This window comes from Populus trichocarpa, chromosome 9 (assembly GCF_000002775.5).
Source record: "Populus trichocarpa isolate Nisqually-1 chromosome 9, P.trichocarpa_v4.1, whole genome shotgun sequence".
Lineage (NCBI taxonomy): Eukaryota > Viridiplantae > Streptophyta > Magnoliopsida > Malpighiales > Salicaceae > Populus > Populus trichocarpa.
In genome coordinates, this window is record NC_037293.2 from 962,257 (window position 1) to 1,034,345 (window position 72,089).

General features: G+C 32.7%; 3 protein-coding genes across 7 annotated transcripts in view; 1 reads left to right on the forward strand and 2 right to left on the reverse strand.

The window, feature by feature from the left end:
• Positions 1–40,775: 40,775 nt before the first annotated feature.
• On the reverse strand, positions 40,776–46,771 carry LOC7496464 (uncharacterized). Of its 4 annotated transcripts, none has more exons than XM_024608900.2 (8): positions 46,573–46,769; positions 45,037–46,126; positions 44,510–44,628; positions 42,942–43,814; positions 42,541–42,850; positions 42,148–42,313; positions 41,449–41,554; positions 40,776–41,327 (listed from the first exon to the last, which is right to left on the reverse strand). In XM_024608900.2, the coding sequence occupies exons 2-8, from the start codon at positions 45,841–45,843 to the stop codon at positions 41,210–41,212; spliced, it is 2,499 nt and encodes an 832-aa protein (XP_024464668.2). In that variant the 5' UTR covers positions 45,844–46,126; positions 46,573–46,769; the 3' UTR covers positions 40,776–41,209. The 4 variants fall into 4 exon arrangements, 3 of the variants coding, with proteins under 3 accessions (XP_024464668.2, XP_024464666.2, XP_024464667.2); XM_024608898.2 differs by having other exon boundaries at positions 42,942–43,853; XM_024608899.2 differs by lacking the exon at positions 46,573–46,769 and adding an exon at positions 46,292–46,484 and having other exon boundaries at positions 42,942–43,853.
• An 8,617-nt stretch (positions 46,772–55,388) lies between these two features.
• LOC7496463 (uncharacterized protein At1g08160) lies at positions 55,389–56,352 on the reverse strand. Its single transcript, XM_002313512.4, has one exon. It carries the CDS (start codon positions 56,333–56,335, stop codon positions 55,619–55,621), a length of 717 nt encoding a protein of 238 aa, XP_002313548.4. The 5' UTR covers positions 56,336–56,352; the 3' UTR covers positions 55,389–55,618.
• Positions 56,353–68,667: 12,315 nt separating this feature from the next.
• The window catches only part of LOC7496384 (uncharacterized), an 8,328-nt gene continuing 4,906 nt past the window's right edge, over positions 68,668–72,089 (forward strand). The window contains exons 1-8 of one of the 2 annotated variants that reach the window (XM_052455903.1): positions 68,668–69,833; positions 69,923–70,009; positions 70,126–70,330; positions 70,422–70,530; positions 71,245–71,337; positions 71,458–71,539; positions 71,620–71,679; positions 71,762–71,814. In XM_052455903.1, the coding sequence (XP_052311863.1) occupies positions 68,889–69,833; positions 69,923–70,009; positions 70,126–70,330; positions 70,422–70,530; positions 71,245–71,337; positions 71,458–71,539; positions 71,620–71,679; positions 71,762–71,814 (1,634 nt within the window). In that variant the 5' untranslated portion in view covers positions 68,668–68,888. The remainder of the gene's footprint in view (positions 69,834–69,922; positions 70,010–70,125; positions 70,331–70,421; positions 70,531–71,244; positions 71,338–71,457; positions 71,540–71,619; positions 71,680–71,761; positions 71,815–72,089) is intronic. The other variant, XM_052455904.1, reaches the window with a different exon arrangement.

Consider the following 72,089-nt stretch of genomic DNA (forward strand, 5'->3'; position numbering starts at 1 on the left):
TACTGACTTAGAAGAAAATTTAATTTTTTGTGTTGCTTAGAATATTTTTGTTGATGTTGATGTTGATGTTGACATTGAGGAGTTAAATTATGTATTGAGAACCACTGTACATACATAAGTCGATAAAGATTATGATATTAACAAGCATCAATTCAATGAAGAAGATTATGATGGACATGAGGATGATGAAATTGAAGAAGAAAAGGTAGAGAAAAAGAAGACAATTTTGATTAAATTGTAAAATGTCAATGTGTAATGAAATTGAATTTAATATAATCTTTCTGGTTGTTCCTTTACAATGAACTGTTGTTAACATTGTTGGAATTTATTGTTGTGATTATACTATATTTACAAGTTGGATAGATAGGGAAAACAAGAAAACTTGTAATTAAAAATTGTTCAATTACAGACGAAATTACCGATGGACTAAGTCTCTCGAAGAGTTTCAGAGAGTTGGAAGAAAAATTACATGACTTTTCCATTGACCATTATAGATGGAACTACTAACAGACTAAGTCCCTTTGAGAGTTCTAGAGAGTTAGAAGAAAAATTACATGACTTTGTCACTGACCATTATAGATGAAATTATCGATGAACTGAAAATCCATCTAAGAATTTTAGGGGGTCTTCAAAAAATTCCATGTTTAATTGAAAATTTTAAATTTTGATTACCAATAGAATTACCTATGAAAGTTTAAAAAACATAAATATTTAATGTTCCATCGGTAATTTGGTTGGTAAAAAAACACCAATTAAAAAACTAGAATCCCTAATTTTATAAGAAAACACGTCCTTTTCTTCTCTCTTCCTCTCTTATCTCTTTGGAAAAAATTTCTTTTCTCTTGGTCAATCTCTTCTCTCTCTCCTTCTCTTCCCCTCAACTTCTTCATCCTACACGCCTCTATAACTTAGCCAGGTAAATATCTTGCCACTTTTGGGTTTTCAAAGTTTTTTTTTTTTTTTTTTGCCTTAACATGATGCGCTCCTCACTTGAGTTTGTTTTCTTTTGATCTTTGCAAGCAATTGTTTGCCTCACTAAGTTGGATTAACAGAGTCAAAAACATAAACGAAAACAACTAGGTTTTAACGTAAAGGTAAATTACCCATCCGGGTTTTGCTGTTGTTAAAGTTTATTTGATTCCTTTTTTTTCAAGTTTGGTGGATTGATCAGTTTTTAAAGTGAATATGATTAGTTTTTGATAATTCATGTTTATTAGAAAGTTAAGGTTTTATTTTTTATTTGGTTAGTAACTTGATTCTTTACTTGCTAATTCTTTTTAATATAAATTAGATTGATTTCTTGGAATGTAATAGATTCTTTGAAGAGTTATGAGGTTTAGAGTTATGTTTAGTTGATTTTGTGAGATGGGTTTTTGTGGTTTTGTTTTGTTTGGGATATATAAGGTTCTTTTCTTTGAATTATGTAATTGAGTTATATGCAAGCTTGGTTTTGGTGTTGACTTTTCTAGTTGAAAATTGAAAGCTTTCATATGTTTTCTTTGATTTTATTCTTGTCTCAAATTTTGATCTTGATACCAAAAGTCTTGTAATGTTTCCCATTTGCTAAAATTAGTTAAAGTACATTTAATTTGAATCAATAAAACATAGAATAGCAAATTTATTCTCAAGACAGTACTAGAAATAGCACCAAACACTTGAAACAAATTAAACATGAAGTGAAAAAAAAATATTTTTGAATGTTATATTTTGTTGTTCAATTCACTTCCTTGTTCATCTTTTCCTTGTTCATCTTATAAAAATAATTGATTTATAAAAACATAGTAGTTATAAATAAATCAATTGGTTTGTGGCTTTATTTATTGTGCCTTATTCAAAATGTTATATTTTTTATTTAAATATTAAAATTTTATTAATCATTATCTTAACCAATAATTTATTTCTACCATATAGGTTGCATGACTTCTGGTATGAGGTGCAAAAAAAAGCAAAGAAATATACATGAGAAAGAGGTCTTCTAGGCTGGGAAGATATGGTCATTTAGAGGGATTTCAAACCTCCATACATCATAGAGGCTATTTGGAAAGCTTATATCCAACACGTAATGTCTGAATGTTTCATGTGGTGGTCTCAATCCGCTGTGGAGAACTAGAACAAGGTGATTCATGGTTCAATAATGATGCATATTGGTGGATCCATTCCATTCATTTTGCATGTGAAGTGGATGGTAAGATTTTTTTTTTATTACATATATTTTTTTTATAAAAAATTCTTTTATATAAGAATGTTTAACTAACAGTTTCTTTTTACAGGATATGGTTCTTGGAAGTGAACCAAGACCAATGGAGCTTTTTGCAAGAACTCACTTGCGAAATGATGATCATAGGAAAAGGGTAAAGTAGCTCATGGATAGTTGAGCTCAAAAGCTCGTGGTAAGTTGGATCAACATTTTTTTTCTAATTTATTATTTATTTAAATTAGCTGACTATTTTTTTTTAGGAAACATATACCACCTGATTGCAGTAGAGATACAAGGATGATCCTTTAGCCCATCTGAAACTCAATTCGGATTTGTGGTTGGATGTTGGATTATTTGGTGGACCCAATAGAAATCAGGTTTACGATATTGCAAACACTATGGTCGAGGATATGCAAATGGGTTGTAGTGTATCAACCATTGGTTCCTCGCAATCAGGTTTGAGCTCTTAATATCTTGTCTTTCAGGAAATGGTATGGGAAAAAGCTGAATCTTAGATAGCCTGACTTACATTACCAGAAAATTGGCAATACAAACGGAAATACCGACAGAATATTTCTATCGGTAGATTGCAATGAATTTTACCTATAGAATATTCTCTCACTATATTCATTGGTGAACACTGACATAAATGTTTTGTCATTATATACCGAGAGGATTACAGTGGAAAAATAAGAAATAAAAAAAGCCAAAAAGTACAATGACAAGTCATTTATACAAACAACATTACCGACGATATTAATTCATCGATAAAATATATCTATAATATTTAAGACAGCATTGGAACTGTAAAATACCAACAGATACATTGATAGAATAAGTCTGTCGGTATATTCCAGAGAGCATGGGAACTATTCCCTTCTCCCTAACACTGTTTATTGTGTTAAATACAGAGGATATCACCGACAAATTAAGTCTGTCGGTGTATTTCAGAGAGTTTTGGGACTGGTCACTTCTCAATTACACTGTTCATGTTATCAATTATATACGGGATCACCGACAGATTAAGTTCATCGGTATTTTCCCGAGAGCTCTAGAACTGTTTACTTCTCAATTGCACTGTTAATTACTATTCTTTACAAACACAATCACTGAAGGACTGAAAAGTTGTTGATGATATTTGGGGGGTTTTTTGAAAATTTAAATTAAATATTACAGACAAAATCATCGACAGACTGAAAAGTCACCGATGATATTTGGGTGTTTCTGAAAATTTTTGATTAAATTGAAATTTTAAATTAAATATTATAAGCGGAATCACTGATGGAATGATTAAAAATATTAATATTTGATTATTCATCGGTAGAACTATCGGTAAAAAAAACTTAATTAAAAGACCATAATCATTAATTCATAACAGATGCACCTCTTCTTCTTCTTCTTCTTCAGAAAAAACACCAACGTCCCTCTTCTTCTTCTTTTTTCTCTTCTCTACTCAACTCCATCTTTTCTCTTCTCCTCCATGCGCATATATGTCTTCTCCTCTCTTCTTCTTTTATCTTCTCATTTTTGTTTTGTTAATTAACATACTTTATGAATTTTTTTTCTCTTTTCAGCTTCACTCGCAACAAAATTAAGGCAAGATTTTTCTTTTTTTGTGTTTTTTTTCGTTATATTTGTTTTCTTAATATTTTTAATTTTTCTATTCTTAGTAATTGTATTAATGTTGTTGTAAGATTTTGTTTTCATATAATAATAATTTAGTTGGATTTTGTTTTTCAATTTCAATTAAATTTATAAGATTAATTTTAATTATGATTAGTTAATTTTGTTGTTCAATTTCAATTAAATTAATTGATTTGTTGCTGGATTATGGGTTCTGGAATAGGTTTTCTAGGTTAGGTGGAAATTTTTTAGTTGATTTATTTATTTGTTACTATTTTTTTTTTTTTTGTTATTTATATGTTGCAAATTTGTTTGAGTTGATTTTCTTATTCTTTTTTTCCAAGCAACTCAATTCCTAAGTATTATTGAGTATTATTATTGAATGTTGATTTATATTAATTTTAATTATTTTCTACTTTTTTAATAGATTTTAAAAATATATATATATTTTTCAATAATTACGGACAGTCTTTTCGATAGATTAAGTCCATCAGTGTATTTCAGAGAGTTAGAAAAGAATTACTACAAATGACATTGCTACTATTTAATCACTAGCAAAATTGCGTACGGTCTTTCAAATTTCCCGAGTGAAATACGGACGGAATGAAACGGATAAATTTTGGCGTGTTTGCTTTTGTCATCAATAAATCCATCGGTAATTTTATTATTGACGAACTCATTGACAGACCAGAAATCACCAACGAAAGTTTTACCAATAGAGTATTTTCGTTCGTGTGTCCATCGATAAAAATAGTACAGATAGATTGAGATAATAAATACTGACAAAAAATTATATCGATAAATTCAAATATTTTGGTGGTGTTACTGCTGAGATAAAAATAACGCAGATAGATTGAAAATATAAATACTGAAAAATAATCACTATCGTTCGTAATACCAATTGATAGGAAAAAAACAAACCCTTATTACAAAGCCATTGAAACACTTGGACAGGCTGGGATCGTGTTTTGTAGGCTTCTTGGACTCTATCTTGAAAGTTACGTCATTCTTGAGGGTTCCGGATGGGATGGGCGACCATCTCTCCTCCGCGCATTGATGTGCTCAGTTTGGGTTTAAGAAGCAGCCAGGGGTGGTGATTCCTGAGCCAGTCAATAATGAAGTTATATAAAAAGAAAAGGTTGAAAAAACTTAAAATAATTACAAGAAGTGTAACCTACCTAGCTAGCTAGCTATGTGTACATTTTTTGAAAACTATTGATATATGAAAATAAACAGCAAGAAGGAGGAAACTGCTGAACGCACGCCTCTGCCTCTTGCCATGTCGTCTTTAGCGCACCGCAAACTAGTATGTATCACAGTACGCCTTTTGTCTGCTTCACTAAGAAATTTTATAGTACTTCTTTATGTTTGGTCTGTAGTTCCCCAGTAACTGTCATAAATATTGCAATCCCAGATAACATTAAACTTCTGCTGACCTTATCACATACGTGCCCTTTAATTAATTTCAACCGTGCATGTGTATATTATATAGATTTTAAAAAAAAATAATAGAAGGATATGTAGTTATCATGAAATATTACATTCACATCACATCATTTTTTATTTTATTTTATTTTTTACTGTGCGTATATAAGATCTCTTGAAAAATAATTATAATAACGAACGAGAATATAAATAAGATAGAGTTTTTCAACTCTAGAAAGGAGCGTTTTATCAAAAACTTACATCTCGTTAACACAGTGTTGGCAACCATATATACATAGAGAGAGTTTATAAATGTATGCTTGATGTTATGATAAATTTTTTTGTTCTTGTTTGAAAATACAAGTTTAAGAAAATATATAAATTATACTTTTTTAATATAAAAAAATCAAAGAAATTCATGTAAAACTATAGCATTTTAATTAATTAAACACCTTCAAATATATACCTAAAACAAAACATAGATAAGATCACAGCAAGATAGAAATAAATAGAGCCTAAATGGGAAAAGAAACCTTGGAACGTAGTTGATTGTTATTATATATATGATCAGCACATGATCTGTGCCAGAGAATGCCAAGTCTCCTTCAAGTGTCAAATTAATAATGGTACAAATCCAAAAGGGTATCCTATGCCCGAAGTGTACATGCAGACAAGTAAATGGAGAGAGGGTCTGACATGACAGGTGAAGAACAGAAGATTAGGAGACACTGTGTTTCATGGGATTCTCAAGAGGCAGGTTCATGGAGTTTGGTTAACCATTTATAGCTTTGCATGTTATCACCTAACGAGACACAATCACATGACTTCTCTCTGTTAAAAAAAAAAACTAAAATAACTTGGTCTTTTGCTGTCCACGCACGTACATTTTGTTATAGATTTTTTCAGTAAAATTATTATTCTATTCTTAACTATTGGTATTTTCTAGGAGACACATTTATATTGTATATTGTAATATCTAAAATACTCTTAAAAATTAAAATTCCTTAACTGCTAGGGCATGGGGGTATTCGGTTTTTTCTCCTTCTTGGCATACTATACTTTGAGTCAAATAATTTATAGCTAATATTGAGGGGGGGTTTTGTCTTTTTGTTATGGTTTTTTTTGTTAATATTATATGGGGCATAGGCATTTAGGTATTTGTATAAATTAAACTAAAAAAAAAAAAGTTGATGGTGCCTGTGGGAGGTGCCCACGCCTTTTGAGCGACGTGCATAACACCTCCTGACAGTCGTACATCACATTTCGGGGCAGCATTAAATGCATCTCACGCCCCTTTCACGAAGGTGAGGCGCATGTTGCCGCCCCTTATACGGTAGAGTTTCGAAGATATTTTATTCCCTCTTTTTTCTCTCACTTCAACCTTGAAAAACATGTTGCCTTTGCAAAAAATCAGAAAAGTGTGTTATTTGTTAATTTTATCACATTTAATTTATTTCAATTTTATCCTTTAGAATTTGGTTTTTATATCAAATTTGTCCTTTTATTTTAAAATATTTCAGGTTTGCCCCTTAATATTTTGATTCTTAACCCTTTTATCAAATTTTAATTTTTTTTCAATTTTGTCATGGGATCCACAATCTTATTTTTCAATTTTTTTCATTTTTGATCCTTATTCTCTTGATTTTTATTTTTGTTTTGGATTTTTTTATGAATTTATTTTTTCTTTTTAATTTTCCCCTTTAACTCAAAGGTTGATGATACTTCAGGTTTGACCCTTAATATTTTGATTTCAAACTTTGATTCTTAGCCCTTTTATCAAATTTTAATTTATTTTCAATTTTATCATTAGATCCATAATCTTAATTTTTTATTTTTTTTTAATTTGATCCTCATTCTCTTAATTTTTATTTTTATTTCGGATTCATTTGTTAATTTGATCATTTTTTTCAAGTTTTAGGTTGTCCTCTCATTTTGTTTTTCAAATGAGATCCCCACTCTCTTAATTGCTATTTTTTTATCCTTATTTTTTTTTTCATCATTTGACATTTGATTTATTGGGATTTGGTCTTTTCGGTTTTTCTTATTGTTTTTAAGCTCAACCCAAGAGTCAATCAAATCTTTTTATTTTATAAAAAAAAAATATATCATTTTGAAAAAAAAATCAAGGAAAATAGTCAACGGTTTTTACCCTGGATTAACTGGGACATGGATCAACCCAAGTTTTTGATCGTTTTATACTGGATCGATTCTCCCCCAATTTATTTTGAAAATCGACTCAGTCTATGCCGTGAGTCACCTGGGTCACAGGTCAACCCGTCGGGTTGAACCAAGTTTTAAAATAGTGCCTTTTTCTAGATGCGGTACTTTCGATTTAGTCATTGGCTATGATCATGAATTTGAAAAGTTAACACGGGTTGATATTTTTTACTGATTACTCCCTTCAAAATTGTTCTTTTTGAAAAATAAACTTCATTATTTTCTTCGGTTTTCTTTCAATTGGGTTATTCATATCTCATGATCTAGGTAGGAGGTTTAGCTAGGTAGCTGAGGTTGTTTTTTAGGTCGTTTTTTTTTTATTCTTTTTTATTAGGTTGTTTTTCCTTCAAATTTTCATTTTTTAAAAAATTAAACTTCATGTTTTTTCATGTTTTGCCTTCTGTTAGATTATCTTATTCACATGATCCTACTCACGAGTTTTGAAGGTCTCACCTGATTTTGCTGGTACTTTGTATTTTTAGATTTTTTTTATTAATTTGTTTTTCAATTTCATCCTTCTACGTTTTGATTCTTGGGGATTGACAACCATTATTTTTTTCAATTATCTTTTTATGATGTTGGGTCATGGATTTTATTTTATTTTTTCATTCTTTAAAATACATTGATAGCAATATTTGAGTATTGTATTTTTACGCTACAAAAAAATCAGTTTGCCCGTGGCAAAGTATATGTCACCAATCTAGTAAGAAAAACAATTGTAAACACTAGAATTGTTGTTGATTTTTCAGAGCCAACATAGTGTTATATTTGTTTTTTCTAAAACAAGAATCATATATTATCCTCTACTTATCTCTTTTCTTTTCTTTTCTTTTACAAGAATCATTATTCTCTGTTACTGTTATCTTTCAATTCCGTGAACCAGAAGGAAGATACACACACACACACGTACATGATGAAGAAACATATCTTTGGAAATGACTATGATGACATCGATTTCAAACCGATAATAATGACGGCTAATTCACAGCCATTCACTAACAGGAGGAAACCATGTACCCCAAATTATATTGGATAAAGTCAAATGTAAAAATGACTACTACTCCCTTAGATTGTATTTGATACTGCACTTGCTTTTATGATTTTAAAAAAATATATTTAAAAAAAATATTTTAATATAACTTAAAAAAAAGTAGGTTTTAAATAATATGTTTAGTTAAAATTAGTGTGAGAGAAAAGTTTACATGTAAAATAAATAAAAAATAATTTTTCATAAATAAAAAAAATAAGTCATTTTAATTTAATTAATATTAAAGTTTGAAATGAAATTATATGCGGAATCTAATAAAAAAAATAAAAATTATCTGACTAACCAAATAATTTTTTCTTCATGGTTAAACAAAAAATATATGTTATTACAATACCAAACAATTTCTTAGTATATATTTATTATGGCGGTACATCACATATTTCACCTAACAAAAACATAAAAATCATGTTTTCACCTCAATATATACAAAACCAAACTTTAATGTTCTGTAAAGGGTTTCCTTTTATTTTTTATATTTAGAACTTGTTAACAAAATTACTTTTTAATTAAAAAAAACTTTAAAATACATGTATTATGAAGATTTTATAATGAGGTTATATCAATATTATGGTATGTTAGCATATATAATATATTTAAGAAAGTGTGCATGTGTAATTTTTTAGAAAAAGATATATTAAATTAATATAATTTTTATATAATATATAAAAATTATATTAATTTAATATATTAATGTTAAATGTTTTAATTTATATAACATTGTTAGAAAATATATTATGATATACAACATTTTATATTATACAATAATAATACATATTGGATCAAGTAAATTATACTAAAAAATAGGATATTATACAAAAAAAAAAATTCTACTTATTTTTCATAGTACATCCAAATATTAGAAAATAATCCGTTTTCCTGTAATATGTTATCCATGGGATTTATTTTTACGACAAACAAAACCAGCCTTTACTTGTTAGTCGTGGTAATTGAAGTACTGTCATTCTTGGCTTTCCAAACCAGGTAAAGATAGATATTGAGTGGAAATCCAGTAAAATACAAAAGAAAGTCGTGAGATATATAATTAATTTTCAAGAGATAAGAAGGAAGTATTCCTACAAGAATACAAATTGTCGTCAGGCCGCTTGTCAAAAGTCTCTCCCCAAACTTCTTCCCTTGCAGGTTTCCATACCTACTCACCTCCATGTCTAAAGATCACAAAACCCAGAAGAATCTACAAAAAGTTCAACAATCCGTATCACAAGGTCATGAACAAGAAGAAGGAGAGCTAGAGAATATTCAAGTTGATGATCAAGAAGAGTGCAAAACACCAACCTCTAGTGATCACAAGATACCTGCCATTCAAAGCTGCCCACCAACACCGAGAAAGAAGGTGCAAGTTTTTGAGCATAAGAGAAAACTTCCAGAGTTCTTCGAAACTACAAATAACGATGAGGTAGAGTCGTTTTTTCGATCAAGCTTTGAGATATCTACTCGTGTCAACGAATCTCGTCCCATGAAAAGAAGATGCAGAAGTTATTAATTAATTAAGATTTTAATTATATGTTTAAATCTCTTTAGAAATGTGAAATTTACATGTGTGCATATTATGCTGCCAGATTCTCCAATTTTTCATGAATGAATTAATTATATGTACTATGTATCTAGCCAAGAATACCTTATTCTATACATAATACATTTGATCTCATTGAGATATTATGTATGAATGAATCTCCCAAGATGTGAAATAAATAAATAAAATATCAGTTACTGCTCGATTACTGATCAACACAAAAATAAATTGTTACAATTAACTCGTGATTATCCTTCTTTTGTTGCATCTTGTAATTAAAATAGTAAAAAAAATAAATTATTTTTTAGCTACTCTTGTAGTCCAATACAATCTTTCATGTTTCTTTGCTCCCTTCTATGTGAACAAAATTGCATTATTTATGGTAAATTTGTTTTGTTCAAAGATGCTCATTTTTTTTTTTAATAAGTGCAACCAAAATAGCAAAAAGGAAGACAGGGAGAAAAGGCTAAAAACTGCATTATGGAGGTTATATGTTGTAGGATTACAATCTTAGCCAGGGAAACAAGACTTTGTCCTGATGGCCATGAAGATCGAAGGTCACGCCAACGAAGGGAAAGGGGGCATTACTCAATATCCATGCTTCAATAGCCTTGTGTCTTCTTTTTATTATTATTTTATTATATATAGATATATCTTTCGAAAGTCATGATTCTTTAATTGACGATACCATTAATTCAAAACTGGATCTCCATTATTTGAAATTATCGTACGAGTAATTCAGAAGTTTGGACTGGTCAATTAGAAGGGGGGGAACTTCAAAGGTTGTTAGTTAGAATTTTGATAATAAAAAAAAAGGGAGTTTTTAAAAACTTTTAAAGGATTGTAGAGCATATCGGTGAAAAAATAAGAGAAGGGTATCCAAGAAAGTCGTGTTTTCTAGCGTCTTGCTCTTAGGTGAGGTGGATGCTGATGTGTTGTCTGTAAAACTGGGAAGTCTTCTTTTACATTATGAAACTCATTGATGATTAAGTTAATAAAGGATGGAGGAATTCAACGATTGATGAAAGAGAGAAGAAGAGGAAGAGGAAGATGATTAGACGTGGGTGTGGAGGAGCAGGAAGTTAGATTTAGTGTATAATCACACGGAATGGCTTTAAAAGGATTAATTTATGTTGTCAAACCCCAACTAAACTAATTTTGAAGTGAATTTGTTGTTCTAGTATATAATTAATCATGCTACTTGTTTTTCATTCGTCTACTAAATGAAGTGAGATGCAAATCATAGGATAATGTCGGTATTTCGATCTAGGGACATCATCCAAGTTAAAGTCTTTAATTAGATCAATTCCTTCTACATTAAAAAAAAAAAAAAACAGGGAAATCATTACAGAGCTTTACTATCTTCTTTTTTTAAAAAAAAAAATCACCCCTTCTCCTTCTTCTTTTTTTCATTTCCTCTTTTTATTTCAATTTGGTTATTTCTTTCTCAGCTTTGTCCTTATATTTTTTTAACCATTCATCTAGATTGTTTTTAAATCAATCAAGTTAACTAGATCATATTGAAACAACTCTTATAGAATTTAATTTAAACTTGAGGCTAAACAAGGTGGCTTGTCAAAAGTATTTTTATATCAATTTCAATTTTTTTCTCAATTTCATCCTCATATTTTTTTACCGGTCGACCAAGTTGCCTTTGAACTAGTCAAGTCAATTAGGTCACGCACTACCAGATTTAACAGTTTTATCAACGAAAATTTTTGTCGGTGTTTATACCAGTAGTCCATCGATATGTATTTTACCGATGGAATCACAGACTTAAACAATCCATCAGAAAAACTATCATCGGTAATTTATAGACTGTAGATAATAAATATATCGATGAATTTACAGACAGAAAAAGCGCACCAAAAAAATTACCCATTTTACTCTATTGGTATATCCATTGGTAAATATAACATATGACCGACAGAATACCATCTGTAATTTTATCGGTATGTTAACAATAATATTTTTTCAATTCTTTGGAATATACCGACAAAATAGTTTTATGAGTAACCGTATCAATAATAGTGGTATTTGCAGTAATTATTTTCCAACTCTCTAGAATATACTGACGGTCTAGTTCTGTCGATAACCCTGTCAGTAAAATTTTAAAAATATTTTTATTGATCAGAAGTAAAAAAAAAATTAAAATAAATGTATTTTAAAATTTTAAAATAAATTAGAATAAGAATCAAATATTTATTACAATTTTAAACATTTGTACGTTTAAATACAATAGATCTTAAATAGAGGTGGCGCTGGAGGAGAAGAAGGTTGGTCGTCGCCGAAACCATAAGGGCCAATTAGAGGATGCACATGAACTACCCATATGTGATCTCATTTTCATTACCAATCAGCGGAGTTCTTCATAATCAACAGTGAGTCATTCATTTTTATCATTAAGATGGGTTGTCTGATCCTATACTCGTTGGTCTAACATCACCGTGAACTCCAGAGTTTGAACGCTCAGAATCGATTGCGAGCATCCAATTGTCGAAGCACTACGGATCCTCCATAAGTTTTCGAGCGTAATGTTAGAGAGTCCGTACATTCAATTTATATCGAGCTCACCAGACAATCCTACCTCCAAAAACCAATCTGGATCGATGTCTGGATAGGTCGAAGGATCATTCTCGTATCTCTTCTTCAATCGGCTGTTATATGTATCCTAAAAAGAAAAAATAAATTCATCAAATTTAAGGAAATAATAACTTAAGAAAAAAAAATGATTGAAAACCAACATACCATAAAGTGCTGAGCTCGACTATCAACGAACTGTTGCACCCTTTTTTGGCATTCATCACTTCGCACATGCATTTTAATAAAAAGCTCCATCGGGCTTGACTCGCGTCCAAGAACCGTAGTCTGTAATAAAAAGTGTTGTCAGTTAAATATATTTGTAAAAAACAACAAATAAAAAAAATATTATCATCTGTTTCGCATGTGAAATGAAAAAAACAGAGTCATCAGTAAGCGTGGTAACAAAATCATGAACACGTCGGTTCTGGTTATCCATACCGGATTGTGATCATCGAGTGAAACACGCAGATGTCACGTGTTGAATGTATTATGCCCATACAGCCTCTGAGACGTACAACTATCTTAAAGTCCTTTCAAACTGTCACGTCATTCTAACATAAAAGCTCTCTTTCTTTCGCATATTTTTTGGCTTTTTTTTAGTCTCATACTAAAAATCACGCAACATATGGTGCAAATTAATTATCTATTAGTAAATGAAAAATAAGATTTTAATATTTGGAATTAAAATAAAATTATCTTGAATTCAATCTTACCTAATTGCAGCATGATTCTCCCAGATCCTCCTCGCAACATTATCATCAGCTCTCTCCCATTCAAATTTTCCCATTAAATAAAAATTTATAAAAGAAAAATTTCAGTTATTTCAATAAACAATCCAAATTAACATAAAAAAATATTTAAGTTAATATTAATCTTGCACCTTGAAAACTATGCATTGACCTGCAGTTTTCATTCAGAATGTTTGGAAACATGGCTCCATTGAAACAATAAAATTTCCATCAACGATTTAAAGGTCGATGTTATTGTTCTAGCAGCCTCGATATTTGTAAACCTGAAATTACATTCGTTAAATAATATTATTTTTTTCAAAAATTACTAAACATGACATTGTAAAAGCAAAACAAACTTACATTGAAAGGTCGTCCTTCCATTAGACCTTGTACTTGCAGATAATGGATCACGCTGTGAAGAGACCCCCCCCTCGACGTTGCGGCATGCAATAGACTTTCCCCTAGACATCGACACAAATTAACATATAAAAAAATTAAATAATTCTTATTTTAAAAAAAATTAGTCACATCTCTCCTAAATAGGAGACAATCCAAAAAATTTAACCTGCAAATACACAACATATATGTCACAAACCAGTTGATTTTATTCAATTTATTCTAACAATTTAGCATAATTCAATTTCATAGAAAATTTTCATTTTCTACATGATAATATTTTTAATCATAAATTTACAATAAATTATTATAAATTTACAAAAATTCAAAATAATAATTAAAATTAATCCTACACATTCAATTGAAATTGAACACCAAAATTGAAAAAAAAAACTAAAATTCAACAAAATAATGAAAACATTATTACAATAACAACTAAAATTCAACACAATTATTTCTAAGTGGTAATATTTTTAATCCTGAATTTACAAAAATTTATTCTAAATGGAATAAATACAAAATAATAATTAAAAATATTCTCACACATTTAATTGAAATTGAACAATAAATTTGAAAAAAAATAACTAAAATTCAACAAAACAATTCAAAAATTATTTCAATAAAAACTAAAATTCATGTCATTTATTAATTCATAAAATTATTAAGAACACAAAATTAAACAAACATAATGACAAAAAAAAACATAAATAATTCAAAAAAAACACAAAAAAAGAAGAAAAATAGATGAAAAATTCTTACCTTAATGACGTGCTTGATATTGGCTCTTAATTATAAAAAAAAACTACAAAAATGAAAAACAAAAAAAAATGAAAAGACATGTTAATAAACCCAAAAAAAAAATGAAGAAAGACAACATACCTTAGGATGAGAAGAGAAGAGAATGCTTGATCTCGGGTTTGATGGGTGGAGAGAGAAGAGAAGAGAAAGAGAGAGAAACAGGTGGGTTAGAGAAAAAAAAAAAGAGAAGAAGAAGAAGTCTTGGTCAGTCATGGTTGAGGTCTTTTATTTTGGTTTTTACTAATAGGATTACCGATGAAATATTAAATATTAATATGTTGCTTGTGATTCTATTTGTAAAGTCCAACTGGTATCTAGGCCCTTTTTACCAAAAAAAATCACAGATGAAAAATTAAATATTAATATTTATAAGATTTTCATTGGTGATTCTGTTTGTAAAGTCAAATGCAAATTTTCAATTTGCACGAAAATTTTCAGAAAGCCCCTCTAAATATTAACAGTGGCTTTTCATTCTATCAGTGATTCTATTGGTAAAAAAAGTGAACAGTCAAAAGATCATTAATAATCACTGCATTAAGAAGTGAACAGTTCTTATGGTCTCTGTAATTTACTGACGGAAATATTTTTTCCGTATACTCGGATGTAATTAACACCGTGAACAGTATCAGGGTGAAGGGGAATAGTTCCCATGGTCTCTAGAATATACCAACAAACATATTCCGTCAGTATACCCATATGTAATGAATTCCATGAACAGTGTCAAGGTGAAGGGGAACAATTCTCATAGTCTCTAGAATATACTGACAGATGTATTCCGTAGGTATACCTGTATGTAATGAACACCGTGAACAATACCCTTATTGGAATTTAATTGGCATGATCCTGATTCATTCTTATCGCATCCATAACTATATTCATATAAGGATTATTATTGTCATCTACAACTTCATACACGTTACTAGAACTAGAAGTTGACCCAACCATCTATTCTACCATGGTGTCGTAAGGAACATATGGTTCTTTGTGTGCATATCAACATATGTATTTCTCTATGATCCTTTTTTTTAGAGGATGTATTGTTACAGCATTTGGATCAATAAATCTTTTTTTTATTTTTACACCTCTTGCATGAACATCTAATACCGTCTCCACTAATATTTCTCGGATTAGATAATGCGTAATTAATAAAACCTTGAACCCCATTACAATAATCCATCATCCGCAACCCTTAGGTTGAATCTTTATACATCTATGAATGATCATTCATTACTTATATCAAACATATATAAAATAATGATGACAACATGTATTAATTAACTATGTTAACTGAATAATTTGTAAAAATATTGATTTAGCTCAAACTTATTCAATCTATTTTAATAGTACTCTTAATTCATTATCAATTATCTATATAAATTCAAATTTCTACACATTTACCAAAAATTGCAACTCGGCAATAAAATTGACAAAATATAAAACGGACTCGTTAAATAAGTCATTATTTATTTCTTCATAAAATATCCAACTCAGAAATTCGACATAAGTTTCATCAATTTACAAACAAATATAATTTTACAAAATCTAAAACAAACTCTAACATGTACAAATCCCTAAGAAGTAATGAACAACACCTAAATCTTGAAGCTTGAACTCTAACCTCAGCAAAGTGATCAGTCATTTAAGCAAGATAAAATTACTCCCAATAAGTAAAATATCATCGACATAAACAAGAAAATAAAAGATATCACCACCTAAAAACATGATAAAAAATGATGTATCAATCTTGAAAGTATAAAACCCATTGGAAAGGAGATAATCACTCAACCTAGTTATACCAAGCCTGAGGGGCTTGCTTCAACCATACAGAGACTTATAAAGCCGACATATATGAGAAGAAAGAGTAGGATGAACTAAACTTGGAGGCTATTCCATATATACTTTTTTCTTGAAGTGTTCCATTTAAGAAAGCATTATGAACATCTAGTTGATTGATATACCAACCTCTAGATACTGCAATAATAAGAACCAACCAAATGGTAGTGGGTTTAACCACGAAACTGAAAGTTTTGAATAATCAATACCCTCATATTAAGAGAATCATTTAGCAACTAAGTGAGCTTTGTATCCCTCAACATTATCATTATCAAGGTGCTTAATTTTATACACCCATCAACTGCCAACCATATTTATAGAAAGGTGAAATAGAACTAATAACAATGTATCATTACAATGTAATGCATGGATTTCAACTTGCATCGCTTTATGCCATGAAACATCTATTTTCTTCCTAAAAAGTAAAAGGTTCGTGAGCAGAAATGGATGTTACCCATCATGAAGATCATACCGAGGAAGCCGAAGATCGGCTCAAACACATATGGAGAGGATTGTTCCATCGATTAGGAACCCATCAATACCTTTAAGCCATATCTAGACCACACAATGCAGTTTACCTCAAGTAAGGTGCGCTAGGGGTGTTAATATCTTCTCTAGTCACAACCAGTCACTTACCCTAGAATTTCATATAAGATCAGTTCACTCAAGTCTCCTAGTGGCCCTAAACAAAATAACTGGTGACTCCTTGATCCCGACATCGCAACGCCATACGCTCAGGTGCGACAGAATGACGACTCCACTAAGGACTTCTTTTTTTAACAGTTTTGGAAGAGGTTTTGTGTGTTTTGTATGTTTTATATGATTTGATGTGTTTAAATTTTCACATCTGGCTTCTTCTTTTTTTACTTATATATGCTTTATCTTGCTCATGCATGTGTGTTAGATATTGATGAATTTTTTTCATATATCACTAGTTTATGTATGATATATCGCTCCAGAATGCACACAAATGGAAACTTCAAGTTAGGTGGGGGAGTAGCGGCTTACCCTATGACTTTGAGTTAGGGTTTAAGTTCATAAAACCATTCGACTCTTTTTTTAGTGCTTGGACTGGTAGTGATTGATATAGGTATCATTCACGAAAGTAATCACTCAGATAACAAGAAACCCTTTTAAGACTAGATAACACCTACCTCAATGTCTCAAGTAACCTGCCTATAGAATGTATGTTCCATAAATAAACAGTGTTGCATTAAGACATGCTTAACAATAAAAAAACATCTTAAATTGCAGGACTTAGGGTTGATACCATGGCCACCATTAAAGAGATGAAATTCGTTGAATACGGGTTGGATTCTGAATCCCTATAGCTGTTAGAACACTACAAGATTTCACAGTTTTACCGACGGCAATATTCCGTCGGTATGTGATTAAGATTTCATCAGTAATTTATTTACCGACATCCTCATCGACGGAATACGTCCGTCAGTTTTCCTTTCGTCGGTAATACCAGAGTCCGTCGCTATATCTATCGGAAAAATAAAAAAAACGCTGATGGTATTACAGACGGAAATTGCACGCCAAAAAAAAAATGTTTCCCACTTGAAATATACCGACGGATTTATCCCGTCGATGATAGTGTGACATACTGACGGATTCATACAGTCGGTAAATTTATCGGTGAGTGTTTGGAATACCGACCGAAGATATCCGTCTGTACATTCGTCGGTCATTGTGGCAGGTACTGTCAAATACCGATGGATTAAGTCCGTCGGTAAATTTGTCGGTGAGTGTATAATATCGACCGAATATATCTGTTTGTAAATTCATCGGTGACTGTGGCAGCTACTGTCAAATGCCGACGGATATATTCCGTCGGTAAAACCCTCTGTGATTATTTTTAAATATGTTTTTAAAAAATTATTTAGAATACATAATATAAAATTATATAAATTAATAGTAATAAAAACCAATTATGCAAATAAATTTTTTATTAAACATCAAAAACAAAAAAAAATAAAGTTAAATAATATTCATTACAAACTGAATGTGTTTAAAAAAATATTAAATTAACTATTAAAGTTAAATAATATTCATTACAAATTAACATAATGGTGGAGCTGGAGGAGGAGGAGGAGGCTGGTTGTTATACGGCCAAAAAGGAGGAGGCGCACATGTATCACTACTCTGTGATGCCATGTTCATGACAAATTCGCGAAGCTGATCATGCTCCGCTTTTTGTTGTGCATACTCCGCTTTTTGTTGTGCATGCTCCGCTTTGAGTTGTGCATACTCCACTGATAGGTGGTCGTATTTTTTGGTGAGCTGAGCCATGTGTTGCTGCAAAGCCACAAACTCCTTAGATTGGGTGCTCGATACTGATTGGGAGCTCCCAACGGTTGAAACACTAGGGGCCGCCCGGAAGTTCTCGGCCGTAGTGTTGGAGAGCCCGTAAACACAATTTTTAGCGGGTCCACCAAACGATCCAACCTTCATCCACAAATCCGGATCGAATTCCGGATGGGTCAAAGGATCTTCCCCATATCTCTACCTCAACCGGCCATTATAGGTCTCCTGAAAATAAAAAAAAGAAATCATCATATTCAATTCAATAAAATTAATAACTTACAAAATAAAATGGTTGAACAAACATACCACGAAGTGTTGAGCACGGTTGTCAATGAACTGTTGCGCCCCCTTTTGGTGGTCTTGACTCCGCACGTGCGTCTCCACAAACAGCTCCATCGGGCTCGGCTCACGTCCAAGAGACGTAGCCTATAATGAAAAAAAATTAATTAATAACAAATTAATTTAATGATATATTTCATTTAAAATAATCTTACCATCCATTTCGCATGTGCAGCAAACGAAACGAAGTCGCCGGTGTGCGTTGTCACCTATCCATGAATTGGCCAATTCCGGTTGCCAGCACCAGACTGTGAGCGTCGTGTGAACCGCTCAAACATCACGTGCTCAAGATAGTGCGGCAATATATCTTCCAGGAAGTATATCGGTTTGAAATCCCTCCAAACCGCCACGTCGTTCCAGCCTTGGAGACCCCTATCTCTCGCGGTTTTTTTTTTTGCCTTTTTTTATGATTCATACCAAAAATCACGCAACCTACTTCCATAGCGAGAAATTAGAAGTTGAAACATAATTGTTTTCTAAAAAAATCTTGTATTGTTTTCGATGTTACCTAGTTGCCACGTGATTTTCCCACACCCTCCTCACAACTTTGTCATACGCCCTGTCCCAGACGAATTTGTGTTGTGTATAAATAATTAGATAAATAAAAATAATTATTTATTTACAATTATATTAATAAATTATTAGAAATAAGCTGGAAATTAGAAATTAACACCAACCTCAAATCTATTAAACCATGCATCGATTTGAGGTATCCATTCAGGATGTCTGGATACTTGACTCCATTGAAATAATGGAATCTCCATCGTCGATTTAAACGTCGATGATATTACTCGGGCGGCCTCAATGTTTGTGAACCTGAAAATAAATTAAATTCATGAAATATTGATTAGTTGTTCATAAATTATGTTATAATTTAAAAGAAAAAACTAAAACATTAACAAACTTACATTGGAAGGTCGTCCTTCCACTGTGTCTCGTACTTGCAGGTGAATTGATTCCGCTACGAAGGCACGCCACCTCTGTGTTGTGAACCCACGCTGGAAGAGGCAGCATCGGTTGACGGCGCAGGTGGCGTAGGTACCTAAGGATACGTCATCCTCGCTGCTAGAAGAACTAGCTGCGACCATACGTGAGCGACGAGCTGTGGTTTTCGTTCTACGCATCTACACAATTGTATACGAATAATTATATAATTAAATTTGAATGTTAAAAAAAAATTCGACAGCACCTCCCCTATACTAGATACTACTCAAATCCACAAACCTGCAAATATTGACAAAAGCCACAACCAATTGACTCCATCTATACCAATATTGTATATAACATAACATCTATACATATAACATTCATATTAATTACAAGGTAAATTCAACATTAACAACATATTCAATCATTATATAAATACAAACAATAAAAATATTCAAAAAATTCAAAAAAACCTCTAGACTAACAATTAAAATTAATGCAAATAATTAAACACAAATCATGCAATAATATAGTAAAATTACTAATTATTTCAACATATTCAATTACTTATTCTAAGGTAAATTCAACATTAACAATTACAATTCAACAAATTATTCAATCATTATATAAATACAAACAATAAAAAATATTCAAAAAATTCAAAAAAAACTCTAGTCTAACAATAAAAAATATTCAATAAATTCAAAAAAAACTCTAGACTAACAATTAAAATTAATGCAAATAATTAAACACAAATCATGCAATAATGTAGTAAAATTACTAATTATTCCAACATATTCAATTACTTATTCTAAGGTAAATTCAACATTAACAATTATAATTCAACAAATTATTCAATAATTATGCCAATACAACAATAAAATATATTCAAAAAATTCAAAAAAAAAACTATAGACTTTAGGAATGAAATATGCTTACCTTAATAATGTGTTTATTTCAAGACTTTATCTACTAAAAATACACCAAAACAAAAAACATATCAAAAATAAAAATAGCTAAAATAAAAAAATCCTTAAAGTAAAATGAAATAGAGGAAACACTTACCTTATAATTTGATGAAGATTCAAAAATAAAACTAGTAACCTTCGCAGAAATCTTGAAGGAAATGAGAGGAAAAAAATTGAAGAAGAGGGGAAATTAAGAATGGAGGAGATGAAAAAATAAACTGAAGGGGCGGTCGCTGGCATTTATAGGGCAGTTTTACCAACGGATTCCCCGACGGAAATTAAAAATAATATTATTTTAATTTATTCCGTTGGTGAAGTTTCGAAAATCTGTCGGTATTTTTTGAATTTCACACCAACGTTTTGTATTACCCTCCATAATTTTCGCGGTCCGTCGGCAAAATGACGTGGTCAAAGATGCATTTAATGCATCGCTCTTTGGAATTTGCAAAGTCCGTCGGTGATGTTGTCGGTAATAGTGACCCCGCCGACAATATACCGACGGAATGGAATTCGTCGGTATCGACGTCGATGATAGTGGCATTTCAAGTAATTATTTTTCAACTCTCTGTGAAATATCGACGAACACGTCGACGTTTGTCCATCGGTATCGACATCGGTGATGGTGGCATTTCAAGTAATTATTTTTCAACTCTTTGTGAAATGCCGACGGACGTTTGTCCGTCGGTATCGACGTCGGTGATGGTGGCATTTCAAGTAATTATTTTTCAACTCTCTGTGAAATGCCGAGTAATTATTTTTCAACTCTCTGTGAAATGCCGACGGATGTTTGTCCATCGGTATGGACGTCGGTGATGGTGGCATTTCAAGTAATTATTTTTCAACTCTCTGTGAAATGCTGACGGAAGTTTGTCCGTCGGTATGGACGTCGGTGATAGTGGCATTTCGAGTAATTATTTTGATTGCTAAATTGTCCATCGCACAAAACAATAACAACAGTGCTTAAACAATACATAAACTTATAAAATAAATATTTCATGTTACAAAATATATCATCCATAATATATATTACATGAAAAAAAAAATTTACACATGACTTCATTCTGATAGTTAGTCCGAATTTTCTTCTTCTTCTTCTTCAATTGAATAGTCATCACCTTCATCACAATCTTCAATATGGATATCATCATCTTCATCGACATTTGCTTGTCCGCTAGAGCTCAAAACAACATTCAACTCCTCTGCGTCAACATCAACAAGACTATCATCAAAAACACAAAAATTTGAATTTTCTTCCAAGTCAATCGAAGGAGCAACTCGATATGGTTCAACCAACTCACTAACTTGAAAGACTTCATCTCGCACACTTGTGTCTTCGTTCTCATCCTGAACAAGTTCGACACGACCCCTGGGTTTTGTTTTTAAAACGGACAACCAATCCACTCTTGATCGATCCTTTCTAAAAGAAGGGGTGTATGTGTAATAAACTTGTTGACATTGCTTTGCGAAAACAAAGACATCGTTTACATTGCGGAGTCTAGCTTTTGAGTTGATTTCGACTAGACCATAGTGCGGATCAACTCTGATTCCTCTGTCAGTCGTGTCATACCAATAGCATTTGAATAAAAACACTCTATTCTGCTCGCTATGATATTGCAGTTCGATGACCTTTTCTAATCTACCATAGTAGTCAACTTCTAACTCACTACTAGTCGATCCCTTAAAACAAACACTATCGTTGTATGTCTTTTTTCCATGCTCGTATTCTTCAGTATGGAACACATATCCATTTACAAAATACTTGTTACAGCACTTAACTTTTCTTTCAGGGCCCAGGCTTAGTGAAGACAATGACTTAACAACACTCCTTCCCATTTGATAAACCTTGTATGTAATGTACATCAATGAACAGTCTATATTTTTCTCGTAATGACATGCATACAATAATTTTGCAAGTGAGGATGAGTTTGTGATAGTACTTACATATGTATAGAACCACGTGGCAAATTGTTCATCTTGTAATTAAAAGATCTGGGATTCGGTCAGTTGTGAGTTATTGGACAACAAATATTGTCGATGTTGCCTGCAAGTGATAATGACAGTATGATATTACAATATATAATCAACAATATAATATTGACAAAGTTTAATTAGTATTACACATATATATACTTACTGAATAAAAGGTCTCAGCTCATCACAGTTAAATAGAACATAATTGTGTGCATGTTTGAACTCTACTTTTGACAAATATCTTCCTCTTACGGCATTTTTAGGTGTGGGTCATCCATGATTGGAGAATATTGACAAGTTCCCACTGGAAGGCACTTCACCGCCATCATCATGTTGTGGAACGCGATTGATTCTCGTTTTCGGATGAGGTTCGAAATAGTACGAGATAAATGGTGTGGGTCGTCCAAGAGCAAGGTTCTTAACCTTTTTCTTGAGATTGAACAAGTACCTGCATTGAATTAATCAAATATTTTTAATTAAGAAAAACAAATAAAATACTTTTATATATGAATTACATTGCAACTGTAATATCTAACCGTTCGAATGGGTACATCCATTTATACTGGACCGGTCCTCTAACTTTTGCCTCGAACGGTAGATGTATGGGGAGATGCTCCATTGAGTCAAAAAATAATGCAGGGAATATCATCTCAAGTTTGCATAGTGTCTCGATGATATTCGTTTCAAGCCTCTCAATGTGATCAACATTCAACTTGATGGAACATTTACTCTAAAGAAATGATTGATCTTCGTAAGTGCATCTCATATCCCCTTTGGTAACAAATCACGAAAAGCTAATGGGATGAGTGTTTGCATAAACACATGGCAGTCATGACTCTTCATTCCATACAATCTGCATTCCTTCATATTAACCAGCCTTGATATGTTCGAGGCATGTCCATCCGGAAAACGTAGACTCTTAAGCCATTTGTAAACTAGTAGTTGTGTGTTTTTCTCTAACACGAAGCTTGCTCTTGGTTTTGCGAACCGTGACTCATCACGAACCAACTCTATATTTTGACGGTTACAGAACAAAGCTACATCCAATCTAGCTTTGATGTTATCCTTTGTCTTCCCCTTCACATCCATAACGGTGTTGAAAATGTTCTCAAACACGTTCTTTTCAATGTGCATGACGTCAAGGTTATGGCGGAGAAGATTGGTCTTCCAATAAGGAAGCTCCTAAAAGATACTTCGCTTTACCCAATTATGGGTCAAACCAAAACCAAGGAACTTCTGCTTACCTGATTGGAGACCAAAGACAATGTCACCGTACTCTGATACAACATCATGCAATTCTTCACAAGAAAGACACAGAGGTGCAACATCCTTTTCAACTCTGCCAATAAAGAAATCTTTTATGTTCTTTCTGTACCTATGATTATGTGGCAAGAAACGACGGTGACAATAAAAAAAAAAAGCTTTACCTCCGTTTGTTAACGTGAATGCCTTGTTGTTTTCCATGCAGTATGGACATGCTAGTTTCTCATGCGTGCTCCAACCAGAAAGCATTCCATAAGCTGAAAAATCATTGATAGTCCACATCAAAGCTGCCCTCATAAGGAAATTTTGTTTCCTCGATATATCATAAGTCAAAGCTCCGGAGGACCACAACTGCGCCAACTCATCAATCAAAGGTCAAAGACAAATATCTATATTCTGGACCGGGCTGCTTGGACCTGGTATGACCATAGATAAAAACATGAACTCCGGCCTCATACACATCCCCGGTGGCAAGTTATAAACTGTCAATATGACCGGCCAACAAGAATAAGGAGCAACAAATGACCCAAATGGGTTGAATCCGTCTGTACACAACCTAAGACGCATGTTCCTTGATTCAGCTGAAAAGTGAGGATGTACACTATTAAAGTGTTTCCATGCTTCGCCGTCAGAAGGATGCACCATCACTCCATCAACCGTATCATATGATTGGTGCCATGTCATGTGCTCAGCAGTCCTTGGTGACATGAATAACCTCTGCAGTCTAGATGTGATTAGGAAGTATCTAAGTTTTTTATATGCCACTAGAGTCTTTCCCCTACCAGTTCTGGGTTTGTAACGGGAATGCCCGCATGTCATGCACTCGGACATGCAGAAGTTAGGGCACATGTCAATTTTCTGGTATCCTAAACCGAGAGGTTTCATCATGGACTTCGCAGCATATAAGTTCTCTTTCAGCCTATTCCCTTCAGGTAAAATGCTTATCGCCCATTTAATAATCTTGTCATACCCGGCCTCACTCAACCCGTGATCTGACTTGATGGTGAACACCTGTGCTACGACCAATAATTTACTGTGGTTCGTGCAGCCATCCCATAATGGTTCGTCAGAATCTTTCAACAATTCAAAAAATCTAGCTGCATCTGCATTAGGTTCTTCTTCTACAATTGAACATTGACTGACATTACCTTAATTCATTCTCATTGCATCCATAACCATATTCTTGTAAGGATTAGTGTTGTTATTTGCCGCTTCATGCACGTTGCTAGCACTAGAAGTTGACCCAACCACCCTTTCTTCCATTCTCTTCTTACTAACAAATACTTCTCCGTGTGCATACCAACACTGGTAATTCTCCATAAACCCTTTGTGTAGAAGATGCATCGTTACAACATCTGGATGCAGATACTTTTTATTTTGACACTTCCTGCATGGACACCTAATACCGCCTCTAGTAAAATTTCTGGGAATAGATGTTGCAAAATTAATAAAACCCTGAACTCCGTTACAATAATCCATCCTCCGCAATCCTTGGGGTGAATCTCGATACATCCATGAACGATCATCCATGACTTCTATCGAATCTCTATAAAATTATGATGACAACATGTATTAATTAACTATGTTAGGTAAATAAATTTGCAAAAATATTAGTTTACCTCGAGATTATCCAACAAACCAATTACAACTTCTCATAAATATTAAATATTCATTATCAATGATCAATGTCCATACAAATTAATACATAAATATCAATTTACGAAAATTACACTTCCGCAATACCATTGATGATAAAAATTAAAATGGACCCATTAAACAAGCTATTAATTATTTCAAAACAACACATGTAATTCGGTAATTCAATAAAGTTTCAATAATTTACAAATAAATACAATCTTAGAAAATCTAAAACAAACCATAACAAGTATAAAATTATACATTCATATACTACAAGTTTGTTTGAGAAATAACAATAAAACATGTACATCTACTAACAAAATGCATATACTAAAAAAACAATAAAAACCATGATATTTAAATGTTAAAATTTAAAAAGATAGAATTACTTACAAAAATTGATAAAAATCCGTCGGTAAATCAGAACACGGATGCTGTGACAAGAAGACTTCAAGATATATGACTTGTTGTGCTGAGAAGAGGGAGATTTTTTTTTTGGAGGGCGTTGGTTGTTTGTAGTTGGGGAGAGTTGAGATGAGAAAGAAGAAGGAGAAATAAGGGAGGATAGGGTCGAGTGAGAGGGGATATATTAACTTTTACCGACGGCTTCACCGATGGACTATTCCGTCTGTGATTCTGTCAGCTCCTCTGACGGCAAATAGGGCACGTCACCGTACGGAGCTGCTGTTTTGAATCCCTCAGTGATTCCGTCGGCATTTTCATCGATGAATCGGTCACGTCACCATACGGAGCTGACGTTTTGAATCCCTTGGTGATTCCGTCGGTATTTACAACGGTGAATCGGTCACGTCACCGTACGGAACTGACGTTTTGAATCCCTCGATGATTCTGTCAGTAAAAAATACTCGTAATAACCTCCACGTTAGCGAACCGCCCTCTTTTTTTTAATTCTCAACATTCCGTCCGTAATTTTATCGGTATATACCGACGGATTTTAGCCGTCGGTATCTACCGATGAAAGTACCGATGGAGTAAATTCTGTCGGTAATGGCGACCTCAAATTACTGACAGAATTATTTCGTTGGTAATTCCGTTGGTATTAAGCGAATTTCTAGTAGTGGAAAGGGATTGCTTGAGACTGAATGATAGTAAATTGCCACCTATTAGAAATGTGTGTTGCTTTGAAAACATCTTGAAGAAGCTCATCTCACACATGAAAAGCATCCCCGAGGATTAGTTTTTAGAGAAACATTGGAGGATAGTGGAAATCACGAAGGTGTCCATGCAAAATTCATCAATTAAAGCCTTGATGTAAACATGCTTCATTTTTTGGAAGGTAAACATGTGTCCTACTTTGGAAGAGTATGGTTTACTAACTAAATTCCCTCGAAATCTATACAAAGTCTACTTCTACCAAAGGCATGAAAAAGTTCTAACTAAATTGGCTGAATTGATCAAAGTTCCAGATCTCCATAAGATATTGAAAAAAAGTGTTACTAGCCTAAAGTGGAAGATGATCGAAGAGGTATTCAAAAGAATGAAGAATGACTCTAGATTTTTTTAAGAAAAGGGCAGAATACTTGTTTTAGGAATCTTTAGTTTGGTGTTATTTCCAAACCTCACTATAATAATCAATTGAGGCAACTACAGCTTTTATTGCATATAAAAACACTCAGATAAATCTCACTGCGACGATACGAGCAGAAACTATTTTGACACTCAACCATTGTAGGAGGGTTGGCAAGGAATCGATGAGATATTATAAACAATTGTTGATTAGCCATATAGAAACTAAGAAGCTGGTATTCAACAATTAATGATGGTTTAGTCAAAAACCATTAGAGATAGTTAAAGAGAAGGAGCAGAAGGACCTAAGTGAGGAAAATTAGAAAGTAAAATTACGGGGAATTCCACAAGGAGAAGTGAAGTGGAAAGCCTTGTAAATGAGAGCAATGGATTGTTTAATGAGTTGTGGGCAAAGACAATGGGTTCCTCTTACGGGAGTAGTTGGATATGTTAGATACGCCATCATTTTGGTTGTACAGAAACTTGGAGGCATACAACATGTGCCAAGGATAACCAATTTATCCTAATTCTCTAGGTTATTCAAGGACCAATTTGATTTGGAAGTTGTGGAGAAATCAAGTAAGACTAAAAGCTTTTGGTATTGATCAAGAAGGAGTCAAATGGTTTGAGAGATCCAGTTACTAGTGAAAAGTATTCAAAATGAAGAAATCTATCACTAATCATCATTCTCATGACTCTTGGATTTGAAGTCAAGACTTCGCATGCTATTGAACCACTAAAAAAAAGAGAATTAGCAACGAGGAAGAGTTGAGAAAACAATTGGAAAAGCTTCAAATAAAGATGGGAACCAGTAAAGCCCTCAGGATATCCCTCGAGGAGCAACTCCTTGCTGAAGAGAAATTGAGAAAGTTTGTAGAGCAGTAGCTGAAGCACAAGCACAAGAAAATCATGTCCTTAGAGAGGCAATTAATAGAAGAAAAGGCAGCTAAAAACTGACCTGAGAAAGAAGGAAGAGAATTGGGAACAAATTGGATGCAAACCAATACTAAGCTAGAGGCTTTAAAATCCAATTTCAATGATTGCCAATAAAGGATTGATATGTCTTCAAGGACCCAAGCTGAGTTAGAAAGCCGGATTGAGCAATATAAAAAGGCTATACAAGAAGCATGTGATGTTTGAAAGTGAGCTAGTGACACGACCAAAAGATTGATGTCTTTTTCCAAGTGTAGGAGTGTCGAAGTAATAAATAACCCGGCAAGACCGGGGTCGAACCACAGGGAGGTTAATTGTATAAATTATAGATAATAACAACAATAAATAACAACAAAAACAATAATAATAAGTTTAAAGAGAGCTTTGAGATGTGATATTGATGTAAGGATTAAACAATGATAACAACAAATGTCAAGGTTAGAGGATCCACTAATGGTATTTCAAACAAGTATAGTATAAACTCTTATTATTCAATTGGAAACCACACACAAAGGAGGTTCCAATCAGATTATAAATTGTTAACATGATTACATTAGTTATCTTATTCAAATAATGCTAATACTTGTAAATGTTGTCAGGCATTCATGATTATAACTTATGTTAACAACAAATCAAGTTCCTTTCATAGCTCAGGTATCGGTTATACCATACAGTATGGGCTATGAAAGTGCCAAGTATTTGTTGTACCAAGTGTTATACAACATAAATCTAGATTAACCATTTAACAAGCAAAGTATTAAAAGTGAACAAGATAACAAATATAAAGCATGTTAGTATCCAACATTAAGGTCCATGTTAAGTTTATATTATACTTATTCTTACACCATTAGTGTACCCTTTTCACCTTGACATAATTAACTTAGCAACACATAATGAAAGAAAGAAACATAAATAAACAAGGAAAGGAAATGAAAAGCATAAGCAAGAAATTAATATAAGCAAAACTTAAGTATTACAAAATATAAAGAGAGAGCAAGAGCATGATCTTGATCTGCAAACCAAGATGCCTAAATACATGGCAAATGCCTCCTTTTATAGGCCAAAATTCAGAACTATTGATTTGTTGACTAATTGATGAGTGGGTGGCCACATCTTGACTTGGTGACAATTCTTATCTTCTTGTCTGCCAAAAACGTCATTGATGACGTCATATTTGGAACAAACTTAAATCATGAAAGTTCTAGGGAATTGTCTCATCTTTCCAGGATAAAAATTTGAGATCATTTGAATTTTTAGAACTCGAGATATGGGCTGAACACTGAACAGTGTCTGGGCTGCAGGACAGATTCAGACTTCTTTGTTGTTGCTACAATTTGGACTTGAAAACGGCCTTGTTAAATCTTGGGCTCCTCATGAAAGTTGTAGGCCTATGTCTTATCTTTCCATCCATATAAAATAGACCTAAATCCGAGATCTACAGCTCCAGATATCACCCAATTACCAAACAGTGTTCCAGTTTGGACTGCACCAATCATCTCTTTTCTAAGTTTGGCCATCTCTTTGTCCTTTCAATTTCAGTACTTCAACTCATCAATCAATTCTTTCATTTATGTGATAGGCCTGCATTTAAGATGAACATTTACCATAAATTAAAGGTATCTTATATTATTAGATATGTTATTATAAAACATGTTTTAGTTAAGGAGTTATTGATACTTCAAGTGCAAAATGATGATATAAAACCTTGATAGAAATGCACTTTTAAGTACTAATCAGCTAACTAAAGCAAAAGCCAAAATAAAAGTTGTTGGGGTCTTTAAAATTGATTTGGATAATAAAAAAAAATGAGATGAACATGATAGATAAGAAGCTCAACAAAGAAAAAGCCAACGCAAAATATTTGGAAAAAAAGAATGGGCTACTCAAGTGCCACAACCAGATGATTAACACCAATAACAATCAACTGAATAAGAATAACATGTTACTCTTGGAGAACATGAGAAACATGGATGAGCAGATTGATCGAGTCTCTGTCTATGCCCAAAGAATCTGCCACAATGCTCGGTAAGTTGGAAGGGATTCCTATCGATATCAACAAAGCATGGCTAAGACTGATGTTTTTTTTTAGGGACATAGAAAACAAAAGTTTTGTCTTTCTCCCTGTAAACAATGATGATGAGTATAGTAGCTTTCAAATATAAAAGTTTTCATCAAGTATTGATGAAAGGGCTTAGACTCAACCTTTAGAGCAATATATCTTTGTGATTAGTATATTTTTATTAAGCATTGGCTCAGATTAAATTTTATCAACAACCATGAAAGGATCAGAACCCTACCTATTTATACAGGAATGGTGGTCATATATCAGCCCGGGGTATAGCTAATCCATATCCAACATACATCATCGTGCAAAATCATATATCCATATATATTTATGAATTATGGAATGTGCATGGCAGATATTCAAAATATAGGTCCCTTGCCAAAGTCTACAATACTAGGTTTTGCAAAAGGATGGAAAATAAAGAGAGGGTTCACTATGAGGCCCACTACCAAAAAGAGTGAGAAAATGTTAAGAATAATATGGCAAAGATGGTTAGCTTACTCGAACAACTCTTGTGAGCGCAATCTAGAGGAGGGACATCTAGTCAATAGTCAACCATGTTGCCGTCGCTAACAGCTCTAGTTATCCTCGATTCACAAGACTTGGGGAAAAATATATCTAACAATAGAGGGATTCCACAAGGTTGAATCCTCCAATCATCCCGAACAAGATAAGTGGGTTGTTTGAGAGGAAGGATTAAGGTATGTTGAGGGATTTGACGTCTACAACCCGGTTAGAGCAGATGAGATATACTTGGTGCCAAATATAGTGGTGCCCAAGAAGTTTAAGGTGCCAGAATTTGTCAAGTATACAGGATTGGAATGCCTTAATAAGCACTTGAGGTCATACTGTGACAAAATGAGAGAGGTCATACGCGATGAGAAGTTTCTCATCCATTTCTTCCAAGACAGCTTGATCGGTTCTACGTTCAGTTGGTACATGATCTTGGATAACATAAGGATCAAGAAATGGAGTGATCTTGCTGATGCTTTCTTGAAACAATACAAGTTAAATATTGACATCGCTTCGGATCGAACAAGCTTGATGGTGATGGAGAAAGGCAACAAGGAAATTATAAGGAAGTACGCTTATAGGTTAAAAACAAGGTAACGCATGTACAACCACCTTTGTTGGAGAAAGATATGATGACTCTATTCGTCAATACTTTCAAGTCCCTATATTATAAGCATCTGATAGGTAGCTTCGCCTAATATTTTTATGATACTATTGTTATTGCTGAGAGAATAGAACAATAGATAAGGGCTAGTATAATATCAGAACCTACCAAGAAGAAGGTGTTTATTGGGAGGAAAAAGGATGTTAAAGTGAGAAATGTGGAAGAGGGGTATAAAGGTAAGAGGAATTACCAAACCCAAAGCTATCAGACCACGTCTTCTCAAGTATCCAGTATTAAATTTTTTAAGCCTCTTTCAGTAAGCCATTCCACTAACCCGCTAGAAAACCAAAACAAAAAAAATATCCAAGGAGAGCTTACCAAAGAAACCAAAAACAATATTGATGTTTGCCCAGCATTTAAGATGAAGCTCTTGCAGTTATTCAAAGTAGGATGGATAACCTTTAAAGATATCCTAAACATTAATTTCAACCCCCTATCTAATCATGCTTCTAGTAGTGGGGGAGTAAATGTTATGGAATTTGGAAGAAAGAAAGAGAAGGTTTTAAAGGTAACCATGGATAGGTTGTATAACATGTTAGTGCAAGCCAAGTATTTTCCAATAAAAAATGAATCAGGTTTAAGAAAGAGCAACAGTTTTTATAGGTTCTGTGAAGTAATAGGACATAACATCGATGAATGTGAAGATTTTCACCAGAAGGTGATACAAATGATGACTTGTGGTCTGTGACAAATAGAGAAGGAGGAAAAGGATGATGTCATAAGCATGATAAGTTTTCAAAAGGAAGAAAGTAATGATATTGTAGGCGTCATAAGTTTCCAAGGGAAGAAAGCAGAGATGTGTAGGCTTTAACATACCGAGAGCGGTCCACCGAAGCTCATCCTGACAACGAAAAGCCAAGGGCAAAGAGTTTACAAAAATTCTCATAATTATAGAAATTATCCCAATGTTGAGGGTCCTACTCCTGTGTTTCAAATCGAGATTGATGGATTAACTCGAAAGAACTAGAAAGGCAATGAAATGTCAAGGGCAAAGAGGTTATAGATGTCATCAAAGATATGGAAATAAACGAACCCATGAGTGAGGAAGAAGCTGAAGAATTCTTAAAGCTAATGAAGAATAATGAGTATAGTATGGTAAAGCAGCTAAAGAAAACCCCTGCCAGGATATCCTTAATGTCTTTTATCCTGAGTTTCGAGCCCCACCACAATACGCTGCAAAAAGTGTTGAATAAGGCATATGTGCCTCAAGACATGGCCCAAAAGACTATGAAACATCTGGTCAGAAGAATTCATGCAACAAATTGATTATACTTCACTGAAGACAAGATCGATGCTAGAGGAACGGGTCATAATAAACCTCTATACATCATTGTGAGGTGCAAGGCTTGCATCATTGGAAAAGTATTAGTGGACAATGGTTCAACTTTAAATGTACTCCCAAAGCATGTGCTAGATAAAATGCTAGTTGATTTAACATGTATGCTGCCAAGCACCATAATAGCTAGTGCTTATGATGGTTCCCCAAGGCAGGTGTAGGGACCATTAAAATAAAGTTGTGCATTGGCATGCAAGTGTTTTTAGTAATCTTGTAAGTGATGGATTGTTGCGATGTTGCGGTCACACAAATTAATTACCCTAACTTAAATAAACAAGATAGTATAGAGTAAGCAAGGAGTCGATCCCACGATGAAGGTTTAGTACAGATTTTTATGCTATACGATATGCAATAGGGGGATTTTGAGATTATCTAGGCTATAGCAGAATAAAACAATCAAGCTAAATTAAATAAATCAGAAAACTATTAAGAGAACAAACCTTGGTTTCAAATAGACGTCCACCTATAAAAATCAGAACTGATCATTGAAACGAAACACCAATTTATATTCTGAATCTTTATCTTTTCTTAATATTGGTTAGTTAACATATCCATTGTATAACTAACCCTAACCAACGAACAATCACATTATCCACACTCGTAATTTAATTCAATGGCATCCTTAAAAACTAGATAAATTGATTAATCTAGACAACATAATTGTTCGCAGTTCATGTTTGATTTGTTCAAATGTTCTCCCTAAGATTAATTATGTAGATCCGCCACAATTATTAAACTCAGTTGCTTCACAAGTTTATATACCACAACTCCAGTTTTGATATCAAACTTAGCAATAGATTGTTCAAAATAATAACTTAGAGTCCACTCTGGTAATTAAAATAAACAATCATACAATATAAGTATAGAAAAACAAACATATTCGTTATATAAACTAAAAAGAAAAGGTAAAATAAATCTCACAGTTCTTGAAATCTGAAAGTTCATATGTCCTTGCAACCAAGAAAAAGAGCTTAGTCTTGTATGTCTATTGAACAACTAATCAAAAAGAAAGAAGAAAGCATGATTTCTGGTTTGTGGAGGAAATGGTGTGTTTTTCTTCTCTTTTCTGACCGCAACTCTTTCCTTTCTCTCTTTCTTTTTATATCCTAGGAAACCCTAATCTCTTTTCTACAAAATAGTCCTTTCCTAAATAGACAATTTACATTTAAGTATTTCACCAACTATTTTCCTAAAAAAAAAAAAAAATAGCCTTGCCTAAAATCTTCAAGCTTTGACTTGTGACTTAGAGGAGCTAAATTTCTGAAATAAAGAATTGGATGTCAGTTTGGATGCTTTGGGAAGTAATATGAACTTGTTTCTTCACAAAACCTGTCTGCTGGTAGAATTCATGTGTCGTCTTAAAAACATCATATCGCTCTCATATAAGCTTTGTTTCTACTACAATTTGGTACGCGGATAGGTCTTTGAGTCAGGAATCCAACAAAATTAAGTTTGCATCAAATGGACTTCTCTAGCTCAAGATATTCAAGTCGGGATGGCTGAAGGTCAACATTGGCAGAATGCAAGATTTGTCTTTGAAGGCTGCAATTTCCTTGCTCTGTCTTTTTTTATTTTTCTTGCCATATATGTATAGAAAGGTATGGATGTTAGCTTTCTAATTCCACTGGAATCACTTCATTTCGACTTCTAGAGCTCAAGCTCTACACAAAACATCGATCGAGGTCAAATCTGTCAATTATCTCCAATTTACTTCTTTTTGAATCTTACATTCAAAAGTACCTTCAAAACATAAAACAAAGAATATCAAGGCATTTTATATATAAAACATAGGAAAAATACTAGGTAAATATGGGTAAAACTATCAAATAATATGGTTGCATCATGAACATCCACCCGTTATATAACATGTTATTAAGAAGGCATTGGTTATATGTCGTTGACATCGTGACATCATCCTTGCATTAGTGTTCGAAGTACATTGTGAATGGAACATTGGTGACAATTAAGACCAAAGAAACCTTGTCAATGATACAGAATATGGAAGTTCCATGCATAAAAGCCGAAGGAAGTAAAGATGAAAATCTTCATGCTTTTGAAATTGTTAATACAAAATGGGTGCCAGAAAATATGGTATTGAGAAAATTGGTACTTTTAAAGCTGCAAGAACGGCAGCCAAATATTTCTTAAAGATTACCTGCTTTTCCAATATGATCCTATCTCTGGGAATCTTGAAAGGATAAGTCCGATAAGGTTAAAGACTGCAAATCAAATATTCAAGCTCAAGTTTAAGCTTAGAAAGAAAGACTATAAAAGAGTTGTTGATATCAAATGAGAAAAAAAGTTGGCCAGACTGAAAGGAAGGGAATTGAAAGAAAAGGAGATTGGCATCCCCCCAATCCATGTATCATTCCCAAAAGCTACTTATATAATGCACTCTGAAACACAAGGCTTGCTGCTATGGACATCAACACATTGAAACACAATGACAATAAGGTCAAGAGATGTACTGAGAAAGAAAATGTTGTGGAAGGAGAAAAGTTGCTACTGCAACTAACTGTCCACATTGTAGAAGAAACGCTCGCAAAGACCTTCGCACAAAAGCTGGCAAATGGTGAAAGGTTCCAAAATTAGGTGACCGAAGAGGCTCTTATAGTCTTCAAAAATTAAATGACAATGTTGTTCTAGTGTGCTTTATGTGTTTTTCTATGTTTGTCCTTGCTTTCATACTAAGATTGGCAATCTTGGCTCAAGATGTCAACATATAGTTTTCATTGTAGTTGAGCCTTTCTTTTATCAATGAGATCATGCATTTTTGTTTTTTTTTTTGTATCTTTATCATTGCAAAATACACACTTATATTAAAACACCTTTCGCTTTTAGGGAATCTGAAAGCAAATCATCCATAAAATCATGAGCACATTACATTGAGAATGAATGGCCAAATTTTGATGAGTACACAATTGCAATGGAAGAAAATGAATGGAAAGATAATGATGTAAAAGAATTCACTAAGCTAATAGAACAATCAGAGCGAGCTTGGAAACCAGCAAAAAAAAAGTTAGAGATAATTAATGTTGGTACGAGGCAGGATGAAAAAGAATTTAAATAAAGACTTAAATCACTGCTAGTGAAAAAGAAAACTTGATCTTACTGCTATACGAGTATATTGATGTGTTTGCTTAGTCCTACAAAGATATGCTCGGTTTAGATACTAACATTATAGTACATAAGGTTCCATTAAATAAAGAAAGTATACTTGTGAAACAGAAACTACGAAGAACTTGTCTGGATATGGTGCTCAAGGTGAAAGCCAATATAGAAAAGCAATGAGATACTGGTTTTTTGGAGGTGGTTAGGCACCCACAATGGGTATCTAATATAGTAGTAGTTCCTAAAAAAAAGACAAAATCAGAGTATATGTAGACTATAGGCATTTAAATAAAGCAAGCTCGAAAGACAACTTTTCTTTGCCACACATTGATGTCCCAATTGATAATGCAGTGCGCAGCTTAACATACTTATTCATGGACAGTTTCTCTAGGTACAACCAGATCAAAATGGCCAACAAAGATAAAGAAAAGATAATCCTTGCTACTTTGTGGGGAACTTTTTGCTTTAAAGTGATGTCATTCAGACTGAAAAACATTGGGGCCACTTATCAAAGGGCAATGGTAACTCTATTCCATGACATGATGCATAAAGAAATTGAAGTGTGTATGGATGGCATGATTTCCAAATTCAAAAAGACCATTGAGATAAAATAAAAAAACTAAGCAACATCAGGCAAATCTCATAAATCTAGGTTAATCTCCCAAACTCACAACCCATGAAATCATAAACTCGGATTCAATTAAGAAACTCATTTTCCAACCAATTTAATGTTGAAAGATGAAATCAGAAATGATATTTAAATCTAAAAAAGTCGCCAACATAATATAAATAGCAATCAAAAAAATAAAAATCAAATTTAACATAATTAAATTAAATTAAATTAAATGCCAAGGGATGAAATTTAAAAAAAAAATTAAGCAAATGATTCAAAAAAATGAGAGTCAAATATGACACATAAAAAAAATAAAGGATGATGAAATTGAAAAAAAATCAAATCTATAAATCATTTCAAATAAAACAAATAGTAATCAAAATAATATGTACAAAAAAAGAATAAAGACTAAATCTGAAGGAAAAAAAAATTGAAAAGCTACTTTGAAAATTTATAGTTTAGACACTAAAATCAAGGAGGAGAGAGAAAGAAACAAAAAGGTTATCGGTAACAAACTAAATGTTCGTACAACACACGCGCCAGCCAGGAATACAGAGGCTGTCGAGACTATTCGAACATCGCTCTGGAAGCCACCATTTGGCCACCAAATCACTTTACACGAGCCGTCTGAATGGTGCGGTGTCAAGCTATATGTCAACCACCTTTTCTTAATAATATTTATATTCATTAAATTACAAAAGCTCACCATATTCAACTTGATAATAACAAAAAAAAAATAGGAGAAAATGATGAACTCTAGTTAAAGTTTTTTTATTTTAAGAAAAATATTGTAATTTTATTGTGCTTAAAAAAATAAAAAGTCTAAACAACCGGTATATTCTAATTCAATATATTTTGTTTTTAAGGATAAGTTATTAATTTTATTGTGTAAAAAATATGAAAAGACCCTAGTATCCCTTGTAAGGAAGCCAAATGTTTTTGGTGAGAAGAGAAAAATCATAATTTTATTGTTACAATATATAGTGAAGATAAGTCTATAACTATAATAATTAGCATTGTTCAAAACACTTTTTAATTTTAGTTTTTTCTTTATTTCCAAAAGAATACTCATTTTAATTTCAAATATAGCAAATATCAAAAAGAAAATACTTGATGTGTTTTTTTATATTTTTTTCTAAGTTCTAACCCAATTTCTATTCTTAAATTGTTTAGCCATTATCATGTTTCATATATATATATATATATATAGAACACTTGGGCTTTTGTCTGCCTTCCTTAGCTGCTGAAATCAGGCCTGGAGTGCGGGCTATATATCCAGACCCACAAGTAGGGGCTCAGCATACCTTGCCCGGTACTTCTTTTTTTCCTCTTTTTTTTTCTGTTTTAGTTTTTCGTTTTTATAATTCATTTTCATTGGTTTCCCTAAAAAATTAGTAACCAATTCTTCAGTTAAATTGAATCTGATTTTATTAAATAGAATTTAGTTTATAAATCTTTGTGTTGGGAACATATTTTGGAGAAGAAGTGATGAATTTATGTATCTTTATTAAGTTATTTGTTATTTTAAGTAAGAAAATAAGTGAGTTGGTGTTGAGATCGTAACTGTGGTTTTTTTATATAAAAAAAAATTCAAGTAATTAAATTTTAATTCTAAACCATTCTATCCATTTTAAATATGAAATTTGGACTCAACTTTCAAATGAAAGGTTTCCAAAAACGCAACTTGGTGCTCTGTTAACTACATGCAAGGTTCATGTTGAAATTTAAGTTTTATTAATGTTTTCCATTTCCAGGTTACTCTCTTATAGTCTGAATATGCTTTTTTTTCTTTTTTTTTCAAAATTTCAAGGGAGGTTTTTCGATAAAACTCGTGCCAGAATTATGGTGTGTTGACTTCCTAACTAATTAAAGTAAAACATGAGACTACACAGAATCTTAAAGGATCCTCCACAATTACCCTTAACTAATGATACCAATACTTCTTAAGCAACTAGTGATTACGGGGCACTGGACGACTCTACAACGCCCTGGGAATGAATCTAAAATCATTTTCTCATCATAGGTGGTACAGCTCGGCAAACACGTTCTCGTCTTTTGCGTCAGTCAATATTGTCAAAATCAAAAGTTCATTTCGTAAAATCTTACAATTTTACAATTTTACAAATTAACTTATAATATGTAATATCAACTCGGTCAACTCAAACCTCAAACCGAGTTTACAAGCTTGATAAAAATTACAAAATTTATTGACTCTCAGTCTCGAGTCCCAACTTTGCATTTTGTCCACTCCCCTCCCTTTTATCTTTTGCCTAAATCTCACATTCTCAACCCTAGCACTGCTAGCACCTGCAACGCTAATTGGGGTCTAGGATTTTGTTGGGGACATAGACAAGGCGGGTGAGAGGCGGGGAGGGAGGGGAAGAGGAGGGTAGTGAGGAGGTGATTGTTTTGGTTTCCAGGAGGGAAGTGGAAGGGAAGGAAATTGAAGGAGGAAAAGAGAGTTTTGTGGTATTTGAAGAGAAAAGAAATTTGTTAAGGGCGATTTGAGAGATGGAGAATTTTGGGGTGGTGGAAATGGAAGTCATGAGAGGAGGAGTAAAATAAAACCTCAAACTCATGAATGCAAGAGAGGAGGAGAAGGAGGGTGTGGTTTTTAAAGGAGGCCAACGCGGTCAAAGCAGTAAAAAGGATTTTATGTGGTCCACAGTTGAGACGAGTATTTTACTCTTACATAGTTTAATTAAATTGCTTTGGTTTTAATTTAATCTTGTGTAGTTAATATTTCAAAAACAAATTGGTATCCTTTTGCAACTTGCAAAGCACAAGCATCAAATTGGGTTACAATGAGTACTAGCAAGGATTTTATAATCTTTTATGTTTATTATTCTTATAATTTCAGTATCAAAGGAGGATTTTATTGATGTTCTTGAAATATAGCATGCACATAACTTATACATTGATAAAAACCAAAATGAACAAAAAAAATTGTTTTTGAAATGATAGCTAATCTTGTGGAGACAATTTTTTTTAATTTCAATCAATACATTTAGGATTTAGCTAATGAATTAAAACACTTATTAAAAATAATTTAATATTTTGAATCAATTAATCATTTGAATTATATATTTTAAAGTGTTTGAACATTTATATTATTTATTTTATTTTTATTTTAATTATGTTATATTATTATTTACTACTTAATTAGAATTGTCAATATATTAGTTAAAATATTTTACTTGTAATTTTATAATTTTACAATCCAAATTTATATTATATATTTTATATCGTGTCAAAAAAACATTTTTAACATCTTCTTCCCACCAGTAATGTTCCCACCAGTAATGTCCTTTGCTTGAGCTGACACTCCATTATTCAAGGGCCCTTCTAACTAATCAAACCCCCCTTGATCGCTCCATAATGCTCGGAAAAACCTAAATGGGATATTATTGATGGATAAAATGTTAAAGAACGCTTCAATATAAATCAAACCACGGTTTAAATTAAATAGAATTATAAAAAATAAATACTAGATTTGTAGTACTACATTAAAAAAAATAAAAAAATTCCACCCCATCGATTTCACATGCTAAATTCAAATAGGAGACCTCTATTGCTAGAATCTTAAGTTCTTCGAGAAGCAAGATTAAGGTTCAGGTCTAGTAATCCTTAGCTGTCTCCAAAAATGTTGGGGTAAAGCTACAATTACTAATCTACTACACGCTATGATGGTAGTTTCTGGCCCTTCGGAAAGTATCTTTGAAAGCAACCAGAGGAGATGACTCCAAAATCCAGCACTCAAGTGAGGATGTTAGCTTGATCAGCCGAAAGATAATTTTCAAATTACGATAGCAGCAAGAAATGCCCGAAGTCAATTCTAGTTAGAAAATCCCAGTCAAAGATCTAGGCAATATCCCAATAAAACATTGCATTTCCATCAATACTCTTGTCAAACAATAAGGCTAAAACTTTTTCCATCTCACTTTCTGCTGATCATTGAGCCCCAAGGTGGGGGTACGTACAATTCAAAAAGATGCAAGATATCAATGCAATCATGCTTTCGCCAAAGGAAAAAAAAAAACACTCAATCATGCGGAGTGGTACCAAATATCCTTACAGGAAAGTGTCCCAGCGCGCACTGTTAAACACGAAGTATCATCAATTTGAGAGTTTTTTGGAATCAAGGAAATGAGGGCGGTAATCCACTCGGCATCCGGGAAAAAGAAATGGTTATCTAAACACATTGACACCTACACATTCTTCCACTCAATATTTTTTTATTCACATTTAAATAATGAATCAAAGAAGCCAAGTTGTTATCTCAATCATACAATCGAATTATCAAAATCATGAGGAAAAAAAACCAGGAAATAATAAATACCTGGTGGGGGATCCAGAGGCAAGACTTGGGGGTGTTTGGATCAATGGTAAAGGTTACTTTTTAAAATGTTTTTCACTTGAAAAACACATGAAAATAATGCTTTTTTTATTTTTATTTTTTAAATTTATTTTTGACATCAGTATATCAGTACGTTTCAAAAACACAAAAAAAAATTATTTCGAGGCAAAAACAAATTCAAAAGTTTTGAAAATCATGGTCAACCACGACACCAAACACCCCGAATCATGCATTGTTAAACCAAACATACCAAATTCTTTCTACTTTGTCCTCTAGTTTCTCAACCATCAAATTATAAGATAGAGTAGGCATGGATAACCTCAATTACAGGTGCCCTACACATTGGACATTTCTCCCCGCTTCGGACCAACTCATGAGCACATTTCGAACATGTGCACATGTGCCCACACCTGTAACAAAAAGATAGCCAAAAGAAAGGGGGGAAATGCAAGATTAGATAAATATGCAACAAGTCCTATTCTTATCTGGCCCATCAATGTCAGAAACTTGTACGGTTCCACTTAAATTTACCTGTACAGTAGAGAATCAATACTGCCATCACAACATATGCAGCAAATTCCTTTCCTCACATGATCCCATTTAGATCTATCCTCCGGAACACTATTCTCACACACACCTGCAATAAAATAATGGTATTTTTATGGTCAACCCCGGAAGGAACAAATAAAATGATACGACAAAGTACAAGAGAGGAGAAAAAATCTAACTAAAGAAAAGGTTATAGTCGCGTGCGTACAATTTCTGAGAAACATATCCAATAAAAAATTAACATTGAGAAGTGTTTCAATTCCAACTGGAAAACATTAAAAAATGGCCAAAAGGTTAAAACTTCCCTAAACTTCCAGTCATTTGAGAATCAGTCTCTCAACTTCCATTTCGAGGTTTGACCTCCCTCAATTATGTTTCATTTGAAATCAGATCCTTCTGTTACATGCATATTACTAAAAATAACATTTTCCCCTCAGCATTGGTAGTAAACCAGTCCAAATAAGACTTTTTTGTTCAGAAAGTAATGGCATGCAGAAAACTATTTTCTTCCTAAAGCTGACTTAAGAGAAATGATATGTGTGGCCCTCACTAGAAGAAAAAATATCTATACAGGCTGGACCACAAACTGAAGCTATTTCCCTAAGAATTGCCTTGCACATATCATGATTGGCCAACCAAGAAAAAGAGCAGAAACAGAATCGTTCTGAAAATGGAACACACCTGGTGAATCAGAAGAGCGATTCAGGGCAGCTGAAACTTCTTGCTGTATTGACCGTTGCAGCTCGAGCTGCATGTCCATGCAGGCTTCCAGCATCCCCTGCATGTTATTCATTCTTTGTTGGAGCCTAGCCATGTCAATCCTTAGATCATTTATGATGTCCCATTCCTGTATCAAATCAAATCAATGTTTCAGTTGAATATATATTTTTTATATTAATGTGAACACATCATGACCAACCCTATTAGTTAGTAGAAGTTATCAAAAGGTATTTTACCTGCCCCTAATAAGCTATTAAAAAATATTCACCAAGAGAAGCAAACATTCAAATGTAGTTTTTAGTGGCAATGATGTAAACAACAGTTCCAAGAATCACTTAGGATGAGTGAACGCACAATTCCAAAGCGCAGATGCATGTCATGCTGTGGCCAAGTATAATGGTGTGACTCCTGATCCCAGAGCTGCTCTACAGGGGGTATAGTTGGGGAAGGTAGAGCAAGTGAAGGACTCTGAACAGCATTCCCCTGACTCTCATTCTGATCCACAGTCTGCTGCTCCAGATCTTGTTCTGCTGATGCGGGGATAGCTGATGTTTCTTGCAGTTCCCATTCTAGGGGAGTATGGCTTTGCCTTTCAACATATGAGCGTACCAATTGGTCAAGACTCTCACGGAAACCACTGCGAAGAAGTGTAGAGACGCTTCTCCTACCACAAGAATAAAAAACTTCCATAAATAATTTGATGACCTAAAACGGCAAAAAGAATGGAATGGGCCCTTCAGTCTTGAGCTTCATACCTGCTCAAGAGTTCCCTGAGCTCCATACTGTATACATTGTCATCATCAGAAAAATAAAATGGATCCATCCTACCAACTGATATAGCTTCCTGGTCAGAAGGCTCTGTTAGCCAACTTTGCAGAGTCTCTTGAAAACCACCATCCTCAAGCCAAACTTCAGAGGCCCCTTCTCTATCTACATTTTCCAACCATTCATTAGCAGCAGTTTCATGTTGACGTCCATCAATGTTATCTTGAACCCCATCTGCCCATTCTCCAGATGCTCGACTAGCTCCAAACAAGTGCTGCCCTTCACTTTCCAGGAGTTGGTTCTGCCACTGTTCTAATGGTTCAGCAGATTCATGCCAATTTACATCTTCATTTACAGTGGCTTCCAAATCACTCAAATGATTGGATAACAAGGAGACAGCACTTCCCCCTCTATCTACCTCGGATTGCTGAGAAAATACTTCCCTTGTTGATAGCAGCTGCTTGTTCTCCTCAACTTCATTTCCCATAGTTTCTTGGGATGATTCGCCATTAGTACCTTCCCGCTGGTTTCCATTAGCCTCTTCTCTAGTACCATCCCTCCTTTCAACAAATGCAATGTTGGCTAACTGTTGCCTGTCTCTCGCATTAGAGTCTGAAACTTGTCTTGGCCCCTCTTCTAAATGAGCAGTAATTTCTTGCCAACTTGCATCATCAACATTGTTATCTTCTATATCAGTTCTACTATCCATTAACCCAAGGCTACCATTTTCCTCAGAATTTGACTCAGTTTGTTCATAAAATTCATTTATGACCTGTTGTGAGTTTTTTGCTTTGATTTGTTCACTTCTATTACCATTAACGTCAATGTTAGATGAGGTATCGTTGACATTTCTGCTTAGTTGTCTGCAAACAGAATGGTCAAATCTTGAGAAAAATCCTTCCCTACATAAAACCAACAGTTCACACAGCATTGTTAACAAAAAGCACTAATTTACTAGTTTAAAATCTCTCCAGAATTGTGCAGTAGAAATTAAAAAAAAAAAAGCGATAACATGGTGACACAAAACACAATCAGCACATAGAATTGACAAGGCCAAACATAATATGGAGAAAACCCTAAATACTAAAGCATGAAAGAGCACAGTACCACTCAATACTGAGTTCACAGCAGCAGTATTGAATTCAGAAACACATTCTTACAATCAAATACAGAACCCTAAATAATAAACATGCTTTCCTTTTTATTCTGGATGGTAAAAGAATTCAATGATATGGGGAAGAAAGAATATTTCAGAATAAAGGATTAGAAATCCTCCCAATCAAAGAAAAGGAAAATGAAAGAAAATACAATTCAAATACATCCTAAATTTAGGGCGTGAAGTGGCATTAAAGTGCAAGTAGATCTATGCTTTGGAGGTATTCAGATTAATATTACCAATTAGAATAATTTATGGTTCGCTTGTTTGGAACAATAAAATGAAGTAACCAGGCTCCGCTTAGAAAAACCCAATTAGTACCATAAGAAAAAGGTTACAAAAGCATTAGATTCCTTAGAAAGAGGGAGTTAGGGAGGAAGATACAGCATGCAGATCCAATACCTGAGATCAGATACCGTATGTCTTTGCCTCAATAAACCCAATTCGCTTGCTGCTGTGGATGTGGGTCTCTCATCTTCAACAATTCTGTCATTTCGCAAGAAACTGCCTCGAAGTAATGACTGCAAAACAAATGATCCACAGCAATCATATTAGAAATGCTAGAAAACATGTCAAATAATTCACAAGCAAGCACATCAATGGCTAAATATCCATATGTTTACCACAAGTGCTTGACTTTACCAAGAAAAAATGATTCACAATGGAAAATATGAATCATATGCAAGCTTTCAATCAGCCTCTGGTAAATAACTGCTCAAAACCCAGAATCTCATATGATCATTGATTTATGGAACAATCCTCGTGTGTAACCAGTAAATTTTTAAACCTCAAATGCCTTCATCCTAGTGCAACTTGCACCATTATGGATTATACATTGTGTTGTTAACATTAATGGATAGTATGCAATCAAATAATATATAAACAAGATTCATACATATTGAAAATGTCAAGATTTGATAGCAGCTAACCTGAATGCGGTTTCGATGAGCAAATTTTGTTACAGCGCGATGCTCCAACAAACCTTGAAGCTCACTTTGCCTTTCTCTCTCAGCCTTCTTAAGCATATCAAGCAAAGCCTGTCTGCCACACAATCTGCGAATACCCCTCCGAGTATGCTCAGTTCGGCCTTCATTGTGGTTAACAACCAATCCATCAAGAACTTGTTCAATTTGACCAGCAACTTCAGCACCTTTTTCTTCTCTGCGATCAACACAAGCACCTCTCTGCCGGCTGTTCATTTGTACCCACTCCCTTATAATTCTTACCCTTTCCTGCTCAGTTTCACCAAGCCATTCTGCTCTAGAACCACTGTTCCTTTGGGAAATGCTGGATGTACATTCCCTTGCACCACAATCCATCCATTCCTGAAAAATCTGCCTTACCCTCACCCTTTCAACCGCTCCTAGATCAGAAGAATCCTCCTGTCCATTCTCCAATCCAATTGGAGATGGGGGCCATTGTCCACACTCACTCTCCCCAGCACTCCCACCCTCTGAAGACCCACTTTGGTCATTGCTGTGGCTATCAGATGCATCCACCCTCAATAGATCAGTACTCGATCCGTCACTCTGACATTGGACCAATCTATCAGTAACCCTCCCCTGGACATGACTCACCACATGCTCATCCTCAAGCTCCCTCTCTGTTTGCAGGTGTGACGATGTCTGGTTGCTTGCCCTCCCATCATCACCCCATCTTCTCACTGCCTCTGATTGAGATTCCCTAAGGAAAGAAGAATCAAGCACAGAAACATTGTGTACACTAGCAACAGCCATAAGTCCGAACTCCAAATTGAAAAACAAAACCTATCAACACATCTGCTTAAAATGCGTTGACGAAAAAAAGCGCATCGATTTACAATAAATACAAGCAGGTGATCACTTCCAAAATTAGATCAGTGCATAAATCAAAATTTTATCAACAACCCTTAAATTCATTTCTTCCTCATCACCATTGGCACAAAGCCAAATGAATACAATGTAATGTAAATATCATATGGCCTCCGTATTAAATCATCCAATCTTCTCCCCTCAACTCATCACAGACGCAACTCTTCCTCTGCATCAAAATTGAAAAAAACGAAACATGTCAATCACGGTATTCTCAGAAATTTGTAAATCTAATAAAACTCAAAATTACTCCTATTAAAAAAAATTCATTCAATTTCTAAATACATAAGAAAACTCAAGAACTTGATGCATCTATTGTTTCAATTATAGTAACCTTCACTCATCTGAATCCAACAAGAACAGATTCCAAAGAATCTACTCAATTCCTAATTCCTCCGCTTGGTCGCCGAGAAAACGCAGGAAAATACAAGCAATAGAAAATCCATCCTTCACATTTTCCATTCTTTCAAAAGAAAAGTCAAAACACAACAGATTCATAAGACTACTCTAGTTTTCCATTATTTTAATAAATCAGCATCACCATTTCCATATCAGAAACCAATAAATCCAGTGAAAAAAAAATACAAAACGCCGAAAATAACAGAAACGACGCACCGTTTATATACATGGCTCGATTCCTATAAGCGTGAGACTGAAGCTCTGCTAATTTCGAAGTAAAGGAAACGAAACCGTAGCGAAAAGGACTGACTTAGACTCAGCGAGAGAGGGGAGAGAGAGAAACAAACGAAGAGTTTTTCGTTTTTGTTTTGTTATTTTAGAGGGAGGAAGGAAGACAGGAAGGAAGGAAGGAAGATTTATCTTTATTGCAGACAAGTCGCCATAACAAATAGGTACAACTTCAGTTTAGTCCTTATATATTTATCAATATTTCGACTCTGATCCTATAGTTTTCAACATTTCTAAATGTTAGCCCTCTAGTTTCTAAGAAGTTCAATGGCACCTTTGATTTTGAATAACCTATTTTTTAAATGATTGATTTTATAGAAACAAACAAGCAAACAATATAAATTTTATGATAGTTATTTGTTTTTTTCTTGAGTGAAAAATCATTTACTATTCACATAACTCACATTTTATTACTAATGAATATATAAATCAATTTTTAAGAGGTTTTATTTTCAGAATTTTAAATTATATCTTTATACAACTCAAGATAAATTTTGAAATAAATAATATAATTTTCTTAGGTGAAAAAACTTGACTAAAGAGCATATTAAAGAATTGAATACTATATAAAAATATAATATATATATATATAATTATAAAAATATAAGAATATATTAAAAAATTGATTAATTGTTTAAAGATAGATTAAGTTATTTATCCCAGACTTTGTTTATAAATTCTTTATTTCTTTCTTGAATGTTTCCTAAGTTTGGTGATTTGAGAGGGAATATGAAAGAAATGCGATAAAAAATAATGAAAAATATATGAAAAAAAAATAGTTATTTAGTAGTAAGCTACAACGGGAAAATTAAATCTTTTAAAACAAATAGGGTTATATGAGAAATGTTAATTTGTGGGGTAGAAATGTTACATTGATTAATTTATAAGGATAAAAATATAGTTTACCCTAATAAATGGGAAGGTGGACGATAAAAAATGTAGTCTACCCTAATAAATGGGAAGGTGGACACGTCATGGTTTCACATATTATGCCCATAACTCTTGCCGTAACGTTAAAGTATTTAAATTTTCCGAGCAACCAAGACTCGCCACGTGGTAAGTATCTCTTTCATGACGAGGGTGTTTTCGGAGAATTGCAAATCTTGAATGCAACGGGAAGTGAATTGAAGCTGGGAGACAGGTACTAAACGACACCGAATTCAAGGTTTGATTTTTACCTACCACACTAACGGCGCCGTTTCCAACGTTTTCGCGTTTGGTTGTTGGGGAAGGGTAAGAATTTTAAAATGGGAGGGATTTTTGTTAGTTTAGCTTAGTTTAGTTACACGTGCCGCCAAATAACCGTTTGAGCTGCAATTCAAAAGAGTGACGTCATATTGCCTTTTTTAAAAAAAAAATCTTTTCCAAAGGAACCTACTACTCTGAGTGGAGTATATATTCATCGGGAGAGTTTTGATTAATTTTTGTTGGTGGTTTGATTGCACGTGTTTTTGAAAAGAACACAACGTTGATTATTAACGGAGGCTGGAGTGTGTCCTTTTTTATAAGAAAAAAAATGTTTTTGAAATTTTTTTAAAAATTTTATTTTAAATTATTTTTTTAATTTAAATTTTTTTATATACTAATATTAAAAATAAAATTTTAAAATTAAAAAATATATTTTTAAACAAAAATACTTTAAAAAATAATTATTACTATAATTTCAAATATTAACTTGAATTTACATGTAATTCACTTGAAGTTAAGTTAATTAATCACTCGTGATATAATTTATTTTTTTGAATTGAGATACTATTTTAATATAATATTAGAATTTTTGTGATTATTATCATAAATTTAAATTTTATTTTTTTTATTTTTTTAATTAAAATTATAAATTCAAATTCAAACAACTTTTATTTTAAAAAAATATATTAAAAAATTAATATAAAATTATAAGAGATGTTCTCAAGTTTTTAAGTTGAAATAGTAGTATTATACATTTTAAATTTTTCATACGTGCCAAATGGGTGAAACCTTCTCTGAAATTTAAATCATTTGATAATTGATTCTTCCACTAGAAAAAAAAAAAAGTGAATTGATCTCTTGCAACTTTCATCCTTTTGAAATTTGATCATTCTGTTACATTTTGAAGGGTTCAATTAATAGTCCCTCTATTATTGAAATTTGGTCAATTTAAACTCTTTACAAACAATTTAGTCAAATTGAATCCTTTATTTTTAATTTTTTGTTACTTGAAACATCCCATCTATTTTTTCTATTAGATTGATTATGAAGCATTAGTTGACCAAATCAAGACCTAGGTAAGCCCCACGTGTATGGATTAAAATAAAAATAAAAATTTTAACAATAAATTAAATTACATAAAAAAGCAAACAAAAACCAAAAAAGGACTAACATTGTTGATAGCATGTGGCAGCTCTCATATTTCAATGCTCGCCCAACCTTTCATAACCAATTTCCCCAGCCTTAGTCCCTATGTTTTTTGTTTTTGTTTATTTTGATCACTGAACTTTATTTCTATTTCTATTTCAATTTAGACCTCTCAATTACATCTTTCATCAATTTATATGCTGATAACTTTTCTCCTTTTTTTTTTCCCTATCACTGGCCTTATATGTCATTTGATATTCCAACATCAAATTGGTAGCCAATTTGAAAACAATTCGTTTTAGCTTATTGTAAAAAACAATTATTGATAGATCAAGGACTGAAATTGATGCAAGAACAAGAGCGCTTTTCCCAAAAAGGCGCGTAAAACTACCATTTTATTTTTTTATAATTAATCCTAGTTCTTTTAGCTAATTATATTTTTATTATAATTTTATTTTTGTCATGTTACATTTAGGGAAAGTTACCCAAAAAATTTTTAAAAAAAGAAAGCTTTTAAAGGATTTATCTTCGAGATAATAACACAATGAAAGTGGTTCTAAACTTCGCGATGCAAGGAAAAAAAAAATCAAGCCTTGTAATTTTAAAATATTTAATTACAAGGCTTTGTAAACTTTGGTTATGAAAGGTTGGGCGAGCATTGAAATATCAAGCCTTGTAAGTTCTAAACTTCGCGATGCAAGGAAAGCTTTTAGATGATCATTTTCAGCTGCCAATGAAAGTTGATTTATCTTCGAGATAATAACACGATAAAAGTGGTTTTAAACTTCGCGATGCAAGGAAAAAAAATCGAGCTTTGTAATTTTAAAATATTTAATTTTAATTTGAGTTTTTAGATTAATTAAAACATGTTTTTTAATTTGAAAATCCATAAGATGTTTTTTTTTTAATTTTTTTAGCTCCTAATAACTTTGGTTTTTTTTGTTTGTTGATTTATCCATGAGAGAATAACATAATTGAAGTGGTTCTAAACTTCAGTGATGCAAGAAAAAAAAAGATCGAGCCTCATGATTTTTAAAAATTTGATTCTAATTTGAGTTTTTAGATGGAATAAAATGTGTTTTTAATTTGAAAAAATAAATTTCTTCTTTTTTATTAAATTTCGGTGTTTAGAGTCTTAAAAGTTAAAACTTGGATTTCAATTTTTTAACCACCAAAGCCATTTCGGTGACCGAAAATGATTACAGCAACAACGCCTCGTTGTTACGGTAGACGACATGTAATCCTCTACCTATTAAAATAAAACTAGCCTAGGCTCCACAACTCAAGTGCGTGGCTCTGGTCGTTGGCCGACGTGGACGTCTTGGCCCTCAATATATATTCTTTCAATTATCTCAGACTTTTAAAAAACACAGTTGAGCTCTTTTTCCTAATATTTTCTTATTATAATATCAACTTCTTTTATTTATTTATTTATTATTATAAGTGAAACTAATGTGTTTTTTTAAACATTATCATATATATTCAATGACAATACAATATATATTTTATTATCATATTTTTTTATATTATTTACATCAATTTATTATTTTTTTATTTTTTTATACAATCCCATGAAAATAAGTGAAAAGCTATTTTTTGTTTTTTTAATTGTTTTACATGTCATCATAAGTTTTTATGTCATAAGTATGCTTTTGACAAAAAACAATTCTTTTAAAATTACATAGAAATTAAAAAATAATAAAAATAAAATTTTGGCTGAAAAAATATATTTCTTATTAAATTCAAATTATTTGGGTTTTTACATATATTTATTTTGATTTCTTAAACTCTTTTTCAAATAAACATGTTATTAATAAAAAAATATTTTTCCATCAAAATAAAAACCCATTAATTATGAAAAGGACTTTTTACACGAGAAAAACATTTTTACCTCATGATTATTTATTTTAATTACCTCAATAAAAAATTAAAATAATTTTCCTCTAAAATTTAAAATAAATAACTTATCTTTGCTTGATATATTTATAATAACAATAATTATATTGCTTAGCAATCAAAATTAGCCTCTAGAATAAATAAGCAAGTGAAAAGAATAGATGACGTAAAATATTTGAATGTGTATTTATCAAAATTAACCTTCCGACTTGTTCCCCAAAGAACTCTACTTTTTCTTATGGTATCTCTGTCACCTATACCATATTGCTATTGAGTTCCCCATTGATTACTTTCTCTCTCGATTTCATCGGACTTCCTGGCCGGCAGACTCTTGGTACTGCACCCTTAAATTCCTCACTTAGTTCCACAACCCCACACAGTGGATCTCTCTTCTCCAACAGGAAAAATCCACATTCCCACATCCACAAACCTGTTGGATTGAAGTACATCGCAGCCTGAGTTGTAACAAGTCTGTTAAGCAAGCTTTTGCTCATTTGTTCTCTATTTTTACATTCCACAGGCCCTTTCAAGCTTCTACAGACAATCTGGTTATGAGTTTTCCACAAGCTGCAATCTACAAAACTCATACATATTCCCTCTATGAAAGCCCCCTAGATAACCTCCCAGAACTCCGGACCTTGCAAAAAACAGTGTGTCTCAAGAACAACATTATTCCAGATGAAGTATGGCCCAAGGGAACAGATCCTGATGAAGAAATGGACTATGACTTGTATGACCCTCTATACTCTGCTCATCTCCATGACTTGCAAATCCAATACAAAAACAAAAAACTCAAGCAGATAATTCTGGGCATACCAAGGCTTTTGGAACCACATGAGATGGAAATGCTTGCCGACGATGAGTATGTGTTAGCCCTACAACTCCAAGCTATTCGTGATCCGGACAACCTATCAGATCAGAATCTCTCTCCAGATCATGAGCCTGTTGTCGGTTGAAATTAGTATTGTACTAGTTTGTCGTTTGTATTATAAGGGTGTATTATTAAGTGTGCTCCAGTACTTTATGATGTAAGGGATGATGTAAGCAAAAGCCTCAAAACCAGTATAAATAGAGGTTGTGTGTAATATTAAAAGGCAGAACCTTAGGAGGGTCGACCTCAAAGGAGAAGCCTCTTCAATAAAAAGAACTTGTTTTTCTAAATTCTCTGTTCTTCAACCTCTTTACATTCAAAAAACCTAGAGGACTTTGTTATCATTCAATAAGACATAACCCCAGTGAGTAGCTGTTGAATGCCTAAGAATGGCCGTGTTAAGCAACTCTGTCAGGGTTTCTGTCTGACTATAGTGGTATCAGAGCCCCTTTTGGTTTGTGGGTGACCATGACTTCCTCCTCGCCGTCTTCACCTCATCCCTCTTCTCTTTTAACTTTTTCTTCCTCTTTTCATCTTCCTCCTTCCCCTTCCATTCGACAGTCTACATCCACTAAACTTGACTATCTCTATGAGGTTAGTCTTTTAGATGATACCCAAAAAATCTCTGAAACAGATCTTCCTCTCGTCAATCCTTATCATACTTTTACCAAAAAATCTCCATCTGTTATCCGCAGTATTAAAACTCTCATCAAACAACCCTCCCGTGTGGCCAAAGAATATGTTCAAGCTTCCTCTTTTGATCAACATAAAATTCCTGCTACTTCTCGGGAACACTTTGTTACTCTTGAAATTCCAACTGAATTTCCAGGACAATGGATTTCTCAAGGCTACACGCATATTCATTTTTGTGCTATTAGGCTAGCCTTATCTTACCATGGCCGTAAAGGTTTACCTGTTGCAGCCCGATTAGCTCTTCTAGATACCAGATATCCTCTTCTAGATACCAGATATCTAGAGTATCAACATGCATGCATTGGTTCTCTTCAAACCACCCTCAATTGTGGTACGGTAGTTGTTACTTTCTATCCCAACTTCAATATGGCATTGGACGATCCTCAACTTCATAATTTTTTAAAAGTCCAACTACAGATTACTGGTGCTGATCAAGTTTTAGACACCTATCAAGCCACTCTTCATTATCAAATGGCTTACCGGGTCCAAAATCATGCCTTTGATTTGGTACTCCCTATTACCAATGATGCTTTGCTTATCACAGTTGATACCAATCAACGAGCTACCTGTACTCATGTCCCGAGGCAAATCCCGAAAGAGGACTTACAAAAGTTACTCCCTTCTTCTTGGATTACAAATTATGAAAAGTTGCATCAAAGCTCTGTCCCTATACAATCCAGAGAACCTGAGTTCACCAAAAAAGCCTATGGTACTGTTGAAATCATCTTCAAGAAAGGAGAATCTTCCTCTTCTCCACCAGGAATCTTTTCCTCCTCCATCTAGATGGTGCAACCCGCTCAAGCTCCTCTTCCAATAACTTATCTTTGCTTGATATATTTATAATAACAATAATTATATTGCTTAGCAATTAAAATTAGCCTCTAGAATAAATAAGCAAGTGAAAAGAATAGATGACCAATAACTTATCTTTGCTTGATATATTTATAATAACAATAATTATATTGCTTAGCAATTAAAATTAGCCTCTAGAATAAATAAGCAAGTGAAAAGAATAGATAACGTAAAATATTTGAATGTGTATTTATCTTCTATTTCTTACACACACAAAAAAAACTTTTTATTCTAGTTTTTAATTAGTATTAACAAATATTTTGTAATTTCTCAAAATAAATACCTATTAATATCCAAATAATTTAAATCTAGTAACAAAAAAATGTATTTCTTGATCCAAAAAAATTAGCAAAAAACTATTTTTTGTTTGTAATTGTTTTAAATATCATGATGAGTTTATATTTTTCAAATAAACATACTATTAATAATAAAAAAGAAAAAGTCATAATTTTGGGTCAATTGGCAAAATATAAGACCTGTAAAAGGCGAAGAAATCATAATTTTAGGGAGAAAATCCTTGAATCTTTCTGTGATTTTGATTCCCCAAACCTAACTGCCTCTTCCTTGTATATTTTTTTATTATTATTATTGGAGTTAGGGATGGTGGCTAGATGGTGAGGGAGAGGGAGGCGATTCAGGTCTATGGGCGTGGCTGTTTTATTTCGTGGTGGATGTCAGACCAGTTCACAGCTCTGGTTATCATGGCTCAGAGGGGAGGATCATGGGTTGTTATGGTTGTTGTTGGTGGGTTGATTGGGTATTGGTCGGTTCGGTGGTTGTGTTACCGTGGGTTTGGAAGGAGGGGAGTTTTGGGTCAATTGAGAGAGAAGGCTAGGTTTGTCGATTTGGATGTTGAGGAGCTATTGGTTTCGCGTGGTGGCTAGTTCGGCTATGTTGTGGGACAGCTGGGTTGGTTCGAGTGGTGGCTGGTCTGTATCATTGGCTGAGGTCGGTGCTGTCATGGGCGCGGGCTTGGAGGGAGTGGCAACCGTGGGTATTTGTGGGTGGTTGGGGTTACTGTCGTGGGTATCCGTGGAGAAGGAGACGACAGTAATGGGTTTTATTTGGGTGATTTGTTGGTTGGGTATGTGTGGTCAAAAGGGAGACTTGATGGTTGTGGGTGAAAGAGAGGTTGATGATGGTGGCAGGTTCAATGGTAAGAGCAAGGAGGGTGGCTAGGCAGTAAAGGTTAGGGTCAGTTCTTGGCTGTGAGAAGGAGATGATAGGGCTATTGTTGGCTGTTGTCCTGGTGTTTTGTTGGTTTTTGAAAGCGAGGGAGTGTGGGTTGCTGGTATTTGTGGGTGGTTGTTAATGAAGGCTTGCAAATTTTGTTCATGTGCTGGTGTTTGATTGTCCTGTGTTTTACTGGTGTTTGGCTCCCCTTTTCTTGCAAGATTTAATTCACATAAAACTCAAGCTCATCAAGCATATAATATGTTGACAGATTCGGTGCAACAAGACATCAACTGCAACGTATAAACGCAACTAAATGAATAAATTACTTGGAAGTACTAAATTATGGACGTAGTTTTTCATATTCTTAAGCAATTGTTTCACTTGGCGTGAGAGTCATCCCTAGGGAACAATCACGTTCAATATCTTCCCCTTCTTTTTACACTTGACTACTCTCTCTCTCTTTCTTGGTACCTTTGTTCCCAACAATGCAACAACATTGGCATGTGTGTTCAGTTCTGAAAAGGGCCTCTCTCCCCTCCAAGGCTCCAACATTGGCATGTGTGTTCAGTGCTGAAAAGGGCATCTCTCCCCTCCAACAGCCATAGCCCATTTGTCTAGTAGCTGGCCTTAATTTTAGTTGCAATTTTCGTTTTATTCTGATTACCATATAATATATGGATCGAGTTTATTCATTATTGGGACTGACAAGTATAAATGTATACTTTGTTCAATAGCATTGCTTGCTCGTTTAAGATCTAAATTAGTTAATTTCAGAAGAAAAAAAGAAGTAAAAAGGAGTCCTTGGAAGTTCGAGTTCTCTCTTGCATATTACAGAAATGAAAAGAAAGTGAAGCACAACAACACTGGATAAAAGAAATTGTCACAAACATTGATGCAACCATCACTCACTGCGAATATGAACTTGGCAAACAAATATCATTATTGATATCACAAATGCATCTTGGACGTCAACATCCACACATTGAGCCTTTAAATAGAAAAAAAAATAAAAATTAATCTCACACAACAATCCAAGAAAATAAAGAAAAGAACAATAAAATGGTCGAGCAACTACCAAGGGTCAAGAAAAGTTTAAAAAATAAAGACACGTAGCAAAGGTATGGAATAGCCCCAACACCGCATTGACACAAATTACCAATCCAAATCACAAGAAGCAGTCTCGAAATTTTTTAATGAAGACATTTGCACTTTCACTGGAGAGCATGAGATCCTTAACGTATGATGCTTCAGCTTGAATATTCCTACCTTAAACCGAATTCTTGCCTTGATTCTGACATCCAATCCAATGTTTCCTGACCTTTTTTGAACCCTCAAGTCTCTGGACAAAGCCCCTGACAATGCCGCGTCACGAGCCACAAGTGTAGCATCTAGTCGAGTCACGTTTCTACGGGGTTGATGGAATGGCTCGAGGGTGTTGAACGCGATGGTTTGACCATCATATGCCACGGACACTTCGATTGGATCATAGTATACGGAGATCCTGCTATTAGGATTATGAGCTTTTATGAGAAGATCAAACGTGGCATTGAGGTGGTTATTCTTGAGGTTGAAATTGTGGACTGACGCGCTATCAATCCTGTAAACAAGCTGTTTGGGCTTGATTATTAGCCAAGTGATGAGGACTGCTAAACCAAGAAGAACAATTAAAGCTAGTATGACTACAACTATGATTCGAACAAGTTTCGAGGCTGGTGATGGGCCGGCTGCTGGTGGCGGCGGGGCTGAGTTTGCCATTTTGAGAGGATCAGGTTTTGTTGTGTTCAAATCGTACGTGAATGATGTTGTTTTATAGAGGATGAGTAGGTGGAGAATGTTTTGCTCAACAAGCAACCCTACTAGCTTTGGCATGGAAGGACTTGCTAGCTGCTGCAACTATTGAACTAAAAAGATTATCTCAGAATATTTAGGCTTTGCCCTTTTTCATTGTCATCACAGCACTTTTTCTCCTCTTTAAGATTTCTTGAACGTAACTCAAAACATCTGAGGGATTGATCCGGTTCCAATATTGTTCTTTTCTTCAGATTGAATGCTGTAAGATTCATTCACTTTGCACCAGGCTGTGTAGGCTGCTTTATGCACTGTCTACTGCATATGAATATGCTAAGAAAGAGAATATGCCAGAGAGACAAACTATCCATTGATGAGTGTCAATATTCAATATTCACTTTACCTGTTGTTATATATATATATATATATATATATATATATATATAGATTTGGACAGAGAAAAGTTCTGGACTAGATCATCCAAGATGCTGGTAATTTGACTAGACTCATGCCACTTTGGAAGATTTTACTAGAGACTAATTCCCATAAAATATTGAAAAAGGATTAACATATTATAGGCTATAGTAGGGCCAAGCTAGAAATTTAGATATTGAGGAGGATCTATATATATATATATATACTGATCTTGAAAATAAACTCAGTTAACTAAATCATCAGAACCAATCACAATTCATTACCATTACTTGACAGAACATGAGCATATGAAAATTAATCCAAGGAATTTATTGTTCAATTCCTAGTTGTTCCGGGTTCTTTGCTTCACCTCCAAGGTATTCCAACAACTGGAGACTGGACAGAAGAAGAACATTAATTATTATACATGTTTCAAGGCCTAAATTTGCTAATATTAGATCCTTGCATCTCCTAGATGACATTTTTCATGGCTAACTTAATTAAAATGTGATTTAGGTCCGTTTGTTTTGGGTAAACAATATTTTACATGTCAATTTTTTTCCTGTGAAATTTTTTATTTGTAAATTATTTTTCAATTTTTAGCTTGAAAAATATTTTTTAATAATAGTGGGGTGATTGTGCCGATGATAAAAAAGGAAGTGGTGGTGGTGATTATATTATAAATAAATTAATATTTGTAAAATATTTTAGAAATTTTTTTAATAATGATAGGGTGATTATAGTGGTAATGAAAGATGATGTGATGGTGGTGAACGATAAAATAATAGAGATGGTAGTGAGATGACCGTGATAATAGTGAAAAAGAAGGTGATAATTGTTAAGGAATGGATGATGGGGATGGTAGTTGAAATAGTTTAATAATATTGTAAATGAATTAATATTTGTAAAATATTTTAGAAAATTTCATTAATTAAAAGTATTTTCTAACAAATAAATTGAATTTAAAGATTGACTATAAAATATTTTTTATTATTTAGTTTTCTTGTAAAATATTTTATAAAAATAAACACAGAAAAATCTAAAAAATATTTTTCTACAAAATATTTTATACAAAACAAATATATTCTTAAAAAAAAACTAAAATATATCCTAAGAATTATTTATAAGTTTTATGAAAATTACAATTTCATCGCTGCCATTTATGGCAATTGAAAGTTGATAATGTTCCCTTTCGCTCTTCCTCCAATCACTGAAGAAAGCTTCTCCATTCGGACCATCAACTTTTGTTTTCTGCAATGATTCTTGCCTTGCCTCGAAGAAATTCCGAAGCCAGCCTCCACACCATTTTCTACATGGCAAATTAAGAGCATAATAGTCTCTTCCAACCTTTGGATTGAGTACATATGCAATATTACAGTAAACAATTAACCAAAAAAAAAACCTAAAAGAGAACGAGATTTTATTATAATCTCTTTACAAAATACTATTCCTTGGAAAATTATTTTATATATATATATTTATTTTTTTATCATAATTTTATATTTTAATATTATATTTATTGAGAATTGAACTTCATAATTTGTTTTTTCTAAGGTTATTCTAGTCTCATGACCGAGTCATTAATTTGACAGATTGACTTGATCGACTCGAGTTTTTTTTCTTTACCTAATTGACTTTTTTTTCAATTTTATCCTTCAACATTGAGTTGATTGAGAATTAGGTTTTGTGATTTATTTTAGTTTTTTTTTCTGTGAAGTTATTTCCGTCTCATAACTCAGGTCACGAGTTGGGTAGGTTAACCCAGGTTGACTAATTTTTTTTTAATTAATTTTTCAATTTCAATTCATTCCTTCAACATTAGGTTTGTTGGGGATTGGACTTCAAATATTTTTTCAGTTTAATTTTTAAGAGGTTATCCTAGTCTTATGGTCCAAACCGCAAATTTGACGGGTTGACTCGAGTTTTTTTAACCTTTTCTTTTTAATTTCATCCTTCAACATTGGGTTGATTAAGAATTAGATTTCATGATTTACTTAAGTTTTTTTTCTATGAGGTTATTCATATCTCATGACTTGAGTCACGAGTATGTCAAGTTAACTCGGGTTGACTCGAGTTCTTTATTTGTATTCATTTTTTTTATTGATTTTTCTTTTAATTTTGTTCTTCAACTTTAAGTTTATTGAGTATTGAACTTTATAATTTTTTTCAATTTACCTTTTATGAAATTATCTCAATCTTATGACCCGAACCACGAGTTTGACGGGTTAACTTGATTGGCATGGGTTTATTTTTCTCATTGTAATAATTGTTTTTTTCCCTCAATTTCATCTTTCAACATTGGGTTGATTGAAAAATAGGCTTAATGATTTATTATAGTTTGCTTTTTATGAGATTATCTATGTTTCATGACTCGAGTCACGAGCTTGGCAAGACTTCATTATGTGACTCGAGTTTTTTTTTATGTTTTTTAATCGATTTTGTTTTCAATTTCATCTTTCAACCTGGGTTTGACTAAGAATTAAATTTCATAATGTGTTTCATTTTTTTCTTTATTAGGCTATCTTGGTCTTATGACCCGAATCACGAATTTGACAGGTTAACCTGAATTGACTCAAGTTATTTATTTTAATTAGATTTTTTCTTTTAATTTCATCATTCAATATTGAGTTTATTGAAGATTTGACTTCATAATTTATTTTGATTTACTTTCTTTGAGGTTATCATGATCTCATGACCTGACATGCATATTGGTAGGTTAACCTAGGTTAATCCGAATCCATCCATTATATTGTCATCTCAATATTTTTTTTAAAAAAATCATCTTGAATATTTATTTTAAATCAAAATATATTTTTATTAGTTATTTAGATTATCTTTGGACTTGTCAAATCAATTGAGTCAGATAAATCTCCCCACAACTTAAATTATTTTCTACTAGAGAAAACATAAGCAATGCCTATGTATATTGTTTTACATTATAAATAAATAAATTCGACTCATAGTTTAATGCAACTAATTATCTAGTTCATCACTATTCTTGATTGATTCTTGTCCTTCAATGGCATCGATGCTATCTTGTAGTACTCTGGTTTAAGTTTTAATCACAACCATATTGGGTCCTGTTCTAACTTGATGGAAATTAATTTTCTTTGTAACTGTAATTAACAAAATGCTTAACATAATATTGATTTTGAATAAAGAATTTAATTGGACTCTATCTGAATATCCTGTGGGATGCTGGGTTATTAATTTTTTGTTAACTTAATGTGATTATTTAGTCCTGGAGGTTTGATAGACTTTATGTCAGAGAATAGTTTTTTTTTACTTGCGCTATGTTGTGATTCAGATTATTTTGTTTCAAGTTTTCAAAAAATATAAAGATGTTATGAAGTTAAAAATTTGATGTATAATTGCCGAAACACTTTTAAAAATACTTAAATGGTGACATGTTAAATGACATATTGGATGATATATTTTTTATAATAAAAAAACATTGAATTAACAGTATATTAGATCGGTTCGGGCCAACCATGATTAACCCACAAAACTCACAATCTAGAGCATGAGATCATGATAAAACCATGCAAAGCCCAGTTATAATGAACAAAATATTAAAGCCTAAACATGGAAAAAATAATTTTTTTTTAAAAAAAAAACCCAATAAAGTAATTTGAAGAAACTTATATTGGTAGCCGGTTCAATATCATCAGCCAAGCCAAATTTTTCCAAACATTAGAAGAAAAAAGTTCATGCAACATTAGGATTTGTAAAGAAGTTAAAAAATTTGAGACTCAAGATATTGAGTCAACTGAGTTTAATAAGTTTGGTTAATTTAATAATATAAAAAAGGCAACCCCAATTTAATAATATGAAAAAATAAACAAACCCGAGCAAATCTTCTAAATCTAGGTTAATATTCCAAAATTGCAACCCGTGAGATCTCAAACTCGGGCTGAATTAATAAGCTCAATTCTCAACCAATTTAATGTTGAAGGATAAAAAAAATCAATCTAAAATACTTGTCAAAATAAAAAAATATAGCAATAAAAAAAATAAGGATCAAACCTGATAGAAAAAAAAGATAAAAAAGAAAAAAAATCAATTTTAGAAATTATCTAAAATAAAAAAAATAGCAATAAAAAGAATGGAAACTAAATCTGAGAGATGAAAAAATTGAAAGAGAATGAAATTGAAAATAATTTGAAATTTGAAAAAAAAATTTCAAATAAGAAAATTATAATTAAAAGAATATGATTAAATTTGAAGGGAAAAGAAATTGAAGGGTTGCTATGAATTTTTTCATGGACAATACACAAATCAAGGTAAAGGAGATAGAGAAGAAGGAGAAAATCGAGTTGGTATCAAACTAAACAGAATCATCATGCATGCGCCACTTAGGGAGGTTCGCCCCGCCAAGATGATTGGAAAATACCATGGAAGGTAATTTTCTGCCACTGTAAGATGTAACGCACAACGTTTTAACATAGTAGGGAGGCTTACACATTGGCACGTGCAACAACCTTTTTTTAATCATTATTGATATTAATTAAAAGACCAAATTGTCCCTAAAACCAAATAATTATAACTAAAAAACCAATATAGATTATGAATAAGCCATCGAAGTCGAGCTTTAAAAATTTTGATTTTAAGGGAAATAGAGTAATTACACAATGTTTTGAAAAGTTAAATATTTTTTTTAAAAAAAAAAACTAGGCCCAAGTTAAGTTTTATTTTACTTTTAAGGGTATTTTAGTAATTTAACTATGTAAAAAGACAATAATAACCTTGATCAATTAAAAAATGTCTAATTTACAGTAATGAAAGAGGGTAAGCATGGTAATTATACTGTTTTAATCCACAATAATTGACCAAGACAAATCTTCTATACCTAAGTTAATGTTTCAAATTTATAATCTGTGAAACCATAGATCTAGGTTCAGTTAAGAAACTCAATTCTTAATTAATTTAATGTTAAGAGATGAAATCGAAAAAAAAATCTCAATTTAAAAAATTTACTAAAGCAAAAAAAAAATAGTAATAGAAAGAATGATTATCAAATATGAAAGAAAAAACATAGAGGGTGAAATTGAGAAAAAAAATCAAAATAAAAAACTATCTCAAATATGATAGACTAAGAAATTGAAGGATGATGAAATTAAAAAAATTTTAATTTTAGAAATTAATTAAAATAAAACAAATAAGAATAAAAAAAAATAGAGGAACCAATCCAAAGAAAAAAGGCTTGAAAGGCTGAAGCGTGAATTTCTAAGAGGCTAACACGTGCAATGCTGGTGTCAAAAACTATTTTTTTATTTTTTATAATCAAAATACCACTTTGCTCCTATGAGCAAATAATTATTAAGAAAGAATCATCGTGAAATTACGAATAAACCCCTCCAATCAAGCAATTTGGCAGCATTGGCTACAGTTTTGGACTAGAGGGCACATCTCGATTTTCATTTATGACTGGAAGACGGACCAGAGCCCCTATCACAGTGTTTGAACTTAGGAAGAGCTTGTAAACTCTTGCTTTAGGTGAGCTGCTTGTATCAACAAAATACGATAGGATTTTACACGTGAATTATCCATTGGAATATCTTCTTCATCAACCGTTGTCCACGTGGCAAGCCATGATACTTTCCCGCGACCACCAAAATATTCGAATTTACAGAAATTCCAAGCTCCCTGCTCTACAATTACGTAAATCAAAGAATCCCATCACGCGCCTTTATAAAATAAAAAATAATTACAACACCAGAGAGTCACCGGGGGCGTCTTGAAGATTCTTACACTGGCACCAGACACGTGATGCAACGCGCTATGAGTCGACTGGTTTTGATGTTTCGTCTGTTTATGTATGATAAGCTCGTAAGATGGGTTGACGACTCTATTCGTCCTTGTACTCCTACAACTATCTACACAGACTACTTAAGTTACAAGGTTGTGTTGACTTTAATTTACTTGTGTTTTTTTAATTATAATTTTGTATATTCTTATAAAGCTTTTTAAGTAGTACTAAAATTAATTAATAAAGATCATAATTGATGTTTCAATTCATTTTATTCAACATGAATTAAAATGAAAAAAACAAAAATTAAAAACTTTGTTAATTTTTAATATATTTTCTACTAACAATGAAGATGAATTAAAATTTTTTAAAAATTATCAATTAGAAGATTATAAAACTTATGTTTCAATTCATCCAATTGAGAATTAATTAAAAATAAAAATACTGTAGTTATTTTTTAAATCCTCGATTAAATATAGAATTATTTGCTCATTGAGTTGAAGATCTACCCATCTAATTCAAAACGATTCTTGTACTCTTGTAATCTTATAGAAATATGATATTTCTGGATAGATTTAGTTTAAATGCAAGCTTTTTATTTATATGGAAAATGTAGCTGTTTATAAACTAGGGTTCTGCCAATCTCCTTGCATTAATGTTGAAATTCAATAAATAAAAAGAAACAAAAATTACAAGAGGCATGAAAATGAGAGACATCCTTCAAATAAAAATAATAAAATTAACTTTTCATTAAGAACTCAATATTATCGTATCTTATAATTTAGAACTCAAAAACGCAATTTGCAAAAGCAAAACCATCCCATCATCATGCAAGTCATTCGTTGATTCAAGAACTAATTACTAACCTATTTGTTTTTGTGTTAAAAAATATTTTTAAAAAAATTTAATTTTTTTTAAATCAATATTTTTTGATATTTTTATATTATTTTGATGTACTGATGTCAAAAATAATTTTAAAAAAATAAAAAAAATATTATTTTGATGTATTTTCAAGTAAAAATCACTTTGAAAAGCAACCGCAATTATATTTTTAAAAGCTCCATCGGTCGTCTTAAACACTTAAGTTTTTATTTCTCTAAAATGAAAGATATTTATTTGAGTTTTCACATAAAAAATTGATATGAGTTCAAGTATTGATTTCCATTTCAAGGTAGAAGAAGAGGAAAAAATAAAAACTAGAAAATCGTCAGATGTGGGTGGGAAACCTATTTTTATTATTAGTAAGGAAAAAAAAAACAACTTGACAGTGATACCAGAGTCGTTGTATCATGATTGAAGAAGTGAAACACTTAAACCTCCTCTTATTAATTAGGGATAATAAAAAATAAATAAACTTCTAAGATTTTATTAATTTTTTTTATTAAAATGGATATCCGGGTCAGTTTCCACACACCTCAACTAATCCCACAAGCTCTGAAGTTAACGACCATGAGATTTTATTAATTCTTTACTTTCCCCTTGTAGACACTTTGAATCAATTAAAAATTTAAAAAATAATAAAAAGATAAAATTACACTTGTATATAATATAACATAAATGATAGTTATTATGTCAAATTTTTTTTTTTCCTGATTTCTTTTCTTTACTTCTTTCCCTTCTCTGCCTTCCTTTCTCAGTAAGGGTTCTATAACCAATAAAAATAAATTCGAGGAACCACCTTCAAAATCTCAAAAACTCTAAATCTTTCGTTGTAGAAACGGTGTGACTGTGGATATTATCGTTGACAGTCCGTTGGAAAGGGCTAAAAAGATTGTTAACTTTTTATGAGATCTTCTTCTTCTTCTTCTTCTTTAACAGAGCCACTTATCAAGGAAAAGAGAAAAAATGGCTAGCTCAAATATTTATCATTTTGGGATGATGAATGATGGTAGTGTGGAGTGTAAGTTTTGTTTTGTGGGCATCTATTTGCCAAAGAGATGAGCGTGTTTGGAAGTGTGGTTATGGTTGCTTTTCAAAGTGTTTTTTATTCGAAAACGTATTAAAATAATATTTTTTTATTTTTAAAAAATTATTTTTGATATCAGCACATCAAAATAATTAAAAAAACACCAAAAAAATATTAATTTGTGACATCAGCGCATCAAAATGATCAAATATTAAGTTTTGTTTTGTGGGCATCCATTTGCCAAAGAGACTTCTATTTCGAAGATCCACCAACAATTTAACTCAATATATTAACTATAATTAAAACTGATTAATGTTTTACTGTAGCGCATAATACTGTTCACTATTAGTGAATTCACTGTGGATGCATTGTGAGTGCTTTCACTGTGGACTGTAAGAGCTTTCATTGTGAACTGCACTGTTTGGCAGGGATGTTATTGGGCTGGAGGGTAAGGGTGCCAGCCTGGAGGCAAGCCCCCTGGGGCTCAGTCTGCCCGGCCTTGGGGCTGGGGGCAGACCAGGGCACTAGGCGCGTCGCCACCTGGAGCTTGGTTTGCCCAGCCTTGGACGCTGAGGCAGACCAAGAACGCACGTGGCGCTTTGGCTGCCACGCCCACAGGCAAGTCACCCAAGCGTCGTGTGGCACTTGATTTCCTTTCTCTAGGATGCAGGCCAAGCGCCACGAGGCGCTTGGGCTGCCCGTATTTTTAGTATAATTATATTAAAAATATATTTTTTTAGTATAATTAATGTTTAGAGTATTAATGGTAAAAATATTATTGTTTGTTTTGTTGATATTATTTTTTTAGTATAATTAATATTAAAAGAATTATTATATTATTTCTTAATATATTTTTTTTAGTATAATTGATAGTATTGGTATTAAAATTATTATTATTATTTTAGTCTAATTAATAGTGTTGATCTCAAAACTATTATTATTTGTTCTATTAATATTATTTTTTAGTATAATTAATAGTATTAGTCTCTAAAATATTATTATATTTGATGTTATAAATAATATTATTTTTATAATAATTCATATTATTGCTACTAAAAAATATTATTATTTGTATTATAAATATTATTATTTTCATTAAAATTTATAAGAGTATAAATATTATTATGGATAAAATACATTTCTAATTCAACAAACCCTAAAAAAAGTTCCACTTGAACTTAAAGCCCTCACAAGAGCTAAAGTGGGGTAACTCTTATACCATTGAAGCACCATAAGTTTTATCAATCAAAAGTGCTAGTTGGAGTTACTTTTGGGGTAAATGCATCTTATATCGAGAATCTTATTCATTTACAACTAATATAGGATTGAAACTTGACAACGTTAAAATTTTAAAAATTATATGCCATGGATAATATCGTTGTTGCTTATTTGATTTTATTGTAAATAATTTTACATGAAAGTAAAAACTAAAAACAATGTACTAAATTTAATAATTTTTTATTATTCAATATGTTAAAATGTCAGGTTAATTTTATTTACACATGTAAGAAACTTTATGTTATTATATGACACCAATGTCACTTGTATTCACCTCTCTTATCGCCAATAATTCTCATATGATAGGATCATTCTTAGAATATTGGATTTTAATTGTGCTGTGAAACCCGTGAGCACTTGGTCACATAACCCATACGTAAATGATACAACTCCTAAAAAATCTATGAAAATAGATATGGAAGTGTGATATATAAATTACCTTACACCCAAGCACCAACATTACTAGAATTTGAAACCCTCACCTAACAAATAACGATTCATAAACTAGAAGTATAAGATGACACCACAAAGACATTTGTTTTTTGATAAGTCGATTTAGTTCGTTAGAGAACCATAGTAAAAGAGAAAACTCACCCTCACACACTCATAAAAAGAGATGTGGCAATCTAAATTGTTATTAAACAAAAACGTGAAACTAATACTTAGGTTGTATGGATGTTTTTATATGTGTAATAACCCAAGTTAAACTATAGAATACTCAAGATGTGGACTTGTGTAAAGCCAACAAACAATCAGACTCAAACCTTTAATTAAACAAGTCTAAATACTGATAATCAAGTCAAAAATATAAAAATTAAAATTAAAATAAAGGTCTGAAGCATGCTATCCTAAATAACAAAGAAAATAACATAAAAAAATCTTTATTTCCTAGCCTAAAGAGTCCTCTTGGTTGAATAATCCTTCCTTATAGCTTTAGGATTAACTATCGACTTTAGGAATTCCAAATAAATTAGGAGACTCAATTTTGACTTGAAGATCTTTGTTGTTGCCTCTAGATTTTCCTTGTATAGCTTGGTTTCCTTGCTTTACTTGGACAAGAATAATGATTATTTTCTCCTTAGTTGCCGACTTTATTAGTTTTCTTCCTAGACCAGGAGAATTATTAAATAATCCTTCCTATCTTATAAAACATATCTATCACCCCTTAGTTTCCATGGTGGATTAGGAAACCTTTTCTTTTGAATGTTAAGAATCCTCTCCCATTAAAGATCTGATCTAGCTGAATTTACCATGCATAAAAAAAAATTTACTAACTTTTAATCCCTGTAATATTGAGAAATCTTACCCAAACAAGGTTGTTATAAGGCTAGACATATCAGGTCCATGTTGCATATGGATTGGGCTTTTCTTGCACTTGAATTAGATGAATTAAAGGCTGTTTTATAAGCTCCACTTGAAATGAGATGACCCTTATATTAGTAAAAAGTGTTAATTGGAGTTGCCTTTTGAGTAATTGGATCTTACATGTACATTGAGAATTATATTAATTTACAATTGATTCATGCTAGATAATATTAAAATTTAAATAATTACATGATATATAGATAATTTTTTTTATTAACGTAGGTGTTCAGGCTAGTTGCGCGCACCTCGATTAATCTCATGAGCCCTGAAGTTAATGATCATGTAGCCTTCAATGGGCCTGAGGTTTGTGAGATTCGAATTGGTGACCTTTAGAAAACAAACTCATGGTTTAACCAATTAAATTACACCTCTCAGAGTTAATATATATATATAATATTATTATTGCTTATCCGTATTTATAATAAATAATTGTATACATAAATAAAAAACCAAACACTATATGCTAGTTGCAAATAATTTATATAGAATAGAATTAATCCTGCATTTTTGTTGCATGTAAAAGCTAGAAAAATAGGGAGTCAAAAGGGCTGAAATTAGATCACTTTTATACCATTATAACATCACATGTTCATCGATCAAAGTTCTGGTTGGAGTTATATTTTGAGTAATTAAACCTTACACATATTAGGAATTTTATTGATTTATAACTAATGTATGATCAAAAAACAAAATTAATAAAATTTAAATAATTACATGACATATAATATTATTGTTGTTTATTAGCTTTCATTATAAATAATTGTATACTCGAGTAAAGAAAAACACTATATACGATATCCGATAGCTTTTCTTAAATTGTTAAACACATCAAACTATTTTTATTTTACACATATAAGGAATTTTATGTTTTACATGAAATGAACGTCTTTCATATTTTATTTTTTTGGGGAATTTTAATTTTTTTTTATTTAAAATTAAAATTTTTATATTTTCATATTGTGTTGATATATTAATATTAAAAATAATTTTTTTAAAATAAAAAAATATTATTTTAATATATTTTTAAATAAAAAATAATTTAAACTACAATTTATCATATTCTTGAACCAAACTGCTATTAGTTGCCAACCTTTTTATATATATATATATATATATATATGATGGGTATTGCATTTTAATTGAAAAGCAAGAGGTCAAGGACACGGCTATATGTTTCAAACGGCTATTCATGCTTAGGATTTACTTTTTTGAGCATTCCAGCCTCGCACGTGACACGTACAAAAAAAAAAGATTATTCACTTCACAACACGCGTCTGATTGAAATACAATTACAGATAATAATGATAATTACGGAAGTAAAAACCGAATAGCATTTTAAAAAACCTTTGAACAGGTTGACCACGTCAGACTAATCTTATTTACACGTGTAATTAATTTATCTTGAGACCTTGGATTTGAAAGCATTTTTTAGATTTAGCATATATTAAGATTCAACTACTCGCGCAGATAACACATCATTGTTCTTCACCTGCTCGTTGCCACAAACTATATAATAAATGCATTGCGTCTAAGTATGCATGAGTGATTTAACTTTAGTGTAAGAGATTTTACACCGAGGTGCCTTTCATGGATACAAACGAGAAGCTTTTATATTGAAGGGTCCAAAGTATACAATATCAAAACTCCAAGGACCATTTAATAATTAAAAACAAAAATAAAATAAACAGTCAATTAAGATAATTTAAGGTGGTCTTACGTATCTCTCTCGCCCCTATTGTCTCTCTCCTCTTCCTCCTCTCTAATCCTCTGTTACTTTCAAAACAAACCCTAATTTTTCTTTCATATTTCAGAAATAAATCCAAATAAAAAAAATAACATGCGTGTTTGTTGATGCTATTGAAATCTAAAGAAACCCAAAAAGAGAGTGCCTAGTGCCTTTGATTTTTTATATCTCAATCATTATGGCAAACGGTACGGATGCCAAGGATGCGGCAGTGGCAAAGGTCCGACCAGGTCACAAACGAGAGTTTGAGTTTGCTTTCAGGGCCCATTCTGAGATCTGTGGGTCTCTGGGCCGAACCCGGTCCTCTCGGGTCTCCTCTTCTCCAGGCAACAATGGAAGTAACGGTAACAACAGTAAGAAGTTGAAGTCTTCTGGCAGGAAAAAAGGTGGTCTGTTAGAAAAGGGCGAGGAGGTTGCTGTTATTGATTTGGAGGAGGCAAGGGTTGAATCCTTGGCTCCCTTATTGAACAACTATGGTGATGGGGAGATTGTGGAAGTGAAGGAATTTGAAGAAGCAAAGGAAAATGAAGTTGAATGTGAAGAAAAGAATAATGGGCTGGTGCCGGTTTTGATGGATGGGGTCATGGCAGAAAGTGGGGTTATAGAAAACAAGGGTGGTGGTGAAGTAAAGGAGGGTGATAAGGTTCATGCATGTGAGGAAGGGTCTAGTGGGTTAGTTTTGATTGATGAAGATTCAAAGCCGACGGTGAATAGGGTCTTAGAGAGCAAGAGTGGCTGTGAATTGAAGAAGGATGATGCATGCGAGGAAGGGACTAGTGGGTTGTCCTCGGTTTCGGTTAAAAATGACGAGGGAGGATATGTTAATGCGTCATTCCAGCCAGTTGTAGTTAATGGTGATAGTAAATGTAAGGTGGAAGAAGAAAAACCTTTTAGGAGGTTTACCAGGTCAGCATTGAAGCCGAAGATAGAGCCTTTGGATATATCCTCCTCTGACGGGGTTAAAGTTGATGACACAGGCAGTTCATCTGTTGCTGCTATTACGACCACACCTACGAAGATGTTTGCCATTGATGGATTGAAGAAGTTCCCAACAAAGTTGAAGGATCTTCTTGATTCAGGCATACTCGAGGGACAAAAGGTGAAGTATTTGCGAGGTCCCAAGGTATGGCTTAGCATGCCAATAAAATTTAGATGAACACCGTAGTTGTTTCTATTGTCTCAGCCTTTAGTTATGTTAAATGTTAATTGTAGGTAAGAGGTCCTGGAGAGAAGGGGTTGCATGGGGTGGTCAAGGAATCGGGAATTTTGTGTTTCTGCGATGATTGCAAAGGAAAGGAAGTGAGTATTTTGTGTACTTTTGAAATGTCAACTATCTTTTTTGTTCAATTTTTTAGTCCGATCTTGGTTATTAGCTTGAATTATTGAGCGCTTTTTGTTTTTAATTGTCAATATAGGTTGTTACTCCTACTATTTTTGAGCTGCATGCGGGCAGTGCAAATAAACGCCCACCAGAGTATATTTTCCTGGAGAATGGAAATACACTCCGAGATGTAATGAATGCATGCAAGAATTCTTCGTTGGATATATTGGATGAAGCTATTCGGCTTTCTATTGGCTTTACACCTTCCAAGAAATCTAATTTCTGTCTGAGCTGCAGAGGTTCCCTTCTCATCATATTGGATATCATTTAATTTTGTTCTGTATAAATATTCTTGACTGTTTTGGTTTGGACATTTTTGATCGATTACAGGGTCAATTACAGGGGCTGGCACCAGGAAATCAAAGGTATTGTGCAGTCAGTGCTTGGAATTGAAAGATTCACAAGCTATCTTAGCACCAGAAACAGATACAAAAGAAAGGTATGCTTTTCAGTAAATGATGTTAATATGATATTTAGAACATCTTTTGTTTTAATAAATGGTCTGCTTGTTTTATTGTCACCATCTATTTATCTAGGTCCAATACCTGTTGTTTGTTTACATGTTTTTTCCAGCATGGATAGTGTGGAGCAGGCGATTAATGAAATGTGATGTGCCTCATAAACCTCGCTGTTTCTATTGGATAAATTATTTTTCTGGTTATCAAATATCAATAATGATTGTGTGCTTTAGACTGTTGTGTTTGGTAGTGACATTTTACAAGCTGTGAAACCATTGAATTTTTTTGCAACACATTATTCATATAACTTTGGTACTTCTTGTGCTGTGGAACTTGTCCTGCCATCAAAGATAAAGATGAATTCACCCTTCATTAAATTAATTAACAGCAAATGTTTTTGTGGATTCTTGTTATTGGTAGATAGTAGATCATAAAGGTTTCAAATTTGTTTTGATTTTCCATTTTAGGACACTGATCTTTTGCAAAGTTTAGCTGCATGTGCAATCTGTAATTTGATATCATTCAAATTACACACGTGCATGTTAGATACCTGTATTGCGTGGACATCCAACTACTGATATTTCAAAAACTATTATTTTTGGTTGATGATGAAATAGATTGCAGGCTCCTTTACTGTGCCCATCCTCTTCTCATTAGTTGTTCAAGTTTTGATGTTTTTACTTGGTGTATTTCAGAACACCAAGACCATCTCCAGTTCCAGAGTCATCTAGCGCTTTGTTGAAGTCTAGCCCATCACGGAGCAATAGTCAAGGGAGACTTACAAAAAAGTTAGCAATCTACTTGTGTTTCATTTTTTTTTTGCTCCTTTCTTTTTAGGTTTCTAAGTTCAGTATTTTAATTTGTTTGAGTTGTTTCTTATTTTTCATGTACTCTTTTAATTTTAATAGAGATATTCGAATGCATAAGCTAGTTTTTGAAGAAGAGGTCCTGCCAGATGGAACTGAAGTTGGATATTACTCTCAAGGAAAGGTGGTGCTACTATGATGACATGCCATAATTTGATAGATTTGATTTGTGTGTTGTTTTCTAAGTATAAATGTGTTGAGCAGAAATTGCTGGTAGGCTACAAGAAGGGATTTGGGATTTTCTGTTCATGCTGCAATACTGAGGTAACTTTTCTTCTGCTGATTTTTTGTTAGCCTGAGTATTTATTCGGTCAGAGATCTAATTTTTTTGACATTTAATGAGTAGGTTAGCCCTTCTCAATTTGAAGCTCATGCTGGTTGGGCATCACGTCGAAAACCGTGAGTATTTATATGTTCAAACTTGGGTGGCCTTGAGCCTCTTGGCTCTGTATTATTGCTTGCAATGATGAGTAATATAAAAGTCCAAATGTTAAGCTTTTTATTCCACATGACATGATTTTATTGCTTTTGCAATGTTGATTAATGATAAAAGTTCAAAATTTAATTATTTTATTCCACATGGCATGGTTTTAATTAGGGGTGTTCATGGGTCGGGTCGGGTTGATACCTATAATTGTATGCAACCCAACTTCTGATATTTTACAAATTGTAGA

Coding starts and splice junctions, on each gene's coding strand:
- LOC7496464 (XM_024608898.2), bottom strand. CDS start 45,843: ATGGCTGTTGCTAGTGTACACAATGTTTCTGTGCTTGATTCTTCTTTC. Junction 44,629..45,036: donor CTCATCGAAACCGCATTCAG/GTTAGCTGCTAT, acceptor TTTGTTTTGCAG/TCATTACTTCGAGGCAGTTT. Junction 41,555..42,147: donor TCGCTCTTCTGATTCACCAG/GTGTGTTCCATT, acceptor ATTTTATTGCAG/GTGTGTGTGAGAATAGTGTT.
- LOC7496463 (XM_002313512.4), bottom strand. CDS start 56,335: ATGCCAAAGCTAGTAGGGTTGCTTGTTGAGCAAAACATTCTCCACCTA.